The sequence below is a fragment of the Pyrus communis genome, chromosome 3, assembly GCF_963583255.1.
Source record: "Pyrus communis chromosome 3, drPyrComm1.1, whole genome shotgun sequence".
NCBI classification, from domain to species: Eukaryota; Viridiplantae; Streptophyta; class Magnoliopsida; order Rosales; family Rosaceae; genus Pyrus; species Pyrus communis.
In genome coordinates, this window is record NC_084805.1 from 17,309,953 (window position 1) to 17,382,041 (window position 72,089).

At 36.5% G+C, this 72,089-nt stretch overlaps 6 protein-coding genes, 1 long non-coding RNA gene and 2 pseudogenes across 7 annotated transcripts; 3 read left to right on the plus strand and 6 right to left on the minus strand.

The window, feature by feature from the left end:
* Positions 1–356: 356 nt before the first annotated feature.
* LOC137728968 (acyl-coenzyme A thioesterase 2, chloroplastic-like) lies at positions 357–4,367 on the minus strand. The gene is made up of 5 exons (XM_068467784.1): positions 3,787–4,367; positions 2,838–3,015; positions 1,315–1,787; positions 972–1,100; positions 357–776 (listed from the first exon to the last, which is right to left on the minus strand). Exons 1-5 carry the CDS (start codon positions 4,192–4,194, stop codon positions 606–608), a joined length of 1,359 nt encoding a protein of 452 aa, XP_068323885.1. The 5' UTR covers positions 4,195–4,367; the 3' UTR covers positions 357–605.
* Positions 4,368–25,009: 20,642 nt separating this feature from the next.
* Positions 25,010–26,125, minus strand: LOC137728316 (disease resistance protein At4g27190-like). The gene has a single exon (XM_068467135.1). The coding sequence runs from the start codon at positions 26,123–26,125 to the stop codon at positions 25,010–25,012; it is 1,116 nt and encodes a 371-aa protein (XP_068323236.1).
* An 8,252-nt stretch (positions 26,126–34,377) lies between these two features.
* On the minus strand, positions 34,378–34,938 carry LOC137728317 (uncharacterized). Its single transcript, XM_068467138.1, has one exon. The coding sequence runs from the start codon at positions 34,936–34,938 to the stop codon at positions 34,378–34,380; it is 561 nt and encodes a 186-aa protein (XP_068323239.1).
* A 2,944-nt stretch (positions 34,939–37,882) lies between these two features.
* LOC137728318 (UDP-glycosyltransferase 74E2-like) lies at positions 37,883–41,678 on the plus strand. The gene is made up of 4 exons (XM_068467139.1): positions 37,883–37,942; positions 39,563–40,243; positions 40,962–41,294; positions 41,382–41,678. The coding sequence occupies exons 1-4, from the start codon at positions 37,883–37,885 to the stop codon at positions 41,676–41,678; spliced, it is 1,371 nt and encodes a 456-aa protein (XP_068323240.1).
* Positions 41,679–47,106: 5,428 nt separating this feature from the next.
* Positions 47,107–49,100, minus strand: LOC137728319 (probably inactive leucine-rich repeat receptor-like protein kinase At5g48380; annotated as a pseudogene).
* Positions 49,101–49,179: 79 nt separating this feature from the next.
* Positions 49,180–52,693, plus strand: LOC137728320 (uncharacterized). The gene is made up of 3 exons (XM_068467140.1): positions 49,180–49,435; positions 49,760–50,022; positions 52,505–52,693. Exons 1-3 carry the CDS (start codon positions 49,180–49,182, stop codon positions 52,691–52,693), a joined length of 708 nt encoding a protein of 235 aa, XP_068323241.1.
* Positions 52,694–52,935: 242 nt separating this feature from the next.
* On the plus strand, positions 52,936–56,050 carry LOC137730178 (uncharacterized). Its single transcript, XR_011068096.1, has 2 exons — positions 52,936–54,496; positions 55,256–56,050. It is a non-coding gene; the product is annotated as an uncharacterized lncRNA (long non-coding RNA).
* Positions 56,051–57,969: 1,919 nt separating this feature from the next.
* On the minus strand, positions 57,970–58,928 carry LOC137727457 (probably inactive leucine-rich repeat receptor-like protein kinase At5g48380; annotated as a pseudogene).
* A 5,813-nt stretch (positions 58,929–64,741) lies between these two features.
* Positions 64,742–65,673, minus strand: LOC137727426 (probably inactive leucine-rich repeat receptor-like protein kinase At5g48380). The gene has a single exon (XM_068466289.1). It carries the CDS (start codon positions 65,656–65,658, stop codon positions 64,801–64,803), a length of 858 nt encoding a protein of 285 aa, XP_068322390.1. The 5' UTR covers positions 65,659–65,673; the 3' UTR covers positions 64,742–64,800.
* Positions 65,674–72,089: the final 6,416 nt, after the last annotated feature.

A 72,089-nucleotide genomic window follows, 5' to 3' on the forward strand; every position in this document is an offset into this window, starting at 1 on the left:
ATACAAAATTAAATCAAATCTCTAATAATTTTCTAAATAAACAAATAAATTCCAACATTTTGTGGGTAGAAGAGACAAGAATATGTCAACCTAGTAAAAAGAAGTTTTCCTGTGTCCAAAATCCATTTTACCTAAGTCTTTCTTTTAAACGTAGTGATATTTTAATCATACTCTAATATACAAGGATGTGGATTCGAACTCTGGATGCAAGGGATAAGCACATTACCCTAACCAACTGGTCTGTATCCCACAACTGCTCTACACCATAATCTTTCTTTCACATGCACAAATGAGTCTACACCATTTATTTTGCTTCACAAATCGGAGATGAAAAGTAAATATGTGGTCTTGAACAGTTGAATGGCAATTTGATATCACATTTTATTGAACAGGCACTACACGTAAGTAATTACGAGATAAATAGCACCCTTTCTGTTTAAAATACAAATCAACCGTTAGGGTGCAGATGAGGCTTAATTACGGTTACAAGAGATATAAATATGGTCCCTTTTTTCAAGGCTTTCTTTGACATTTGCTTTTTCACATGTCACTTACAGTTATTAGCCTCTTCGCTGCCTATTGTCTCGTATGATTAATAGTCGTGTTTATTTGCTGATGACTCCTTTTGTTGAAAGCAAGGCTTGAGCATCCATGCGTTCTACTATTTGACGTGCTTCCTCTTCTGTTGCCGGAACCACATTCAGTATCCTGAATCCATTTTTTGTGGCCTTTGCCTCAGGGCGTACGGTGAAAGTGAAATAAAATGTGTTCGACACCTGTTTAAAAACGAGACAGTAAAGATATACAATTATCTGAAAAGGATATTCCTCAGTGAATAGAACAAAAAATTGAAAATTCCTCAAAAGTGAAATGGGTAACGGAAACTGTAGCAGTGTCAACTTCTAATGGCATTCATTTAAAGGCAAACCTAAGTTTTCTTGTTCTTTGAAAGCGCAGTTGGAGGAACATACCTCAGTAGACCTGAGTTCAGGCCTGGTAACGTGGGCAACAACTTCGATATTAATTAAAGGTTGATCGGGATTCTGAACTTCTGTGTAGAGAACACACGATTTGAAACGCAGGAAATCTCCGACGTCCACCTGCTCATTAAAACATAATGCTTCACATATTTCTAACACAGAATCGTACAAATGGAGATCTTAGCTCATTCTTCCAAAGCCAAAATAACAGGATAAAGATAATTTGGATTAAGATGAACAACAAAAAGGGAACCAGAAAATGCTTCGAAAGGGAAGATAATGATATTATGGTTAATTCTAACAATCAAAAGAATGATGTCGATGGGGTACTCACAGGTTTCAAGAAGTCCACGTGATCGACTTCTAGAAAGCAAGGCACCAAGCCTGCAAAGGCATAAGCGGTGGAGAAAGCCAATTCAAATGCTCGGTGCATCAAAAACCCTCCAAAGATCCGACCATGGATGTTTCTCTGTTGTGGTTGGCAGATCAATGAGTTTTCCAAGCGGGTATCCTTTAGAAGAATGCTATCTCTGTCTGCCAAGGCAGGCATATCACAGAAGATCCTTCCCTCAGCCAACAATATTTTAACTCTATTTAATTCTCCATTCTCAAACTCCCTTCTGTCTCCACTTCCTCTCTTTCTTTTCCTCAGATTATTTCTGGCTTCCGCTTCCTCGAAAAGCAATATTTCTCTTTGAGTTTCTGGCGATAACCGATTAACTGGGGCAGCTTTACCAGTCTTAGAATCACGGGCCACAAATATGAAGTTTGCTGAAAGAGCTACTGAGTCTGCAATGTCAGATTCATCTGACAAAAAAGTTTACTTATGTAAGTCTGATCAGTCAGAGCATTAAGCACATCCCTTCCCATAAAGAAGAGCATAAAGTTAAAAGATCACTTTTAGAAGAGCAGGCTGATAATATAATAGTCATTTTGTAGTTGGCACCAATGTATTAAAAGCGTGAGGCGTGGGCGAGGCATCCGAGGGATAGCCCAGCCTAGGCGTGAGGCGAAGCCTCACGAAACCTAAATTTTTTAATATATACATTGAGCATAGACATATATTATATTAAAAAAAAAAAAAAAAGATTATTAATCAATAATCACCCTGAGCACACACATATATTATAAATACATATACAGACATATATATACATATATTATATTATATATATAAAATAGAGGATGAAAAGCACAATGAACACACGTATAATAATGCACGCAGATGGCACACACATCCTTCATATAAAAAATAAAATCAGAAAACAAGGTAGAGAGAATAGTGCAACGAAGAGGTATGAGGTAGTTAAAACCCTACCCAAAATTTGGGTTTGGGAGTATATATAAAAATATATATATATATATATATATAAAAAGAAAAAAAAAAAAAATCCCCTGAGGTGTGCCTAGGCAGCTCCGGTGGCGCCTTCCGCTGCCTAGGCGGCACCGGCGACGCCTTTCAGCGCCTTCCACCTACTCTCTCAAAACCGAGGCGGCAATCCTCAAGCCCAACCTCACAGGGCGCCTAGGCGCGCCCTCAGGCTAGCCTTTTAAAACATTGGTTGACAGTGACAGAAAAGACAAAATGGATCGTCGTTCTTATAACTGCCCTTTTGTAGCTTTAGTGAGTTTTGTTTCAAGATATCAAGATTATGTTAAACAGAGGCAAACCGCTTATTATTCATTACACTCAAATTTGAAGGAGACACCAGTATCCATAAGCAAATTCTACCATTTAGAATGCAATTGCAAAATTTTAATAGAAGTTAAGCCTCATGAGGAAAATGCTGGAAAAAGTTCTGAACTTTCAAAGATTATCAGACTTCAAATATAAAGTTACGTCAAATTCATAAGTACCTGTTGCTGACTGAATAACTTCTAGTTGAATCTCAATAGATGACCGTCCAACCCATATGACAGCACCCACTATTTTCAGATCAATATCAACACTAATCGGCTTCTTCAGAACAATCTTGTCAACAGATGCCGTGACCAATAAGAGTGGCCTTGTTGTGCTATCGTCGTCGCAACAGTGCTGATCCATACAAAGTTATAAAATAAAGGTGCTCATTACATGAAAAGTTACAAGCAAGAAATTCACACAGGAACAAATTTAATTCAATATGATCATTCTTGAGTCTATATAAAAGACAAATTCAATTCAACTAGATTAAAACAACAGAGGATACATTTTGACATGCACATAACGTGAATCATTGCATTATATGAACATTTACAGGCAAACAGATTTTCGCTGCACATGACCATCACCCGGCTTCCTAACTCCCCGTTTGCATATACATAAATAGTACCAAAGTTATTCAATGCTCACGACAGTCCAAATTTGATGGCACCGGTCTTTCTGTTCAACTAGCAATAAAAAGAGCAGAAACTGTCTCCTGACCAAACAAGACGCCGCTCCCATGACTTACAATACCATTCTCAATACAAACAAAATCAATCAACACCTCAAACAAAAAGCACTCCAGATTATGGCAGCTCCTTAGCACAATGCAAACCTTGAAAGAAAATAATTCCTACACTTTGGGGTTCAGAAAAAAGTTGAAACACTGCGGAATATACCAAGACCGATCAATCATTTCCAAACTCCAAGGCCACAATCAAATAACCCAAACCAGAAACTTCCTAACATGTAGTCCGAAAGCTCAGGCTTTACGGATTAGAAGTGCAATTCGGCCTAATCAATCACAACTTTTTTACACTAACAATCACAACCCAGTTCAAGTAATCAAATTTCAAGCAGAACCCACAAATCCAATTACACTAAACAGTACAAAAATTCTACCTTTACAGAAATGGTTCCAGCTAAAGCATCAAGGTCTTCAAGCAACTTCCCAATTCGGACCTCGTTCCAAGGATCCCTGTACTGCTCCCGCAATATATAATCCGTCGAGAAATTGTACAGAATCGAAGTCCTGCTCTGCGACGGCGCTTTGTTCAGCAACTCGCTCTGCGGAGGGGCATCTTTCGGCGGGTCCAGAAAAAACCTCTCGAAAATTTTAGACCCCGCCTCCCACAGCGCATTCGTCACAGGCGACTGGTACATTCCCGGCCAGAGGCTAATGGGCTTCCGGGTCGAACCGTTGGGCCCATCTTGGGACGGAGGCGGGTTTTCGAAAGGGGAAGAGAGGGTGGCGAGGACGGGAATGGCGGCGGGTGAATTGGGATATGGAAGAGAGGAATTCAAGGCCATGGAATTTGGGGATTCTGGGAATTTGATTGCTTCAAGTTTTCAACTTGAGTTGATTGAATTTTGAGCTCCGAATCATGTAAAGCTGGGAACTTTCAGATTTTCCGGGATTGTGGGAACGACAAGGAGTTTGCAAGGGCTAATAGCAGGGAGACTATTAAATTATATTTTGTAAACTATAACACTATGTTTGGGTAAGAAATTTAAAATTATTAAGGAATTTAAAAATGACGGAAATTGAAATGACGAGATTTTATTTTCTAGAATTTTTAAATTTTCTTGTTTGGTTAACCTAAAAGAACAATGGAATTGAATACGGAATTTGTTATTTTTAAACTGTCAATCATAGAAATTGAGAAATGACACCTATTTACATGGAATTTGAACTTTGAATTTGGAGGTCCCAAATTTCAAGTTTTTTTTTTTCACGTGGAAATTCTAAATTTCTATGTTTATGAATCCAAACAAGAAAATTGGTGCCTGTCAATTTATAAATTCTAACTTTTACCAAAATTTTATGTTTATTTCCCTCATCCAAACATAGTGTAAAGATTGAATTATTAACATGCGTCTTTATTATTCATGGGTAAGCAAGCGTGATGAAAACGACTAGACGCTTATGGGAGGAGTGTTTGCACTCGGTTGGAAGTCGGAGGGAGGAAAGTAATTTTATTCATACTATCATTCACACTATCCTTCGTGCACGCGTGTGAGCGCACACATAAAACATTTTTTTAATCATGACGTGTTTCGTGTGATTTACATTTTTTAAATGTATTTATATGCGTAAATTAACAAAAAAAAAAGTTAAATATTTGAAGTAAATGAATAATCTTAGATCAAGAAACTCATCACAAACCAATTAAAGCAACTGAATTCACATAATAAAATCGATCTCTATAGAACTTACAATAAGAATAGAGAAAATAATATTTAATGAACAATTGATTGAATCCCATTATTATTAGCCCATTGTGAGACTAAGCCCACCTCCATTCCCCTTAATGTAGATATTATCGTTTGTTAACAAAAACAAAAAAAAAACAAAAATCATTTGACAACTAATTTAATCACATTATTATTAGCGTGCGAAAAACTTTTTTCTTTTATAACCAGCATTACACGCCTTTTAAGATGTTTTGAACGTGTTTAAAAATAGAGAAAATAATATTGAATGAATAACTGATTGAATCATATTATTGCCAGCCCATTGTGAGGCTAAACCCACCTTCTTTTTCTTAGTGTAGATAATATCATTTGCTAAAAAAAAAAAACAATCATTTGACAAGTAATTCAATCACATTATTATCAACATGCGAAAGTCTTTTTTTTAATAACCGACATTACATGCCTCTTAAGATGTTTTGAACGTGTTTAAAAATAAAGAAATTAAATCACATTATTGTTAGCCTATTGTGAGGTACTAATTAAAAAAAAGCAACACAAAAAAAAATAATTGTTAAAAAAACACTGTTAAAATGACGAAAATAGCCCCGCCCTATTTGATGCATTATTTTGGGATGCTTGTGAAGTTTTTTGTCTTGGGAGCATTTTTGTCTAAATATTTTGTTGGTGACACTAAAAACACTATTCACCTTTTGTGTTCTCTTTATATATAGATTATTATTTTAGCACTATTTATTGGGTTGGTGAGAAATGTGATAGGCATGGAGATGGAGTCATGGAAAGAAATTCATTTGTGTGGACACGTTCATGAGGATAGAAGAATGAGTATGGATTTCTTCCATAAGTGATTTTTGTACATTTTTTTTTTCATTTTTTTTTTTTGTATATTTTTGTTTTTACATTCGGAGGAGTCTTTGCACTAGGGATCACCTGATGACTTCGTCATGACAGTTTAACCTTTCGGATGCTAGAAAAATTCACAGAGACATTTCACTGGCCACTGATAAGTCTTTGTTGCTTGATTTCTTTTGTTTTTGAGTCATTTATGATAATTTGGTATTTTGTAGGTTAATTGGTACAAAAGGAGATAAAGGAAGAATTTTTTAAGAAATGGAATGCAAGTTTGGTCAAGTGCTGGAATATGGGTGTGCAGATACATCAACTACAATAATTTGTGGAGAAGAACTTCGAACGAACTAGGTGGTGAGCCATATATGGATGGAAAGCTATGAGTATCAAGTTTTTGTAGAATTTTACAGTTCGTGATTTCGAGGTCTGAAGAAGAATTATAGAATTTTGGTGACTACTGCTCAGTCAGAGACTTTACGCCGGTTTGTGCTAATACTAAGGTATAAGATGTGACTGACTTGTACAACGAGAATGCTTTTGAGTTACGAGTCGATGCTAATTATGTGGGCTCAAAAGATATTTACTTATTTTAACTGGGTTTACTTAAGTGTTTTGGAGTCCAAATAAAGCAAGGAAGAGAAAGGGATATAACCTTAATTTTTCAGGCGGCTGTTTTATAACAAAAAGAGAAAGGCTGATGCAATTCCAGAGGTGGGGAAAGTTGAGTGACTTGCAGGAGAGAGGGGGACAACTGTGATTCCATAATCTTGCAAAAGGCTGCCCTTTATTCCATTCATGTTCAAGACATTAGTTCTTCATCAAGTTTCAAGCATATCCCCATCTTCACAACATCACTTTTTGTCGTGTTCTATACATCATCATCATCTCATGCCTATGCTTGTATTATTTAGCGTTTTGCGTATGTTGTTGAACAATTTTCCTTTGTATTTTATTTTCATGTCTAGCTAAACCTTTCATCCTAAGGTTAGGATTAAACAGTTGATTTAGTTTCTCAATTTCAATGCGAACTTGATGCAACTTTCATTTTTGTGTTCTTGAATCTCTAAACGTATCATTGATTATTTATACTTTGATGCTTAGCTACCATTATTCCATAGATATAATTGTGCTTGTTTGTGTGGAGTGATCATCTTGTCTTACATATAAGTACAACTATTTAGAGATTGCATATGCATATGAGATAGATCTAGACTTGTATGGTGTGTATGTTTACCAGTTTCAAAGAGCTTTAATAAAAAAAACATCAACGGTACGAGGAGAATTTTATTGATGTCGAAAAAAAAGGTACACCTAGTCAAGGGATACATAAACCTAACCTCTCATAGTACAAGAAAAGGGATAAAAAAAATACATGAAAAGAAAAAGGGACATAAACTTTACCCTTCTAGAAACAAAAACAAAAAAGATACAAGGAAAAAAGGGGGAACATGAAACCTAACCCCTCTGAAGGCCGAACCTAAGGGTCTAAACTTGCAAAGCAGAATAAGCAAAATCACAAGGTTAAGAAAAAAAAAACAAGAAAACGAAACAAACCTGTATGCCAAGATGTATATTAATTTGAGAAGCGAAAGCTAGGAAAGCCAACATAGTCTGCAAACAAAGCAGCACGAACCGCCATTGGAGGAGAATCATGCTATATCAAAGTTAGAGAAGACAAGCCCATGTTAGCAAAATTGTACACAACTACATTTCCTTCACGATATATGTGAGAGGCATAGAGAGTCATCTTCCGAATACAGTCCAAACAAATAGACCATTGTGTCCGAAGAGGTCAAGGAGGATCAAAATCAGTCAATTAGAGGGCATAAATAACACTAGAAGAGTCACTTTCGAGCAAAAGACAATGCCAACCCCATTGATATGCAAACTATACACCAATAATGACTACTGATAATTCTGCAAAAAAAAAAAAAAAAAAAGAGTTGCGAGGACCAATCCCTTGGCAGAAACCACCAAGAAATTGACCATGGCAATCCCAAAAAACTCCTCCACAAGCACTAGGACTAGGATTTCCTTTAGATAAACCATATGTATTAAGTTTAGTCCTAGGAAACCAAGGAGAAGACCTAAGCATAGGAAGAATAGTTGGCGCCCTGCAAGGGATAGGTTGGATCCTAGAGAAAAAAATGATACAAGCGTCAAAATCTTGAGAATAACCAGGAATAAACTTCCCACCATGGACGATCCCATAATTGATAGACATGCAAAGACGATGGAAATAGATTGGGTGACCCTAAAAAATAAACTTATTTCAAGCTTTCCCAATAGCCGAAATAGTAGAAAAACCCGCAAAAATCTAGAGATTGTGTAACTGATGGGAAAATGGCTTACGTACGTAGGTATCTCAAAAAACAGGCAAGGAATCTAAAAATGGCAAAAAGATACCAAATTGACATGCTAACGACCTCCAAAGCTGCCTAGATATCTGGCACCTAAAGAAAAGATGAAAAGTGGATTCCTCAAAACTATGACATAAACAACAATTGGATGCCAGATAAATACCACGTTGTTGTAGTGCAACTTTGGTAGGAAGTTTGTCATGAAAAAGCAGCCAAGCCAAAATAGACAGTTGAGGCGGAATAAAATGTCGCCAAATAACCTTGGCCCAAGCACAATTGCTATGTTTTTTTCGAATAAGATGATAACCAGAATAAAAGGAAAATTTCCCAGTTGACTAATGCTCCCGCATCAATTTGTCATTCTCTACATTTAAAGGCAAAGGTAAATGAAGAATTTGTTGGACTACATAAGGGAATGAATCTACAAAATAATCTGGCAAAGATCATCTTCGAGCTTCAATAGCATTTGAAACCTGAGGAAGAATTGTAGGTGAAATGACAGAAGATAATGAATGCTTTATAATTGGACCATCCAACCATTTGTCGAACCAAAAAAAATACTGATCTTCACCAATAATCCAACAACTATTATTATTCAGAATAGGCAAAGCCCACTTCAAACCATGCCACACAAAAGACTGTAAATAGATATCTTGTTTTTTGTAAGGCACAAAGGGAAAACACTGATGAGCGAAAGAACCCCACAAAGAAGAAGATTGTAAAGCATCCCAGCCAAAACTAAGCAAAGTCGTTAAGAACTCGTGCAAAGTAGCCAAATCACGAAGACCAAGACCACCTTCATACTTAGGTTCACACACCATACTCCAATCAACAGTTACTAACTTTCGGGAAGCCAAGTCCCCTGACCAAATAAAATTTCGTGCACAAGCAAAAAGATGCTTTAAAAGGCAAGTTGGCCATTGAGAAATTGCGAAGCTATGAAGAAACAAGTTTTGATAAACAAATTGCACCAATTGGAGTCGTCCAACCATTGAGAGAAGTTTACATTTCCAACTTGAGACGCGAGCTTTAGCCTTATCTACCAAAGCATGAAAATGAATTTGTCTTGGCCTTACCGCGAAAAATAGGAACCCCAAGATAAGTGAAACGAACAACACCCATACGAAAACCAAGATGTCTCGAGATATGCACTTTACGTTGGGAAGAGGTGGAACAAAGATAAAAAGTACTCTTAGTTGCATTACCAAGCTGTCCTGATGCACACGAAGAGATCGAACATTCCCATGACCAAAAAAAAAAAAAAAAAAAAGAAGAAAAAAGATCATCAGCATATAACATATGAATTGGAGGTCAATCCACAAAAATACGAGAAAACTCAAAGCTAGAAAGTCCTAGAAGAAGAAAATTCCAATTCAAAGTATCAAAGGCTTTAGCGATGTCGACTTTTATGCCCCCGTTACCACCAAAAGCCTTTTTATCCATAAAATTGAAACCTTTTGAAACCAGGCCAATGCAATCAGAAATACGTCTACCTTTCAAAAATGTCGCTTCTTAAGGAGAAATAATGCGAGTGGCAATAGGGCCAAGCTGATCATTAAGAATATTGGGAATAATTTTGAACAAAAAGTTAGCAAGAGCAATGGGCCAAAACTGAGCAATAGTGGCCGCCCCTTCTACTTGAGGGATAAGCACCATAAAGTTGCAATTAGCATTCGGATAAAGCCATCTATGCTTAAAAAAAATCTTGTACAAGAGCGATAACATCCAAACCAACAATATCCCAACATGACTGATAAAATGAATTGGGAAAGCCATCATGTCCTAGAGCACTCGAGGGATCCATAAAAAAAAACAACATTTCTAATTTCATCAGCTGAAGGTAAACAAGAAAGAGAAAGATTTTCCTTTTCACTAACCATAGGTGGAATTACACTACAAACATCCTCAATTCCACTTGGTGTGAACGAAGAATTATATAAAGATCAATAAAAGTTTACCACGTGATTAGCAATAATATTAGGAGAAGAGAGTACATTATCACCATCCAAAAGAGTAACAATCCTGGGAGAAGAATGCCTACCTCGAACGTATGCATGGAAAAAAAAGGTATTATGATCACCTTTAGTAAGCCATTTAACCCAAGCACGATCGTGCTAGAAAGCTTCTTGCATATGAAGAGCATCGAGAACAGTTGACTTAGCTACAATGTCCTCATTGAACCTTTCTTGAGAATTCCCATAAAAAAAAAAAAAATTTTGGATATCATGAAGTTTTTGCTTCGCAATAATGACATTTCTATGGACATCGCCAAAAATATTAAAGTTCCAATCTCGAGGAGAACATTTAAGAGCCTTGAGTTTTTCCAACGTAACAAATGTAAAACACCCATAGGCAGTAGTTGATTGCCAACACTTCGCAACCAAAATAAAAAAAGCCTTCATGTAATGTCCAAATGGATTGAAACTGAAAAGGACGCGGTCCTCCAAGACGAATAACAGAAGCCAAGAAAACAAGACAATTGTGATAAGAAACTACCCTGGGTCAAGCTAAACAACTAATATGAGGCTAAGACTATAACCAATGTGTGTCACAAAAAGAGTGGTCAAGACGTGTCACGCCCTGGACCCGGGGCTGGTGGAAAAATAACCCCGCGCTTGGTGCGCGAGTAAAAGTAAAAATAAAAAACAAACTTCTCTTATAAAAATAACTCTAAAATCCTTACAGGGTGTACAAAACTAATAAATTAAAATCCTTAAATTTCTCCTCAATCACAACCTTAGTTCTTCTAACACCTGTCTTGCCAAATAACTCATCTGTAAAATAATAGGTGAGGGGTGAGCAACAATCACCGTCGCTCATCAAGTAGAATATGTAATATGCCAGTCAAGCGATGCCTTTTTACACACTTTAGAAAATACAATAATAATATCAAAGCTTTAGCCACATAATTCCATATCACATAGTCCCTTCACGTGTCCATTATATCCTTCATAAATTGTAACTCACCGCGTGACCCCTAATGGCCATCTGTCCTAATGTCCCCATGTACAGTTTACATTTATCCCTTAGATTAATGCAACACTAAAGTTCTCATGCTCCATGAACAATCTCAACAACACAAAATGTATACGCTCATCAAAATAATTTTTGAAAGCTAACATGCTTGACTTGAAAATAGATAGAGATTTGAAATATAGAAAACCCACAATAGCTCGTGGTTTTCGTTTATCAGAAAATGAGAATATTTTAAACACATTACATAAACCACTCACTTTGATCGATAGCTAGAACCTCGGCAAGACAAGTACACAAAGAATCTCCACACAACAAACCCTAAACCCTATTTCTTTCTCTCTTTACCCTCACTCCCTTTCTCTACGTTGAACCTTCGATGCATGCTCTGCATGTTTCCTTGATATGCGAAAACAATGGAGCATGGCCTCCTATTTATACTAGAAATGAGGAGGTCAAGCTAACTTCTTATTGGTTGGCTTAGCGGCTAGAGATATAACAAATCAATTGACCTTCTCTTACAAGCTGCTACGTGGTAATCTAAATAGGCAGTAGACTTAGATAAGTGGCTAGCCAATAACAGGTGGAAATAGAAGATAAGACACATCCAACTAAGTAGCTTCACATAGTCACAGTGTAGAGTGCTCACTAAGCAAATATACAAGGAGATAGCCATAAACTGTGGTGTGCCACGTTCGAATATAGCTTCTAACAGTAAGGAATCTAGCTAGACTAATGAAAAGAACACCCTTTGCCCTCATTCTAACATTAAGGTTCCACCTCCTACTTGCATGATTTGTAAATGACAGCTCCTACTAACAAAAACATGAATTACAAGATACGTGTCCTATAAATGCAAACTAATGACACCTCCACCTTAATCCTTCCAACTCAAAACCTAGTCATTGTAATGGTGAGGTGTGAATATGCATAGCTACATGCATCACACGTGATGCGCTATGTAAAAACTTATCTAAGTTTCAGTCTAAATATAAAAAAATAATAATAACCACAAATACAACTAAAAATACGGGACCTTACAAGACGCCTCTCCATGTAACCACGAACACTCCAACCATTAGTCCAATTATAAAAAGCACCGGTGATATCCATATGAGTAAAATCACAAAGCTCGGTAGTACTATGAAATTCCTCACATGAAGTTCGAGCAGGCAAGTGACCACACGCTAGTTGCATACAAAATACTTGACTCTTGCCATGACCATTGGGAGAAATCATATTTAAGGGAAACAATTGCAAATTTAGTTGGACTAAGACCTTTTTGTAGGTAAACTTCAAGAATTAAATTTGAAATTGTATGAACAGAACATTGATTTTAGAAACGTATGATTAAGTGTGGATTCCGAAACCTTGGGCTCACCGTCCATATATTACAATTTTAATTTATTACAATCATTCATTCATTGTAGTGTTTTATTTCTTTCTTTTACTATCTTGTTTCGTCGGTTTTTTCTTGTTTGCTTATCAATCAAATTGTGATTTTTAGTTTAATGCTTTACTATTTAGTTGAGTCATAATACGAAAATAAAATAAAAAGAGTCATTGTTTGTACTTTTGAGTTGATAGTTATTATTTTTGGTTAAATTAATCTTGTCTATGTGGGATCAACCATTGCTTAACATTATAATATCTTATTCGATTCGTCTACTTACAAGGTTTAAATTCGTGTTTAGATTTGTTATTTGTTAACGGTCTAATTATTCACACTAGCCACCATCGTGTGATTCACCAGTGGCAAGAATTGAACCCAGGACGTGCTAGATGGAATACGGGTATGAAATTTGTCCCCAACTACTGAACCACCCCATGGTGGTTTTTGCATTGAGTTGGAGGGAAGTAATTTTATTGACATTATTTTGGCATTGTTTATTGGGTTGCTGAGAAATGTGATCAAGCATGTAGATGGAGTCATGGAAAGAAAACTCATGTATGTGGACAAGTTCAATTTTTTATTTTATCAAAAGTTGATAGATTCATTGTCATAAAAATATGAAGTTACAAACCCAATTACAACAATGATTCTTCATAAAGTAAATCAGAAATGAGGTCAGTGGGCTCCTCAAACCAGTTACAAATAGTGCCTGAGAGTAAAGCAAAATGTGCAAGGAGGTGGGCGATGCCATTAGCTTGGCGACGGACATAGGTAGAAGAAACTCCAGTGATTAAGGGCAAAAGCTCTTTCAAATCCTCAATGATCAGCCCAATCTTAGACAAATCATTAGAAGAATTCTGGAGAGCCACCACAATCTGGAGCGAATTGATAAGATTTTTGCCACCTGCAAAAGTAGGGATAAAAAAACTTAAAAATACTTGCAAGAGTACAAGGTTATCGTAGTATAGCAGCTCAAGTAAGGTCGTTTTCCACAAGGATTGAATGAATAATTTGTATTTAAACTAATCCTTAGCTAATTATTTAGAACAAAGTTTCGAAAAGGTTGAGTTTGGAATTTAAAATAATAAAAACGAATTTAAATAAAAAATAATTAAATAATTGGCAAAGTAAAGAAAGCAAAAGAAAAAGGTTTTGGAAAGCAATTTAAACACTAGAGTGTCGTCTTCACCACTAACAATCCTATGCAATTTTACCAATTACTTATGAATTTCCACATACATGCTTTGAAGGTTAGGCTTTCCTAATGCATATTTTCCTCGTGATGTTCAAGTGAAAACGTATATCTAACATGCAACCCGTCTATGATGTTCAAATCAAATATAAACATGCAAGACTCATTAAGCTTTGTGAAAACCCTTTGAAAAACCATGCAACCCTTAAGAGCATGATGTTCACCTTAAGTGAACTTAACATTACTAATCACAAGAAGCCCTCTTCAATTTCAGGGTGATGTTCCAATATAAATTGCATCAAATTACTTGTCTAAAAACCCTAATGGTCACGAATCACAAAGACAATTAGATGTTTAATCGCGGTGATTAATAACTCAAAGCAAGCATGCATTCATTCATAAGCAAATTAATAAAATCACATATTCATGCTAAGGTAAAGGAGGAGGATTCTCTACCCTCCTATTCTCATCCCCTTTCATCCCCTCCTCTCACACATTGATTTTTGTCTTATTATCTTTATAAAAAAATCAATGTAAGATGTTGACGTGGCTTAACCGTGACCGTTCAAATAGGAGGGCCTGGAAGGGTAGAGAGATTAGGAGGGTAGAAAATCCTCCTCCGTAGGTAAAAAGTTTGAAGTTCCCTCAATGCCGCGTCCAAAACCCTAATGGCCAAATATCCTTATTTAGACCATTACAAAATAAAATCCTACCAAGAAAAGGTCTTCTAAAAACTTAGAAATATAATAGAATAAGATAACTAGGAAATAAAAGGTTTCCTATTTGAACTGAAATTCGGACTGTTCAGAAAATCAGATTTTTGACCGACCAAATCAACGAGTATTTATCAAATATAGCAAAAAATTAACCCTTAATTTCAAAGATGTCATTTTTTTATAAAAACTTTCAAATATATCCAAAATTTCACTTAAATAGACACAAATACCCTCAAATTTAAAAATTAAATAAATTAAAGGCTTTTTAGCTTCCATCACCTCAAGCTCTGATCCAACTCACCTTTGCTTCTACACTCCACCACCACAAACTTATCCCCTTCGACCCCCTCGTCACCGACATTGAGCGCTGCCAAGGTTACCGCAAGTGGGAGTAGCAATATTTCAATCATGCCTTCAACGCCTTTTTTTTCTTACTAATATAATTTTTAGTTTTAAATATAAAATTAATTTTTAAAGTTAATCCACATGTCGTTATATGATTGTATTTGTGAGACCCACATGGCGCCATATCATGACACTAACAGAGCAATTGATAGATTTTTCACGAAAAAACTAAAATGATCATGATGGACAATTCAAAGAAAAACTAAAATGATTCACGATACACAAATTCAAGAACACTACTATTGATTATCATTAATTGTTAAGAACCAAATTAAGGAGTTATGTCAATGTCACGAACTATTTCGGCTAAAAAGCCTTTAATTTATTTTATTGTTAAATTTGAGGGTATTTTTGTCTATTTAGGTGGAATTTTGGATATATTTAAAAGATTTTATAAAAAGTGACATTTTTGAAATTAATGGTTAATTTTTGGTTATATTTGATAAATACTCCAAATCAACTCCGATTTGGTCACAAAATGTCTGTTTTCAAAGCTTGATACGTCCTAACAAATCTTCAGAGGGAATCTTCCTCAAAATATGACATCTTGACCTCCAAAATACCCAAAACGTTCAAAAATGTCAATTCGAGAAAGCTGCACACTATGCTTTTATTTCATTGCCACAATCAAACGGCTTAGTAGAAAAAAATCTAAAACTTTGATACAATCATGTTGAAAGACTCATGAACATCTTACAATTGGAATCACTCCAAAATTCATCCATTTGTTCACTTTTTGCTTCAGAGGAAGTCGAATGTCCTACATTGAAAATACATAACAAAGTATCAAAATTCTACCAAAATAACCAATAAACTATAATTAAGAATAAGTTAAAATATAATATGGACTCATCAGAATCGCTTTCAATAATAAAATTTTGAATACCCCTTTGCGACGCCAGAAGCAAAGCCTCGAGAGCAGCCACTGCCTCCACACGGTGTACCTTTCTTGCTGCCGCAACAACAAAACTCCCTTGATCATTGCGACTAATCGGCGCGCCCCCCGCCGCCCGACCCACACCCCCCCCCTCCTCCAAAAAAAAAAACACCAATTTCCTTCACATTTGCCCATGGACGTGCCTAAACCCTAAACCCTAAACCACCACCCCCCCCCCCCCCCCCCCCCCCCCCCCAAAAAAAAAACAAAGCTTAGTAGATTCGTTCCCGTCATTTGATGTTCATGAGTATGTATTTCTTCCAAAAGTGAGTTTCGTACATTTTTTTTTATCTTTTTGTATATTTTTGTTTTTATATTGGAATTAAACAAATGAGATTATGAGAGGAGAACTGAACGATAAAATAAACAGTGTGTAGAAGTAACGAATGGCTGAACGTCGTTTTTCATTTTTTTTCTTTTATGTGAATTTATGAAAACATTGGAGTTATTCAATGTATTGATTTTCACACTTCGCTTTATCCTTTTTGTGTTGTTTAGGCTTATTTCCACATATGGCAGCATCGATGCATGCGCAGTGGTCTTCCTTACTTCTTAGTCAGATTTTGATAAAAAATGGTGGGGGTTTCCTGAATCACCTATAGTAAGGAGCTATGAGGCCCTTCCCTTCTCCTAACTCTCTCCATTCCCGGTGGAGAATCCCCATGTTGAAAATCAGGTTTTAGCTTTTCTGTTGCGGAAAAGGGCTAAGGATCATAGAAAAGAAAAGGATGAAAACACAATGGATTGTAGAATAGAGAAAGAAGACAAAGCAGGTGAAGAGGATCCTTGCGATATTGGTTAGCTGGTTTAGTTTACAGTTATACCAATGAAAGTTGTGTGTCTATCTCTATATCTGATTTTAATTTTCATTTCTCGCAATCATAAAGCTTGATTTTGTTGTGTCGATCTAGAGAAAGGTAGGCTACTTCGGGAATTACGCACCCGCATCAGGGACGGATACATTGAGAGTAAAGTTTCAGTTGAAATTGGTTTGATGGATTTGGCTTCTCTAGAGGGTTGTTCCCAATTTGTAATTTTGAATCGTATCCAGTTTTGTTCATCCAACCTTTTCACTACTATTGTATTAAGGTTGAAGATACTGTTTTGCGTAACTGAGCGAACGTAAACCTAGAACGATTTCTAGAGGTATTTTTCTGTATTATCTAACCCCTATTCTGGAGTTTTTTTTTTTTTTTTTTACATATTAACTTTTTTAATAAAACTGGTTTCTCATAATATTCAGTGCATCATGGACAAAAAAATGTATTGTTATTCATAAAACATCTAAGTTCTAAAATTACTTGTATAACTTCGACCAATTTTGTTTCCTGGCCGAGGTTAGGCGAAAACATGAGGTTGACTAGCTAAGAGTGCTTGCTTTATGTCTACAGTAACCAATTTCAAGTAGTGTGCCAACATTAGCATCCTATAGCCATAATTCTAGTAGTGTAAGTTCAAATTATTGTTAAAATTTAATATGTGCAACAGAATCACACAGTTAACATCTTACACAAATTGTAGAGAAGATACATTTACTATTTCCTGCAAAACTTACCGAAGAGGAGGATACTAATTATAGTTTAAAAGTGGTCAGTAGCCTTTCCTCTTTTTATTTTTTATTTTTTATTTTATTTGGAGCAGAAAAGCCTTTCCTCTTGAATATACAAAGCCTTAATCCTTTCCCGTTTTGTTATGATGTCTCTATTTTTTGTGTTAAGAAAAAAGATGGAAGACATATCTTATGTCAGCTGACAAATATTTTTTTTCGTTGCTGAAGTGATATGTACAGCTTGGCTCATTTACTTTTGGGGGAAGAGCATGTTGGAAACCAATCAAATGTCAAGTATATAATATACAACAATTGCACAGTTTATTTCGAATAGAAATTTCACAAGGATAATAAATCACAATTAATAAAACTGAATAATAAATCACAAAACACTGACTTGGTTAGGAAGATAGAGGCTTGCAGTAGCAATCTCCTAAGACAGAAATACGCCCCTACACCAGTGTTGTAGTTCAATGGACGTCTATCTTGTATGATACAACTATCTAATCCAAGTTCTTGCACACGAACTTGGATTTTTGGCAAATTGATTGTGTGTTTCTCTTCGAAATATGGAGAAAGGAAAACGAAATTGATGATCGAGTTTCTAATTTTATTGCCATATATATAATGGCATAACTTGAACAAATGTAACCGTTCATGCTTATTAGTTTCTAAAATCGAACGTAACTGTTCAATCAGTTTTATCCTTTCGGAAAAAAACTGAATCCAAAAAATAAAAAGCGTAACTTGTGTTTTTCGTCCATCTGAGCCCAAGGCCCATCTTTGACATTTAATATATACACCCAAACCCTCCAAGTCTAAGGCCCAAAGTCTATGGCTTTGGCCCAATTCTTTTCAAACCATAAGTGTGGGAACACACTTATAAAGTGGATCTTTGGAAGAAGAATGGACGATGTGGGACTGGGAGGTCCCTCATAAACACACAAGTTCCAACAATACCCCACATTTTCTATTCAAACTCTAGCAATACCCCACATTTGAATAGAAAATAAGATACTTACTAAATTAGTAACGGCTTTCCAGAGAACTTAGATGTGATACGCATTGGGATAGGTGTCTTTTGGACTTGAACCGTCTCTAGTGAGTACTTATCGGATTTACCTAATGAAGCAGTGAATTTAATATCTTGAACTGATCATTCTTGGTAGTAAATCGAAACAATAAGTATCACACATATCACATCTTGACACACGTCAATTCATACGATTGTGTTCATTTTGGTCCTGAACATATCCTGATTTCATGAGATCTTTAGAGAATTGTAGCCAGACCAATTCTCTAAGATGTGACCCCATATCAATCTCATATAGGTAATGCTAATAAAGAATATCTTGTTCTATTCATCTTAACCATAAGATATTAGCATTATTAAGAATAGTTATTCACCCTCTTCGTCTTACAGGCAATACACTGTTTTCCATCATAAGAATGAGTAAAGATTGTGTGTTTCTTACTTTGAGTTTTCCTCAATTAGTTTGCCTATTGAACCTAGACCATGGGATCTCCAATCAGCTAGGTTAGGTTTCTGTCAAGTTCGAACTCATTGAGTTGGTGTTAAACCCATTCCCCTTGATGTAAATGCCACTTGATCCTTGGATAGGCCTTTTGTCAAAGGATCGGTAATATTCTCCTTAGATTTAATATAATTAATGGAAATAGTTCCATTCTTGAGTAGCTGTCTAATGGTCTTATGTCGTCGCCTTATATGCCTCAACTTCCCATTATATTCAGCGTTTTTGGCTCGACCTTGTGCAGTTATGCTGTCACAATGTATACATATTGCGGTCACAGGCTTGGGCCATAATGGAATATCTTCCAGAAAATGTTTAAGCCATTCAGCTTCATCAGCAGCTGTATCTAAGGCTATAAACTCTGATTCCATTGTTGAACGTGCTATACATGTTTGCTTGGACGATTTCCATGACACAGCTACTCCACCAAGTGTAAATACATATCCACTTGTGGATTTACTGTCTGTGCTCCCTGAAATCCAATTTACATCACTATATCCTTCTAATATCGGGGGATATTGAGTGTAATGCAAACCATAGTTCATTGTATGCTTTAAGTATCTTAATACCCTTATTAAAGCATTCCAATGATCTCTTACAGGATTACTTGAATACCTACTTAGTTGGCTTATTGAATAAGCAATATCAAGTCTTGTACAATTCATAATGTACATCAAGCAACCTATAACTTTGGGTATACTCCGATTGAGATACGCTATCTTCTTCGTTTTTAGTAAGTTTATGAATGGGATCAAAAGGAGTTACTGCATGTTTACAATCATAATGTCCAAACCTTTTTAGAACCTTTTCAACATAATGTGATTGAGTTAGGACATATCCATCTGAATTCTTTAGAATTCGAACTCCAAGAATCACATCAGCTAATCCCACATCTTTCATATCAAAGCTAGAATTTAGCATTTCCCTTGTGGAGTTAATCACATCTTTATTTGTTCCCATTATAAGCATGTCATCAACATATAGACATACAATAACACAAGGATTTTTCGTTTGCTTAACATAAATGCATTTATCACTTTCATTGATTACAAATCCATTCGTAATCATATTATGATCGAATTTTTCATGCCATTGCTTAGAAGCTTGTTTAAGTCCATATAATGACTTAATCAATTTGCAAACTTTCTTTTCTCGACCTTTGACAATGAAACCTTCAGGTTGTTCCATATATATTTCTTCGTCTAATTCACCATTTAGAAATGTGGTCTTGACATCCATTTGATGTATCTCGAGATTGTATACAGACGCTATAGCTATTAATAACCTTATCGATGTTATTCTAGCTACTGGTGAATAAGTGTCAAAGTAGTTAAGTCCTTCTTTTTGGCGATACCCTTTGGCTACTAAACGAGTTTTATACTTGTCTATGGTACCATCTGGTCTCAATTTCCTCTTGAAAATCCATTTGTGTCCTATTGGTTTATTTCCAGGAGGCAAATTAACCAATTCCCATGTATTATTTTGCATGATGGATTCTATTTCACTTTGAATAGCTTCTTTCCAATAAGGTGCTTCAAATGATTCTAATGCAGCCTTATAAGTTTGAGGCTTTTCTTCAGTTACAAAAGTGAAGAAATCAGGATCAAAATCCTTTGCAATTTTTGCTCTTTTACTCTTTCGTGGTTCCAAATCTTGGCTTTGAACTCTAGAAGTTGAAGCATGATTATCGTCATCATTTCTTGTAGTAACCTCATGTACTCTTTTGTTCAAAACATATGACCTATCTTTATAAGGAAAAATTTCCTCAAAAAACTCAGCTTCTGTAGATTCAAGTATAGTATTTATATGAATGTTTGCAATTTCAGATTTATGAACCAAAAATCTATATGTCGAACTATTATTGGCATGACCAATAAATATACAATCCACTTTTTTTGGTCCAAGTTTTTGTCTCTTCGAAAGAGGCACTTGGAATTTTGCAAGACAACCCCACACTTTCAAGGCTTTATATATAGGTAACCTATCTTTCCAGATTTCATAAGGAGATTGATTAGTCTTCTTATGTGGAATTCGGTTCAAAATCATGTTTGCAGCAAGGAGTGCCTCACCCCATAAATTATGTGGTGCACCAGAACTGTTCAACATGGAATTAATCATATCTTTCAATGTACGATTTTTCCGTTTAGCCACTCCATTTTGTTGGGGAGTATATGGTGCTGTTGTTTGATGTATTATTCCATGTGTCGAACAAAATTCTGCAAAGTCATTAGATTCGTATTCACCACCTCTAGCCGATCTTAAGACTTTTATTCTTTTGTCTAGTTGATTTTCAACTTCGGCTTTAAATGTCTTAAACATGTTTAAAGCTTCATCTTTACTCTGAATCAAATAGACATAACAATACTTGCTGCAATCATCAATGAAAGAGATATAATAGTTCTTTCCTCCACGAGTTGGTGTGGATTTGAAATCACAAAGATCACTATGGATTAAACCAAGTATTTCGTTGGATTTTTCCACTGATTTATATGAGTGTCTTGCATATTTAGATTATGTGCATCTCACATTTAGATACTTTGTTCATGGAACATTTGGGCAATAGGCCTAAGTTAACCATTCTTTGAAGAGAACGAAAATTAACATGACCTAAACTTGCATGCCATAATGTAGAGGACTCAATCAAGTAAGCAGAAGAAACACTAGGCTTGTTATTATTATTAATAACATTAGCAGAAAGTACATTTAGTTTGAAGAGCCCCTTAGCTAGGTAGCCCTTTCCCACGTATACCCCACCTTTGGTGATTACAAACTTGTCAGATTCAAACACAATTTTGAAACCTTTGTTACTCAGAAGTGATCCAGAAATTAGGTTCTTGCGAATATCAGGAACATGCAGAACATTGGTGAGTGAAAGCTCTTTTCCGGAAGTGAGTTTGAGCGTCATTTTTCCCTTCCCTGCAACGGCAGATGCAGTTGCATTTCCCATGTACAGATTTTCTCCACCATCAACAGATTGGTAAGTAACAAATAAATTCTGATCAACACACACATGCCTTGTTGCTCCTGTATCAAACCACCAGTCATTTGAATTAGTCAATAAATTGACTTCAGCAACAAATGTGTCTTCTGCAACATTTGCTTGATTGGAACTTCCAAAATTCTGATCCTTCTTGTGGCGGTAGTCCTTTACCCAATGACCTGTCTTTCCACAAACCCAGCAACCTCTTTTGATTTTCTTGAAGGTTTTCCCTTTCACAGCAGTCATTGCTTTCTTTGCAGCATCTTTACCTTTGTTTTTCTGATGGTGCCTTGCCTTGTGTGAGTCACCTCCTTCCACAACATTGGCTTTTGCCTCCAACGATAAGACATCATACTTCTCATTTTTGCGATGATCCTCCTCCACACGCAGTTTGAGAATCAACTGATCCATGCTCATGTCTTCAGTTAGATGCTTCAAATAAATCTTGAAGTCCTTCCAATTCGAAGGCAGTTTTTCTATGATAGAGCCAACCACAAAACCTTCTTTCAGACCAAGGTTTTCTTCATCTAACTCATGAACAATCACTTGGAGTCCTTCAACTTGCTTGACAACATACTTGGTGTTACTCATCTTGTAATTTAGAAATTTTCCAATTACAAACTTCTTAGAACTTGCCACTTCAGACTTGTGCTTCTTATCCAGAGACTCCCACAGTTCTTTCGTTGTCTTATATGATGAATAAACATCATACAGAGTGTCATCCAAAGCATTCAGAATGTAGTTCCTGCATAGAAATTCACTGTGAGTCCAGGCTTCTATAGCAGGAATATCTCCCTCTTCTGGTGCTTTGGGGGCCTCAAAAGTAATCACATGACTCAAGTTCAAAGTTGTTAAGTAGAACAACATCTTCTGTTGCCAACGTTTGAAATCAACTCCCTTGAACTTCTCAGGTTTCTCAACGTGTTGCTTGACGACACCAACATTTGATTGATCCATATTTCTGTCTTAGATTGTTGGAAACCAATCAAATGTCAAGTATATAATATACAACAATTGCACAATTTATTTCGAATAGAAATTTCACAAGGATAATAAATCACAATTAATAAAACTGAATAATAAATCACAAAACACTAACTTGGTTAGGAAGATAGAGGCTTGCAGTAGCAATCTCCTAAGACAGAAATACGCCTCTACACCAGTGCAGTAGTTCAATGGACATCTATCTTGCAGGATACAACTATCTAATCCAAGTTCTTGCACACGAACTTGGATTCTTGGCGAATTGATTGTGCGTTTCTTTTCGAAATATGGAGAAAGGAAAACGAAATTGATGATCGAGTTTCTGATTTTATTGCCATATATATAATGGCATAACTTGAACAAATGTAACCGTTCATGCTTATCAGTTTTTAAAACCGAACGTAACTGATCTATCTAATCCAAGTTCTTGCACACGAACTTGGATTCTTGGCGAATTGATTGTGCGTTTCTTTTCGAAATATGGAGAAAGGAAAACGAAATTGATGATCGAGTTTCTGATTTTATTGCCATATATATAATGGCATAACTTGAACAAATGTAACCGTTCATGCTTATCAGTTTTTAAAACCGAACGTAACTGTTCAATCAGTTTTATCCTTTCAGAAAAAACTGAATCCAAAAAATAAAAAACGTAACTTGTGTTTTCGTCCATCTGAGCCCAAGAGCCCATCTTTAACATTTAATATATACATCCAAACCCTCCAAGTCTAAGGCCCAAAGTCCATGGCTTTAGTCCAATTCTTTTTAAACCATAAGTGTGGGAACACACTTATAAAGTGGATCTTTGGAAGAAGAATGGACGATGTGAGACTGGGAGGTCCCTCATAAACACACAAGTTCCAACAGAGCTGTACTGCATGGTCTGCATGAGGATGCAGAAAAGATGAATGAATTTCGGATAACCCAAAGTGAATTATCAGACCGGAGAGATTTATCTGATGCCGAAGAGGGTATACCTATGATCAACAGTTGCATTGTTACTTGTGGCAATGTTCTTAATAATATTAGGCCAACCATGAAGCGGTCAATTTTGTTCATGCACATGTTACTTGTGGCAATGTTACCGTTCGCTAGTCTGGAAATAGTAAATGACCTAAGAACTGAGTCAGTAAAATGATGCCATGGCCTTAATCGGAAACAGTGGAGAAACTAAATCAATCGGGTGTCGTATTCTTGTGGCAGTGGAAAAGGGTTTACCGGAGATGACAGAGCTGGGGATATAACTGAAATGTTGGGAAGCATTACCTGAGACTATCGTCCGTAGGGCCACCGCGAGTGGTAATCACAAGTCTGCTGCAGAAGAAATAGAGAAGACGGTGGAAATTAAATGTCTCAAGATGTCAGGGCTGCAGAGAGAGAGGCCACTGGTGCTCTATCGGATCAAAGTTTAATTTTCCCGGGAATTTGAAGCCTAAGTCCAGGAAGAAACATGTTGGAGCAGTGGACTGGCTAGCATACCAGGTTCCACTTGAATAGGCGGAGGAGTAAAAGATTTACTGCCAATGGTTTTTAAAGATTTATTAACAGATGGAGCTTTTCTGACAATTTCAAATAAGTTTGAGGTTTTGTTGTTGGCTAGTACTGAATTGAAATCAAAACAAAACTTAGACTTCTCCAAATAAAATGCAGTTTTGGGTACGCACTTTCCACCTTGAATTTTTCTTTGTGGCTTCATTTGAAATCTAATGAGAACATGGGTTGTAAACTGAAAACATTCATAAACAAAACCTCCTTAATTTGTTTCGTGTAATCTGATTGTGAATTGTTGGACCAATTTAATGTGTGAAATTAACTAATAAAACCTACAAGTGAAGAAATAAATTGGTAACGAATTCGACTTCCACAGAATTCGAACATAAATTACGAATACATAAGTAAATACTTCTTAATCACTTGAGCTACAAGTTCCTCGCAAATCAATACAACACACTTAAAATATCTTTAACCAATAGATCACTATGGTGATCACTGGTTTTGAATTTATATGTGTACCCAGAGTCCTTATTTTAAAGGCCCACCCTTCAATACCACCCCTTTGAAGCTACTATTGATAAGCCTACATTGCGCACTATATGATGCATTTTTACACATCCTCCCTTGTCACTGTCTAACAACAGAAAACTACTTTTGAGTATGTCAATCAATGTCTCCACACACTTTCCTGCTTCCCTCTTTGAATCGATGCCTTTAAACAGCTCAAGTCCAACCCCAAATTTCACTAAATCATGGACCAATATATTACTGCTTTTCGGATATATGCAGCAGAATAGAAACAATGATTTCGCTTCCTCACTCCCTAAACATTCGTAACTCAAATTTATTTCCCGATACACTTCTTGTATCGTTTTTGGAATGTCTCGTGGGCAAGGATTTCTTAATTGTCTAAGTGCATCATCCCACATTTGCTTGCTTTGGTTCTGCAGTGCTCCTCCAACAGCTGAAATTACAAGTGGCGAACCAGCACATTCAGTCAGAACCTGTTGTGCTACCACACGTAGCTCAGGAGATTCAATCGAACTGCCTGCCATCTCTCTAAACAAACTCCAAGCTTCTTGCTCTGGCAAAACACCAATGGGGAAACTCTTTTTGGTTCCGGCCAGATGGAAGCTACTTTGAGCTCTCATGCTAACTCTAAATGCATCCAGGAGTCCCAACATAAAGATGATCTTGCACTTTCCGTTGGTTGATCCATAAGGGATTCCGATGGCCTCAAGATCAAGCATTTTCCGGACATCAAGCAATACTACAAGCAACCTCCTAGAGTCTTTGGACATTCTAGCACGCAGCACCTCTGCCCGTTCAAACAAACTCCCATTTCCCAAATTCAGTTCTAGATTATCTGCAATCTCATCTTGTATTCGTCTCAAGTTCGGATCAAGGGACGCAACAGTCATGACAACTTCTTCAAATAGACCTTGCTGCTTGACTCTCATCATGAACTCTTTCGTCGTTACTGTATTTCCCCTGTTAATTTTCCCACAATCAATGCTAATCAAGTTGATATTTTCATCCTGCAGAGCCCTCAAGACCTCCCTTGTACACGGTAATCTGTATTCCAAGCGCTCGGAAAGTTTCATGGCTGCTGGTGGAGCAGTAAAGTTGGATCTTCTCGAGGAGCTAGCCCCGTCACGAGCCATAACAGATTTGATCATAGAATGACAGAAACGAAGAATGAAAATAAGCAGCTGGTAAAGAACAATATGGATTTGATTATACGGTGTACACCTCCCTCCGTTGAATGGTTTGCTAAATAGAGATACGTTCTTGATGCAGAGTATTATCACAAAATCAACTTAATTTGTCAGCAAAAGAAAAAAAGGAAACTGTGGCTAGTCAAGTCTACAGTCTACATTTTCAAAATCAAGCAGTTTATATTTTTTATTGTACGAACAAACATGAATTTGAAAAGTAGTATTAGCAGTCAAAGGTAGCAGCCAAGGCTTTCTAGACAACTAACAAGTAATTATACAAAACCTAATTAATGGCGCGGTGCATTTTGTTGGAGGAATTTTTGTTAATTAATATTGTCCGCAAAGGAAAGAAATAGGGTAAAGTACAAAAAACTACCTCAATTATTAGTGTCACGACATTTTCATACCATATCTTTTAAAATTGACAATGTCATACCTCATCTTTAGAATTTATGTCAATGTTATACCTTCTGTTAGCTTGGCCGTTTATTTCTCAATTAAATGCTGACGTGGCTTGATCCGGAACCTATTTTTTATTAAAAAAATTAATAAAATATTATTAAAAACAAAAAAAATCATTTAATATTATTTAAATATTAAAATAATAAAAAAAAGTACATAAAAAAAAAAAAAAAAAAACCTCCCTTTCGTCCCTCCCTCCTCTCTCTCTTCCCCCATCTTCCTGCAACCCCAGAAAGAAGAAGGAGGAAGAAGAAGAGAAAAAAAAAAAAAAAACCCGAAACCAAACACAGTTCGTCCCCCCAACACAAACCCAACCTCCTGCAACCCAGAAAGAAAGAGGAGGAAGAAGAAGAACGAATTTGAGACTTAGCCTACTTCATCGTCCCTTAGTGTAGATAATGTCGTTTGTTAAAAAAAATAAAAAATAAAAAAATCGTTTGTTAAAATAAAAACTAATTTACGCGCCGATTTTTTTGCATTCCAAAAATGCCCCCCACATGTCCTGCACTTTCCATGCCAGCCGTTAATAGTTAACAAATGTTTAACACAACAAAAGGTATAAATTGAAATAATTTTGAAACTTTTCTATGTTTGGATGAAGAAATTTTAAGATTGCTACGGAATTTTAATATGATGGAAATTGAAATGGCAGGATTTTATTTTCAAGAATTTGTGAATTTTCTTGTTTGGTTAATCTAAAAGAACAATATAATTGAATACGAAATTTGTTATTTTTAAACTTTCAATCATAGAAATTGGGAATGACACCTATTTATATGTTTATGAATCCAAACAAAAGAATTGGTGCATGTCAATTTATAAATTTTAACTTGTATCCAAATTCTAAGTTTATTTTTTTCATCCAAACGTAATGTTAGAATTGAAGAGACGACCGACCAAACCAAAAACCAAGGGTATACAATACATCGTAGAATTTAGTTTTATTATTATTAGAATTAGTTGTCATGCGGGCCAGGATTAATCCCTTGCCTATTAAGTTTCAAATTAGTTGTGTTGAAGACACGACTGACCAAACCAAAATCCAAGGGTACACAATACATTCATGCAATTCTGAAATCTCGAATAAGAAAATTAAAATCCTATGACCTATTTGAAAACCATTCTAAAGTTTTGTTAGCATAAACCATGTCCTCTTAGTGTAATTTTTTTTTTATAGCTAGTGGCATATATTGAAGAATAGGATCTCACATCGGTTATATGACAAAATAATATACAATTGACATATGTGAGTTTTCACTAGTAATATTATCGAGGCCTTTTTGAAGAAAGTGGCTTGAGTTGGAGAATAAGATATCACATTGGTTATATGACAAAATAATATACAATTAATAAATGAGCTTTCACCAGTAATATCATTGATGCATTTTTGAAGTAAGTTGAGGTTCCACCATAAAATCAATTGGCTATGTAAGGAATAACCCAACCTCATATAAGCATGCATGGTTTGGTCCCTTACCAATGTGGGACTTTGTCCTCAAAATCACATGACCCATCACTTGTGGCAAATTTTAAATCTAACACATGGACAACACGAACGAGGTGACTTGGAGCACGTGTGCCCCTCGGGCTTCACACGTGGGCCAACCTGCTTTGATACCATGAAGCAGTTAGGGCTCGACCATAAAACCAATTGGCAATATAATGAGTAGCCCAACTTACTTACAAGCTCTTGCATGGCTTGGTCCCTCATCAATGTGGGACTTTGTCCTCACAGTCTCACACTTTTGTGATAAAACTCAGCACCTAGTAATAGATGGTTAAGTTTGTTGGTATATGGTCCAGCCCATGATGAATGTTCTAGATTATTCTAGTAAGCAAGTGAGGTGGTTGGAGCATGCTAGACGATTCTAGCAAGTTATTAAGTTGGTGGAAGAAGCTAGAAAGTACTAGCTTCCTTGGTTGCAAATGGAAAGATCTAGAAGCTACAATTTTGTGGCTAGTCTAGAATTATCTAAGCTAAAGGTTTGTAGAAGGAACTAGAAACTAGTAGAATGCCAAGCCCTCACCTATAAATATGGGTGTGATGTTGTAGTGATGTAACCAATCAAGAAAGAAGTGAGTGGCAAAGGATCAAGTCCAAAGCTAGAGTTCCACTCCAAAAGTGAGAGTGAGAGTGTTCCACCACACATTGTGAGTGAAGTTTAGAGTGATAGAAAGTGTGTGTTATACTTTCTTGTATCCATCAAGCCTTATCTTTGGCTTGGTAAGACTACTCTTTTTGCACTCATCTTTTTCAATAACTTGAGATATTCAACATCATTAATGTTAATGGTGGATTTTTTCGGCCTATAACTCTAGAAGGTAGAAATCAACATATAACTTGGAAATTGTATACTGGACAACAGAAATGCAATTGTTGACCTTTCATGAGTCCAAAAGTCCAGTTGAGTTTCTTTCTGACTGTCGTTCAGCTCCTTAAGAAACCTACACAGAATCTCTCTGTAGGAGGGCATTCTTCGACAATTTAACTCTTGAAGTGATGACCAATCTAAAGTACATTTTTTCTTGAGGAAATATTATGAGATTTGGTAGAGCGCCAACTTCCAAAGAACTTAGCTGAGGGAGCAAGCTGTTATCCTCTTATTCTTCACCCGCTAGCGGTTTTGCAACTACCACTTCCATCTTCTTGCAGTAAATTATGGATAGACCTTTGAGCTTCACCATATATACCTCTGGCAAACGGAAGGAGAGAGAATAAACTCCAAACTGCCACAACCAGAAATGTGTAATGAAGTTAATTGAAAGACTCGGATTCAATTGGACTCCCTGATTTGAATCATTTGAGGTTGGGAAATTGAAGATGTTTCGCCCAAATGAGAAAGTGTTGCAGCGTGTTCTTCCTTGGTATTTGACCTATGGACTCAAAAATCTCTTCCAGTCAGCGAATCGCAACCGTATACGTGTAGGTCTCTAAGTTCACAGAAGGAGTAAGGCAGAAGCTGCCTACTTCATAACAGTTGTCCATATCACGAATTTCTAGCGTCTTCAGAGCTGGAAAATCAACGTGAAAACTACATTGAATGTTAAAGTAAATTGTAGCTATGGTTCTTTAACTTTAACTCAATTGGACCAATGGTCCCTCAACTAAAAATCAATTACCATTGGTCCCTCAACTTTAATTCAACAGGATAAATGATCTCTTAACTCTAACCCAATTGTAGCAATGGTCCTTCCAACATAACTCGTTTTGACAAAAAATTTGACGTAGTTAACAAAAATGACCATAATTACACACTTTGATGAGTTGAGGGACCCTTATTATATAAATGGTTATTCCAACATAACTTATTTTGACAAAATTTTGACGAAATTGATGAAAATGACTATAACTACACATTTTGATAAGTTGAGGGACCAATGGTAATGGATTTTTAGTTGAGAGACCATTGCTCCAATTTGATTAAAGTTGAGGGACCATTGCTACAATTTACTCTTGAATGTTATTAGTACCAACAATGGTTAACAACTAAAACTTGCAGGCATAGAATTCGAGTCATGTGCATACCTTTTCATTGAAAATGTGATTTGGAAATTAAAAGTTGGTCCCATAGCTACAAATGATAGAACAAACGTCTTCATGGTAAGGTAGCCAATCACCAGAGTTGTAATCGAACATGACGATGCTGTTAGTAATAGAAGGAAGGACTGTGTTGACTTTTGAAGTTTCTAATCTTTGTATTATGTTAATCGTATTGAGAACAAACACAAGTTACAAATATATAGAGGAGTTTAAGTGAGTTGCAAACTACACTCAACACTTAAGAACCTATCCTAGATCTCCTTGAATCACGCTATGTAGCCGGCATAGGAAACATAACTAAGCTCATTGGATTAAGGAGATGACAACAAGATAAGACCCTTATACAAGTTGAGAAGAACAAGAAGAAAATAAACGGCTATTAACTAGGTGAAACACTAATAGGGTTGACACAAACCCTAATACCCAGATAATACCGAGAAACCCTAATCCACAGAAACCCTAAATACCCAGAGGTCTTTCAATACTTCCCCTCAAGCTGGATCCAGAAGGTTGATGGATCTAAGCTTGCCGAGAAGCCGTTGAAATTGAGGAGAGGCTAATGGTTTAGTGAATAGGTCTGCGAGTTGATCGTAGCTCTTGACAAAATGAGTTTTGATGACCTGTGATTATACTTGTGCACGAACATAGTGACAGTCAACTTCAATGTGCTTGGTTTTCTTGTGGAAGACAGGGTTGGAAGCAATGTACATTGCTGCCTGATTGTCACATAAAAGATACATGGACTGAGAAGTGAAGACACCTAGTCGCATAGTAGACCTTTTAGCCATATTAGTTCACATGCAGTAGATGTCATGGCTCGATATTCAGCCTCAGTACTGGATCTTGCAACAACTGCTTGCTTTTTACTTTTCCAGGTAACAAGGTTGCCTCCCACAAATGTGCAATACCCCGTTGTAGACTTACGATCAATAGAGTTACCAGCCCAATCAACATCACAATAACCTGTAATCTGAGTGCTCTCATTCTTCTTCATGATGATGCCACGACCCACTGAACCTTTTAGGTACTGAAGTAGTCTTTTGACAAGATTAAAATGATCCATCGTGGGAGAGTGCATAAATTGGCTAGCAATGCTTGCTGAATAAGCTATGTCAGGCCTTGTAATAGTCAAGTATATCAGCTTACCAACAAGACGCTGATAAATAGCTTATGTTTGGAAGTGGTTGCCCCTCCAAGCTAAGTTTGAGCTTTGTGTCAAGAGGTGTATGGACAGGTTTAGCATCACTCATGTTTGCTTCCTTAAGAAGGTCCAGAACATATTTCCGTTGGCTGAGAAAGAAACCCTTGTGAGAGGTAGCCATTTTGATGCCAGGAAAATATCTGAGTATTCCAAGATCTTTGATTGCAAAACATTGTTGTAGTGAATGCTTGAGCTAGTTATTTCGTCAGGGTTATCTCCTGTAATGATCAAATCATCTACATATACAAGGACGACCAATTTCCCAGCAGTGCCAATGCGCTCGAACAATGAGGAGTCTGCGTTGCTTCTTTTAAAACCAACAGTTGTGAGGATTGAACTGAGCTTGGCATACCAAGCTCTCGGTGACTGTTTAAGACCATAAATTGATTTGTGCAATCTGCACACAATATCAGGTTCATGACTTTGAGGATGACCTGGGGGTAACGTCATGTAGACTTCTTCTTCAAGCTCACCATGTAAAAAGGCGTTCTTTACATCCATTTGATACATAGGCCACCCTTTGTTACCAGCAACTGAAAGGAGTACTCTCACAGAGTTCATCTTTGCAACAAGAGCAAATGTTTCTTTGTAGTCCACATCAAATGTTCGAGTAAAGCCACGAGCCACTAATCTTGCCTTGTGTCTTTCTATGGACTGATCTGAGTTGAATTTAACCTTGTATATCCACCTGCAACCTACTGTCTTATTTCCCTAGGCAATATCATAATGCTCCAGGTTTTATGTTGATCAAGAGCATGCAGTTCATCTTGCATAGCTTGCTACCAAACCTATGATTGATTTGCTTCTTGAAATGACTGAGGCTCAACATGCTCAGATATATTACAAATAAAAACAGTGTGTTTAGGTGACAATTTTTTATAGGACATGTAGTGGGAGTGGCTTGTAAGTGACAAAGTCTTGCAGTCTTGCTGGAGCATATCTTTTACGAATGGGATTGTGTCGAGGCGCAGTAGAATGAGACTCGTATGAAGATTCCTCAGGAGCAATACTGTGGAGAGATTCATTTTCAACAGAAGTGTTGGTCTCATCACTTGAAGCTGGGTTGTCAATTTCAGCAAGGAACTTTGTGTGATGTACAGGCACCATTGCATTAGGTTGAGTGACTTCAGTGGCAAGGGTCTCAGTTCTTGGCAATGGAAACATATCCAAGCAATACTCCCCCTCACTTGTACTATCCAGAGATTTGCTGTAATAAGGGTTAGTTTCATGAAATACAACATCCTTGGAAACAATTAATCTCTTAAGTTGTGGATTGTAACATTTGTATCCTTTTTGTGTGGATAAGTAACCAAGGAAAATGCATTTGGTTGCCCTAGGGTCAAATTTGTCTCGATGCAAGGACTGAACATGGACAAAACAAATGCATCCAAAGACCTTAAGGTGTGACAAGTCTAATTTTCTGTTTTTGACAATTTCCATTGGTGATTTGAACCCCAAAACCCTACTAGGTAACCTGTTGATCAATTAAGTTGCTGCCATAACACTTTGAGACCAAAAACGTTTAGGTACATTCATTTGGAACATCAATGACCTGGTTTTTTCAAGAAGATCTCAATTTTTTTCTCTCGGCAATACCATTTTGTTGAGGTATGCCAACACAACTAGTTTAATGCATGATGCCATTGTTGCTCAAATATTGAGTCATGACTTGGGATATGTATTCAGTGCCATTATCAGACCTTAGAGTTTTGATTTGAGAGGAAAAGTGATTTTTAACAAGACTATGAAAATCTTTAAACACTTCCATCACTTCACTCTTTGATTTTAACAAATATAGCCAAGTTGCTCTTGAATAGTCATCAACAAACGTTATGAAATATTTGTAACCATCAAAAGACTCACTAGTTGGTCCCCATATATCTGAGTGTACAAGTTCAAAAAGATGAAAAACCCTAGACAAAGATGAACCTAGGGGTAGTTTAGTTGCCTTTGACATATGGCAAATTTCACAATGAATTGGTTATTTGCCTAAGTTAGGAAACAAGGTGGACAAAACATGTTGAGAAAGGTGAGCTAGTCGCTGGTGCCACAAAAAATGATTTTGAATGGAGGCATGGATGGATATAGACTTGGCTTGTAATCCACTGGGAGAACTTTTCAATATGTAATAGAGACCATCTAGGTAAAATCCCTCACCAATCTTCCTCTTGGTGACACGATCTTGAAAAATGACATTTTCTGGTGAAAATATGGCTAAACAGTTTAAGGAATTTGTGATTTGTCCCACTAAGAGAAGTTGGAATGGAAATAAAGGAACATATAAGGCCATAGACTCTACTTGGTCTGATATCAAGTGAATTTTTCCCTTTCCTACAATCCTAGCACCTTCACCATTAGCTACAGACACATGTGATGGTTTATGAAGTTTCTCAAATTTATGCAATTTTGACACTTGATTAGTCATATGATCTGTGGCACCTGAATCTACAACCCAAAAGTCATGCAACTCATTAATTTTAAGAGCGGTTTTGAAAGCATTCACGATACCTTTCATGTCTTGTTGAGGTAAGCAATCAGCATCGGCCAGAAACCCTGAAAACTTGCCAAGCAATACAGTGGCACTTCCATCTTCATGGTCAATAGCTCGATCTTCCTTACCTTTCTTCTGATGGAGATAGGCTGCGAACTCATTTATAAGAGTAGCAGGATTTGCAGTGAACTGTTTGTATGGATCAGAACTATTGAAAGATGAAGATGATGTAGTGTTGGCACGAGGATATGCTCGACTTGTCTTCTGCGTAGTTTTATCCTTCATGAAATCCGACTTCAGTTCTGGATGCAGGATCCAGCACTTATCTCTCACATGCCCGATGTTGTCACAGTGTAGGCACTTCAGATGAGGGTTTTTTCCTTTTTTCATTTGTCAGATAAACCCTAGCTTCAGTCACAATGGTTTTTATACCACTGTTCATGACTTTTCTTCTTACTTCCTCACGTTGGATGGTTGCACAAATGCTAGTGAAGGATGGTAGCTCAGGATTCATGAGGCAATTGAAATATCTTATCTTCTTCAGCTCTTTTAAGAAGAACAGTGGGATCAGTGGTGTGAGGTCTATAGACATCCAGCTCATTCCACATGCTTCTCAGAAAACCAAGATGTTGTACAAAGGTTTTACCTTCTTGTTGAATGTTGGAGATATCCTTCTTGAGTTGAAAGATGCGTGCAGAATTGTTTTGATTACCATACATCTCCTTCACAGTTGTCCAGAGAGTGAGAGATGACTCGGAATAGCTGAAGATTTCAGCAATCTTCCTTTCCATGGAATTAAGCAGCCATGACATGACCAGTTGATCTTTACAAAGCCACCCTCCATATTCAGGAGAAGTAACTCCAGGAGCAGGATGACTGCCATCGATGAAACCAAGTTTGGATCTTCCACCAAGTGCAAGACTAACCACTCTTGCCCGTGGCAAATAATTAAACTCATTCAGTAACACTAAACTGAGTCGTTGATTTGGATTGATATCCATTTCAGAGATGTAAGCAGAAGGATAAGCAATGGTACTTTCATCCTTTGAATTCTCATCAGCCATATTCTTGCTGAAGGAAAATCACAACAAGTGAGATATACAAAGACAGGCTCAAAGGGATGCCTGCTCTGATACCATGTTGACTTTTGAAGTTTCTAATATTTGTATTATGTTAATCGTATTGAGAACAAACACAAGTTACAAATACATAGAGGAGTTTGAGTGAGTTGCAAACTACACTCAACACTCAAGAATCTATCCTAGATCTCCTTGAATCACGCTATGTAGCCGGCACAGGAAACATAACTAGGCTCATTGGATTAAGGAGATGACAACAAGATAAGACCCTTATACAAGTTGAGAAGAACAAGAAGAAAACAAACGGCTATTAACTAGGTAAAACACTAATAAGGTTGATGCAAACCCTATTACCCAGATAATCCAGAGAAACCCTAACTAACCAAAGGTCTTTCAATAGACCGTGTATGGGTTTATAAGTAAATTGGGTTACTCTCTATTCTGTCAATTGGTTTTATGGTGGAACCCCTACTTCTTTATGATATAAGACTAGGTTGTACCATGTGTGAAGTCCAACGACCACACGTGCTTCACGACACCAAGTTATGTGTTGTTCATGTACTTGGCTTGAAAATTTGTCACATGTGAAAGGGCGTGTGAGAATGTGAAGGTTTAGGGTAAAAGGAGAAATCTTGCAACGATTTGTAAGTAAGTTAAGCTACTCACTATATTGCCAATTAGTTTTATAGTGGAATCTCAACTTTCTTCGTGGTAATCATAACAGTAAGAGAAGAAAAGAGTTGAAGAGGGAAGTAAAGGCTCTATACTTCTTCGCAATGAAAGAGAAAGTTTACAATTGATCTTATCTTATACAAACGAGAGAATAGAGTATTTATAGTCTTACAATCTTAGCTTTAATACTAAGCTGACTTTACTAGGCATTGGATTTTCATCGGGGATGCTTCATTGTTGTGGTTGTATATCTCCTAAAGTTGTAAAATTAAAATAAATAAATAAACAAAAGGACTCTGGACCTGGAGGAATGGGTCCGTTTTAAACCGATCGAGTTAGGTCTAGTTCCATTTTCAAACGAATCTGGTCTATCCCTCTAAATTTGTGCCTGGCCCAGCTTACCCTGGGTCTACCCCTAATCCACATACTTTATTCTTGAATGAAAAACCGGATTAAGACCAAGTGCAATGGCAAATTGATTTTCACAATTAAGAACAGGAGGATTGGGCAATCACATATGCATATCCTTCAAAACCAAAATTAACCAAGCAATATCAGCCGATGCATACACTAAAGGTTTGTACTCAGTTTCAATGGAACTCCGAGAGACAGAGTTCTGCTTCTTAGACAACTAGAAAATTGGATTTTCCCCTAAATAAATCACATAACCAGTAACAGAACTTCTAGTGTTAAGATCAGCTGCCTAATCGGAGTCACTATAACCTTGAATTTCCATTGGTGTCCCAGCAGTATAGGTCAATCCACAAGACAAAGCAGTATAGGTCAATCCACAAGACAAAGTACCTTGTAAGTATCTCAGGATTCTTTTAACCAAATCCATGTGAACATCTGAAGGAGCTAACATAAACTAACACACCGTATTGACAACAAAGGCTATATCAGGCATTGTGAAGTCAAATATTGCAAGGCTCCCACAAGGCTTCTATACAAAGTTGGATCAGGCAATAATATTTCTTCATAAGACATCACTTGGTTATGAGGTTTACATGGAGTGGAACAAGGTTTACATATATCCATTCCTGCCGTATGTGTCAAATTTTTGAGTACTCAGCTTGATTAACAAAAAGATATCCATGGTTTTGTACTTAATTTCTAATCCAAGAAAGTAAGCGAGTTTTCCCATGTATGTGAGTTCAAGAACCTCTCCTAAAGTATCAATAATTGATTGCACCAGAGTGGAAATAGACCTAGTCATAATAATGTTATCTACATATGATAATAAGCAGAAGATTACAAATCTAATGGTAAAGATGAACTATTTATAATGTAAACCCTAGGTATCTAAATAGGAAAGGAAATAAATGTATAACAAAATATAAAACATTCTAAAATATTAAAATCCGAATAAAACATGGTGAACAACATAATTCGCTTAAATTTTGACTAAGCTCATTACAACATAATGAATCTTGTAGATCTCATCGTTCGCTTCGAATCTATATATTTCGGGCTCAAAACAAAAATGTTAAATCAAAGTTGCGTCAATCTGGACAACCCGAAAAGTTCAAAACATCCACTTTCAAAATATGGCCAGAAAATAACATATCAACACGCGAATTACCAATTCTTGATTGCTCGTTGCTTCCTTCTTTTAATTATTGCATGTGAAGTAACGCAGGAAGGGATCCGCTTCGGATCCCTTCCACCTAATCCTCCTCATCAAACAATCCGGGCCCTTGAAATTTGATTAAACGGCTAAAGTTATTATAACTTTTAAAGTGGGTCTGTGTTTTTAGCCGTTGGATCAAATTTCAAGGGTCCGGATTATTTGATGAGAAGGATTAGATGGAAGGAATCCGGAGACGATCCCTTTCCAAGTAACACAATTCTTGTCCTACATCATGAGTACTTTTGCCACATCATGCCCTACTACACTCTTAAGGCCATCTCCAACTACGTAAGGAAACTAGCGTCAACTAGCTGTTGGATTCAAAAATTTGTTTAAGCATTCATGTCGGATATAAAATATATTCTTGTTGGTTATATCCGACAGGAATGCTCTTATTTTATGGCCAGCCCGAGGCTGGCTGCATTGGGCCAGCCATTGGCCTTTTGGCCCTTTCAGACTTCGTAGGGCCCACGAGCCCTCTAGTCTAGCCTTCGGTTGGAAACGATTTTCAGACTATTTTCGGCCATCTGGCCCTCTGGACCCTTCGGTTGGAGATAGCCTAAGTTCTCTATTTCTTAAACCCAAAAAGTGGTCCAAGTTCTCCATTTTTGCTTCTATATTTATCATATGAGGAGATCGATTACTGATGCAGAGACAGCAGAGGTGGCCAATTTCCTTACGCACATGGTGAAATTGACAAGTGACAAGTACCTTAGAACAACCCACAATAGAATAATGGATAAGCAAGTTCCTAAAGCCACAAAGTCTAACTATAACTATACATACAATGGTACATAAGAGGACGATAAGGAGAAAACTATTCATTCAGTTACTTCGGCTATGAAATGTGTGTTCAGTTTTATATAAAATAACTAACTGTCGACTAGAAAAGAATAAAATTAAATAAAATTAAAAAAACCATCATTATCGTCAAAAAAAAAGTATCGATTGGATTTCAAATTTCTCCACATTAAATTATGTGTGTCTGTTCTATAACAAAGAACAGACAAAATGCACATAACTCATTTTGCTATTTGAAAATGATTTTGCTATTTGGAAATGCAGGCAAATGATTGAGAAGAAACACTCATTACTTCTAGTAGGCAAATTTTCAGATATCTACCAAAACATCACAGATTGAACTTGATGAACATTTGACTACAACATAGCCAGTTTTGCTATGAACTCATCATTCAGTTTTGCTATGAACTCATCATTCAGTTTTACTTCTAGTAGGCAAATTTTCAGATATCTACCAAAACTATCACATAGCCAGTTTTGCTATGAACTCATCATTCACTGCCTTCCTGCCCACTGACCAATATTTTCCATATGAAGGCATTTTTTGGATTTATTCTCTCTCTCTCTCTCTCTCTCACACGCGCGCACACACACACACACTCTCTCTCTCTCTCATATTAATTTCTCTTATACAAGGTTTTGTTGCTTCTGCCCACTGACCAATATTTTCCATATGAAGGCATTTTTTGGATTTATTCTCTCTCTCTCTCTCTCTCACGCGCGCGCGCACACACACACTCTCTCTCTCATATTAATTTCTCTTATACAAGGTTTTGTTGCTTCTGCCCACCAATATTTTCCATATGAAGGCATTTTTTGGATTTATTCTCTCTCTCTCTCTCTCTCTCTCACACACACACACTCTCTCATATTAATTTCTCTTATACAAGGTTTTGTTGCTTCTTACTTTCCCTTATCATAAGCTTGAGATTCATTAATCCGATATGTATGGTCACCGTCATACAAATATTTGACACTTGGAGTTTTGCAACCCAATGCATGGCTCGGTTCTTTAAATATTTTGACAGGAAAATTACACAAATCACCCTCAGCTCATATATGAAATAAGAAAAATTAATGATCATGTGGTGAATTCTGTTACCAATCTCGATCAAAAATCGAGATTGATGCCCAAGTTTTGTTTGAAAATTGGACATGTAGCTCTCATGCATGGTAAAAATACATCATTTCATGTGTATTTTTACGCTTTTATGTGTATATTTCATTAAAAAATACTCATATGATGGATTCTGATACCAATCGCAATAAAAGTACATAGCCCAAATTTTATTAAAAAATTGGACTCGTAGCTCTCATGCATAAAAATACGCCATTTCATGTGTACTTTTGCTCTTGCATGTGACCCTCGCGTTCAACTTTTAGACGGAATTTAAACGCAAACTGGTTTTTTGACTGAGATTGGTAACTGAGGCATACAATTAATACCGAGTATATATAACTTGCTGAGTACAGCAAAGAATTGAAAACCCTAGCATAAAAACATAGGAAAGACAGAGGAAAGAAAGAGAAATGGAGAAGAAAGAGAGAGATTACAAAGCTCACTGCTTGGTGTTGCCCTATCCATCCCAAGGCCACATAAATCCCATGCTCCAATTCTCCAAGGTTCTACAACACAAAGGACTAAAAATCACACTCGTCACTACTCACCATGTCCACAGCACCATGCATAGGTCACCATCCACCTCTATTGCATTCGAAACCATTTCCGAAGGCTACGACGATGGTGGGATTCTCCAAGCTGAAACCATTGAAGCCTACTTGGACAGCTTTCAGAAGGTAGGGACAAATACATTGATCGAGCTTCTCGGAAAGCTTTCATGCTCAGGGAACCCCGTTGATTGTATTGTTTATGATGCGTTCATGCCTTGGCCTCTGGATGTTGATAGGAAGTTTGGTATTGTTGGGGCAGTTTTCTTCACTCAGTCTTGTGCAGTGGACAACATTTACTACCATGTCCAACAAGGACTGCTCAAACTTCCTCTGCCTCCTGACTCCGAAATTTTGCTTCCTGGATTGCCACCACTTCAGCCCTCAGACATGCCTTCTTTCATCCATGTTTTTGGGTCGTACCCGGCTTTCTTCAAGATGGTTGTGGATGACCAGTTCTCTAATGTTGACAAAGCTGATTGGATCCTCTGCAACACATTTTATGAGCTGGAAGAAGAGGTAATTGATAAACATGTTGGGGTTGTGTATATGTGTACAATAAAAACTGGGCTTTAGTTACAAAATTAAGGACACATGAGAAGTTTGTGTCTAGTTAAACAATATTAAACAACAGTGCCTTTTCAATAGAGCACCAGGTATTGTGCCCAACGTAAAAAATAATTGACACAAATACAGTATTGGGCACGGGAACTGTACAAGGGAACATTTAACCTCTAGTCTGGCAACTTTTTGACAAATTGAATGATTTTTAATAGTGATGTGCAACATCATGATTTAATTAAATGATTTTCATGGTTTTTCTTTTCCAAATTCATTCCCGGAGAGGATAGATATACTAGCCAATTTAACCTTTTTTCTTGAGTACAAAACAATCAAGAATACATGAGATAGATTCTTCGCATTGTTGATTCATCGCCAGAGATGGCATAAAACTAATAGTTCATTATCTAATGCATTTTCTTGTCATTCTACTCAAACTGAAAGTCAGTATTTATCAAAGTTGTTCCTATCTAATGGACCGCTATTGGATCAATGACAAAGACATTGTTTAAGGAAAAGAGAGCGTTTTCCGGATGAAATGAAACTGAATTCCTGTAAAAAGAGAGAGATTTCCCATTCCTTTTTTAAGTTTCAAAATTTAATTGCGCTTATGGACATTAAATTTAATTCCAAGATTATATATATTTGGTATTTTGATTTGTTTGTGCATACATAGCTGGTGGATTGGATGGCAAAATTTTGGCTATTGAGGACTATCGGACCAACCATACCATCCAAGTACTTGGATAAGCGGCGCGAAGAAGACACAGAATATGGCTTTAGTCTTTTTAATCCAAATGCCTGCATGAAATGGCTAAATGCAAAGCGAAAAGAGTCTGTAGCTTATGTGTCCTTTGGCAGCTTAGCAGAACTTGGAGCTGAGCAAATGGAGGAACTGAGTTGGGGTTTGAAGAGGAGCAAATGCTACTTCTTGTGGGTGGTTAGAGAAAAAGAAGCGGCTAAGCTACCAAAAGGATTTGTAGAGGAGACATCGGAGAAGGCTTTCGTGGTCTCGTGGTGCCCCCAGTTGGAGGTTTAAGCACGTGAGGCTGTGGGATGCTTTGTGACACATTGTGGTTGGAATTCTACTTTGGAGGCTATGAGTTTGGGTGTTCCAATGGTGGCAGTGCCGCAGTGGACTGACCAAAGCACCAATGCCAGGTTTATTATGGATGTGTGGAAAATGGGGCTTACAGCTTCAGCTGATGAGAATGGAATAGAGAGACAAGAAGAAATAGCACGTTGTGTGAGGGAAATATTGGAAGGGGATAGAGGGACGGAAATTCGAATGAACGCTTTGAAGTGGAAAATGTTGGCTACAACGGCAGTGGATGAAGGTGGAAGTTCTGATAAAAACATCGATGAGTTCATTGCAAAACTAGTATACAACTAGGTTTACTTTTGGTGTTTGAAAAATAAGAGGACGCGTTTCATGTCTTTGGGAATACAAATGGATGTTCTTTAATTTATCCGGTTACCTTTTTTGTGCAATTCAATGAACTTGTAGTCCGGCAATGGATTTTTTTCCAACAAAAATAAAAATAAAAAAATAAAAACACAATCTATGTTTTGTAAAATTTGCAAAGTTTACGAGATCAATAATTAATCATGTGCAGAGTATTAAGAATATATTGTAATTAATGTATAATATTGTATTAGTCTAAACTAGAGAAGGCTATTCCATGAATTGTGGATCACGACTTTATAGGATTGGAATCAGGGTTTGACTTTTCTATTTGTATTTGTATATATATGGGCCACTTACCCTCTGTTCAATATATGAAATATTTCAGCCATATTATTCCTTCATATGTCAATCCCAGGAACTACCTAGCTCTTTCTTAATTTGGTATCAACACAGGCTCTTCGATCCACTTCATCAAACCCTAGCAAAATTACAAACACCATGACAGACAATCCAACACCCAACGCCAACACAAACAACAATCCTAGTATGGATTTATCACATCCATACTATATTCATCCTTCAGATCACCCTGGCCATTTTCTTGTTTCTGAAAAATTGAATGGCACCAATTATTCCTCTTGGAGCAAATCTATGCTTCATGCATTACGAGCCAAAAATAAAATTGGATTCATTGATGGATCCATTAAACCCCTCCCAAAGATGAAAAACCAGGTGATTATGCCCTATGGGCACGCTGCAATAGCATGATCTTATCATGGCTTTCAAATTCCGTAGAGTCTCATCTCTCTAACAGAGTTGTCCATGCCGAATCTGCATACATGATTTGGGAGGATTTCAAGCATCAATTTTCCCAACAAAACACACGAACAATTTACCAAATCCAGAAACAGATTGCTTCTCTATCACAAGGCTCCCTGACCGTCTCAGCATACTTTACAGAACTCAAGCATCTATGGACTCAACTCGATGCATATGAAGACCCCATCATTTGCAACATGATGGATAAGCATCATGAGCAACGAGACAAATACCGAATCATGCAATTTCTTATGGGCCTCAACGATGTTCATGACATCGTTCGCACCAGCATTCTCATGAGGACGCCATTGCCCAATATTCTTCAAGCTTATTCCTTTGTCAGGAATCACAAATGGATCCTTCCCTAAAGCCTTCCCTCCCTAAAGCCTTTGTAAAAATACAAAGTGGCCCATATATATACAAATACAAATAGAAAAGCCAAACTCGTTCTGACCAGCATTGTGATCATTGCAACCGAAGGGGACACACCGTCGATAATTGCCGCACTTTAAAATACCATTGCAATTTTTGTGACAAAAGAGGCCATACAGAGAACAGGTGCAAAATCAAGAATGGCACATGGGTGCCTAATCCCAATGGAGGAAATGGCAATAAAAATGGTCGAAAGCAACGGGGCTCTTCTTCACGTCCTTTGCATGCCGCCCATGCAGCGGAAACCACGCCAAGTCTTCAAGGGCCATCTATGCCGCAACCAACATACCCTTCTGCATCCACCAGTACCAATCCGTTGAGTACCCTCTTTGCAGATCAAATTCAATAACTAACTCATGCTCTTTCTTTGCTTTCTTCTAGTAATGGAAACGCTTATGCAAATGCCGCAGGTCCAAATTCTCTTTCTATTACTGCCATTAATTATGTGTTTACTAAGCCATGAATCTTGGATAGTGGAGCTACCGACCATATCGTTTCTGATTCCACTTTATGTATTACCATCAAACCTCCATCTATACCCGTTGTTAACTTGCCCACTGGTTCTTCAATCCCAATCACTTGCACTGGCACAATACCATTTAATTTTGATATCACTTTAGCCGATGTCTTGTGTGTTTTGTTCTTTAATCTCAATCTCATGTCCGCTAGCAAAGTCACTGACTCTCTTAATTGTTGTGCCATTTTGTTTTCCACCTTTTGTGTTTTGCAGGACTTGGCTTTAGGGAAAATGATTGGTTCGGGTAAGATGCGTGATGGTCTTTACTACATGTCGCCTATACACCGGACACCTGCCTCTCATCAAGTTTCTCATCCTTCCCATTTATGGCACCAACGACTTGGACATTCATCCCCTTCTCGTCTCAAATTAACTTCTTCTTTGTTATTTTCTCATGCTATTTCTTTTGACAATAATTGTAGTGTCTATCCTTTGGCTAAACAGACACGACTTCCGTTTTCTTTAAGTTCAATATCAACTCATGCACCGTTTGTTTTATTACATTATGACATATGGGGTCCTTACAAAATTCCCACTCACTCTGGGGCTCGTTTCTTTCTTACAATTGTGGACGATTTTAGTCGATGCACTTGGGTGTTTTTAATGTCTCACAAATCTGAGACACAACATCTTTTAAGATCCTTTATCACCTTTGCTCACACTCAATTCCATGCGACAGTTAAAACCATCATAGTAGACAATGGGTCTGAATTCCTATCCATGAGGGATTATTTTCAATCTAATGGGATTGAACTTCAACGCACTTGTGTTTACACCCCTCAACAAAATGGGGTCGTGGAACTCAAACATCGCCATATTCTTGCAGTGGCACGTGCTTTACGCATTCAGTCTAACATACCCCTCATATTTTGGGGTGAATGCGTACTCACTGCCGTCTACCTCATCAACCGTTTACCTTCTCCGTTACTTTCCAACAAATCACCCTTTGAACTATTATACAAACATCCACCATCCCTTGAGCATCTACGCATTTTTGGATGTCTTAGTTATGCTACTGTTGTCCACCCTACCCACAAATTTGAACCTAGAGCTCACCGGTGTGTTTTCGTTGGCTATCCCACAAGTCACAAAGGGTATAAACTTTACAACTTGGACACTAAAAAATTTTTGATCAGCCGTGATGTAATATTTCATGAGACTTCATTCCCATTTTCCAATCTTTCATCTCCTAATTCTTATACCACTACCCTTAACCCCATAAATCAGGACCTCACCCTTTTTTCTCCTATTTCCTATTTCCTTCCACCGCTTCATGCACCTACCAATCACATTGATCAACCTCCTACCTTAACCCCACCTGGCGCTGATCCATATACTGCTCTTCCACATGCCGACACTCCCACTCCCAATATCCCACATGCTCCATCCCTCACCAACATTCCTCCACAACCCGTGCCCACCTCTTCTCCCTCACTACACGTACCCACCCATCATGCACCCCCTACATCTTCTCCTACCCCTCTCAATGCCTCTCATCCTGACCCTGATATTCCCATCTCTTCACCACCCATTCTCCATTCTCTCAGGCATTCCATTCGTCCCAAACAACCACCAGTATGGACTAAAGACTACCATATGTCTCACCACGTCAATCATTCTTCTCTGGCACCACGTTCTGCACAAGGTACCCGTTATCCCATATCTCATTTTCTTTCCAACTCTCATTTCTCTTCTGCCCATTGTTCCTTTTTAGCTAACATTACAGGTCTATCTGAGCCCACCACATTTGCTGATGCTATCCTTGATCCAAACTGGCAACAAGCTATGCACACAGAATTAGATGCGTTACAACGTAATCACACTTGGGACTTGGTCCCTCTTCCTGCTGGTCATAGGCCTATTGATTCCAAATGGGTTTTCAAAAAAAAGTACAAGTCTGACAGTTCTCTTGATCGTTACAAGGCTCGTGTTGTTGCAAAAAGATACACACAAATTGAGGGAGTTTATTACCAGGAAACCTTTTCACCCATTGCCAAACTCACCACTCTGCGTTGTCTCCTTACCGTTGCTGCTGCCCGTACTTGGTTCATTCACCAGTTAGACGTTCAGAATGCCTTTCTTCATGGCACTCTTCATGAAGAAGTCTACATAGAACGCCCTCCAGGTCTTCGCCAACAGGGGGAGAATCTTGTATGTCGGCTCAAAAAGTCCCTTTACGGACTCAAACAGGCATCTAGAACTTGGTTCACCACTTTCTCAGATGCTATTCAAAAAGCCAAATATCATCAATCAAAAGCGAATTATTCCTTGTTCACCAAGGTTCGAGGTACTTCAATCACTGTTGTTCTTCTTTATGTTGATGACATACGTATCACAGGAAATAATATCCAAGAAATGGAACAACTCAAAGCCTTCCTTTTCAAACGCTTCCGCATCAAAGACCTTGGTGATTTAAAGTATTTTCTGGGAATTGAGTTCGCACGCTCGGAAAAGGGAATTTTTATGTCACAACAAAAATATGCACTTGATATTCTGCAAGACTCAGGGTTACTCGGTGCACAGCCAGATCTTTTTCCAATGGAACAAAACTTAGCACTTACACCCACAAATGGAGCATTGTTGAATGATCCAACTAAATATAGAAGGTTAGTTGGGAGACTGATATATCTCACTGTTACTAGACCGGACATCGTTTATCCTATTCGTACTTTGAGCCAATTTATACACAAGCCACGGAAACCGCATTGGGATGCAGTTATGCGAATCCTTAGATATATCAAAGGCACTCCAAGTCAAGGTATACTATTTTCAGCCAACAATAATCTAGACTTGAAAGCTTTTTGTGATTCTGATTGGGGAAGATGTCGTGCCACCAGAAGATCAGTTACGGGATATTGTATTTTTCTTGGCAATTCACTTATTTCTTGGAAGTCCAAGAAGCAAGATAATATGTCTAGGTCATCAGCTAAGGCGGAATACCGTGCTATGGCAAATACTTGCCTACAAAAAACTTGGCTACGATACATATTACAAGATTTACGTGTTCCCCAGAAAACTCCCGCTTCATTATTTTGTGATAATCAGGCAACCTTGTACATCGCAGCAAATCTTGTTTTTCATGAACGTACCAAGCATATTGAGATAGATTGCCATATTGTTCGAGAAAAATTACAAGCTGGTATAATTCGTCCTATGTATGTGCCTACACTCCTTCAGTGAGCTGATATTTTTACAAAGGCTTTAGGGAAGGATCAATTTGTGAAGCTGCGAGACAAGTTGGGCGTTCGTAATCTTCACTCTCCAACTTGAGGGGGAGTATTAAGAATATATTGTAATTAATGTATAATATTGTATTAGTCTAAACTAGAGAAGGCTATTCCATGAATTGTGGATCACGGCTTTATAGGATTAGAATCAGGGTTTGACTTTTCTATTTGTATTTGTATATATATGGGCCACTTACCCTCTGTTCAATATATGAAATATTTCAGCCATATTATTCCTTCATATGTCAATCCCAGGAACTACCTAGCTCTTTCTTAATTCATAGTTTTTAAGTCACGCCGAAAAATTTCTCATTTTCAAGTACAAGATTATTTGCATACACGATTGGATACAAATTACTGATCAGATTTATTTCGACTTAAATCCTCGTGAGACACCATGAAATACAGCACCCTGCTAGCAGCTCGCAGGGAAAAAACACAAAAAAGGGGGAAAACCAAAACCAGCTGCTGCCATAACTACATCATTCGACTTCCAAACTTTGACCATAGTACCACGCTTCTACTGGCAAGGCTTCAACGGGCCTCCACAGAGTCCGGAGTTGCCGGCATAGCTTTCCGGTCCGAATGAAACAGGACCGTCAAAATTTGGGACTGGACCGGAAAGACTATTGTTGGCCACACTAAATGTTTAGAGCCTTTTGAGCTGGGCAAGTTGTCCAGGAATTTCACCCGAGAACTCATTGTTTTCAAGCTTAAGCACATTCAGATAGCTACAATTCGAAAGAATCTGGGGGGATTTTCCCCGAGAAGCTATTCGATAAGAGATCAAGAGTCATAATAAACGCAAGGATTCTGCCAATATCTTCAGGAAGAGATCCACTGAGCTTGTTGCCGGAAAGATCTAGGCCAGTTAAGCTTGAGCAGTTTGATAAGCCCCGAGGAAACTGACCTTTTAGTCCCAAATCCGAAAGCCTAATGTTCAAAACTTTGTTCTCGTTTGGGTGCCAGCACTCGATTCCAAGAAATTTTCAGATGAAGCCTTCGGTGGTATAGCTAAAACCCATGAAAGGCATAAGTAGCCTGAAGGATCTTCAAGTGAGGCTTTTATGCTTTTGAGGTAGCTGATATCACTCTTAACACCCAAGCTGAAAATACAAGTAAGCAATAAGACGCAACAAATGAAAATGTTGCCAAGAAGATGTTGTTTGCACAACAAGGTATCACGTATTAAGAAAGCCATCAAAACGGCTTAAATTTTTTTAGTGTTTTAATAAAATTGAAGCCAAATGACCCGAGCTAGAGATAGTGCTCAATCAAACCCACAAGTTCTTTGGCTTTTAATAACACTGGAGAATATGAAAGAACCCAGAAATTTGACTCGGAAAGAAAGTTCAACCAGAAAATTAATGTCCATATGGTCAAGACATAAGTTAAATGCAAGAGTGGTTGTACGTTCATGTTTTTTTTTCTCGACTACCATGTCAAAGAGAATTTTTTTTATAAAAATTGAAAAGAATTGTAATATTATATATAACCCAGTTTTGTGTTACTATTGATCTATAGTGTCCAGACGGAAGGATTTTAAAGGATTTTAAAGGATTTTAAAAGTGATAGATTTGATAGGATTTAAGAGGATTAAAGACTCTTACAAAATTCATATAAATTTTAAAGAATTTGAACGTATTGTGGTGGAAGGATTTGAAATCCCAGGGGGGGTGAGATTGGATTCTTTTTAATCTTGGTTATATCTACTTTTTGCTCTCAAATCCCACAAAATCCACAACTTAATGAAATCCTCCAAAATCTTAATTTTTTTAATACACTTAGATTTGGATGGATTCTAAAATCCTTTAAAATCTTTTAATTGACTACACCAAGATTTGAATGGATTTTAAAATCCTTTAAAATCCTTTAATTGACTATACTAGGATTTTAAAGTCTTTTAAAATCCTCTCAAATCCGAGTTTGACTACGCCCCCCTTAGGCCATCTTTAACCAAGGGTTGGCCAGATGACTCATTTTAGCCCTCTCGTCCTCCAAGATATTAATTTTTTTAATGAACAGTAATGGCCATATTTGCCTCCATCTCCAACTGAGGGCCAAATGGCCATAGGGCCAAACATAATTTATTATTTAAAAACTACAACTTAAATTCAAATCCAATGGCTAAGTGATGTCAGCTAGCCGTTGGATTTGAATTTTTTTTTTTTTGCAATAAATAGGGTGGATATTGGGCTATAATTCACACAACTTTGAATTCAATCTCTTTCAATTCAAGTTTGCAATGAATTCCAACTTTGGATCCTCTTCAGATTCCAACTAGGGGTCCTCATCCAATTCCAAATTAGAAGAAAAATGGGCACAAATGAGACAAGAAGATGAGGAGTCTGATGAAGAAGTTCAAGTAAGGTACAACAAATAAAACAGAGCAACAGTCATGGCTGCAGCCATGGTGTGTCAGCCAACTGAGGAATAACCTCAATGGGGTGGCTCTATTACTGGTCGCTCTTACAAACCATGAAACAAAGCAATGACGCATGCCAATCTGATGAACAACTACTTAAACCCCAACTTAGTGTACATAGAAGAGGATTTCAGACGTCTCTTCCGGATGAGGCGTCATGTCTTCAAGCGTTTACTTCATGATGTCCAGCAGGTCAATCCATACTTTAGACAGAAGCGGGACAGAGTAGGCCGCCTTGATTTCTCACCTCATCAGAAGGTTACCATTGCACTCCGAATGATGGCCTATGGCTCCTTAGCTGATTCGATGGATGAAACCCATGGTATGTCAGAGTCTACATGCCTTGATACTCTTGAACAATTATGTGACATAATTGTTTAGGTTTACAAAGACGAGTACCTCCGCGAGCCAAATCAAGAAGATTTGAATCGGGTCCTTTGCAAAGCTGAAGACCGTGGGTTTTCGGGCATAATAGGGTCATTAGACTGCATGCATTGGGATTGGAAGAATTGTCCCACTAGATGGCAAAGAGGCTTTAGCGGAAGGTCGAGAAAGCCAATTGTTGTGTTAGAGGTGGTTGCTTCATATGACACATAGATCTGGCATGCTTTCTTTGAAATCCCTGGATCCCAAAATGACATTACAGTTCTTGGGCGTTCACCCCTCTTCAATCTCCTGATGGAAGGTAAAGCACCTCAACTTGACTACTACATCAACGGCCGTCAATACAATATGAGGTATTACTTGGCAAATGGCATCTACCCAAAGTGGGCGACACTTGTCCAAGCAATTCCAAACCCTAGGAATGACCCGGAAAAGTTGTTTACCTTACAGCAAAAGGCATACCAAAAAGATGTTGAGAGAGCTTTCGATATTTTACAAGCACGGTGGAAGATCATCAGCGAACCGGTAAGAGGTTGGAGTCGAGAAAATTTGGACTCCATCATGATGTCTTGCATCATATTACAAAATATGATAGTGGAGGATGAGTGAGATGGGTATATTGATGGAGAGTCGATGACGACCAAGAAGATCCAAATAGGTCAAGAAGGGCTCGTGAAAAAATATATGATGGGCCTAATTTTCCTTTCAATCCAAGAACTAATAGTATCTCTATAAATGAGTACATGAGGCGCTATAAAATGATACGTTCTTGTGCCACAAACAAGTACCTGCAAGAAGATCTTGTTGCACATCTTTGGGCCAAAAGAAGCATGGAGTAGGCGTTATGTTGTTAAATGTTTTTAAAAATGTTGTTTAAGTTTCATGTTGTTAAATGTTTTTTTTATGTTGTATAATTTTTCTGTTGGTTAATGTTATATAATGTTGTTTCATATTGTTTAATGTTGTTTCATGTTAATTAATTTAATTTAATGTTGTATAATGGCTTTGGAAGTTATTGGAAAAAAATAGAATTTAAAAAAAATGAAATAAATTTTGTAAAATAGAAGTTATAGGAAAAAAAATAGAATTTATAAAAAATATGAAACAAATTTTTTGAAATAAAAGTTATAGGAAAAAATGGAATTTAAAAAATATATATATGAAACAAATTTTGTAAAATAGAAGTTATAGGAAAAATATAGAATTTAAAAAAAATATATGAAACAAATTTTGTGAAATAGAAGTTATAGGAAAAAAATGGAATTTATAAAAAAATATATGAAACAAATTTTGTAAAATAGAAGTTATAGGAAAAAAAAATAGAATTTTAAAAAAATATGAAACAAATTTTGTAAAATGGAAGTTATAAAAAAAATAGAATTTAAAAATAGAAGTTATAGGAAAAATATTTGTAAATAAAAAATAAAAAATTCAAAATTAACGGCTACCTGACTTCAGCTAGCCGTTGGATTCAAATTTTTTTTAAGCAATCCTATCGGTTATAACCAACAGAAATATATTAAACAACATGATTGTTCTATTTTCTGGCCAGCCAGCCAGCCAGCCTTTTGGCCCTTTTAGATTCCGTGGGGCCCACAAGCCTTCTGGCCTAGCCCTCGGTTAGAGATGATTTTCGGGCTATTTTGGGTCTTCTAGCTTTCTAAATCCTTCTGCTGGAGATGGTCTTAGTAAGAACATGCTGCTTTCTCTTTTTCTATTGTCAAAAGCCGCTTTTACCCATTTGATCCATATGTCGATCATCGTTCATCTCTACGATTCCACTGGGTTTTCATCGCTTTACCATTCGGTTTGTGTTTTGTCTCTCGCCAATCTCTGCTTCTCTCCTGGTTTTGCTCTTGCTTTTAGTTTCTCTTAAATCTTCTGTTCTTAGTTTTGGTAAAATATTCACTGCAGATTCTGGTTTTTCTTTTTTGGGGGATTGTTTGCAGAGATGGATCTATAGAGGGACCTGGGAGGTCCCAAAACCCCTCGGCGATTCTAAAATTCTACTAGAAATTTTTTGGAGGACCCCTCGTACTTGACCATGACGTTTGTGCTGCAGGTTGCAGCTTGCAACGAAGAAGAAGACAGTAGGGCCGCGGGGGAGAAGAAAGAAAACAAACAGGCCTTTTAAAAAATTGGTCCAAAACGCAGTGTTTTGGCCAATTTGTTTAATTTGTTTAATTTTTTATTTTTTATTTGTTTAAAGCCTGAGACAAACGGTGCTATTTGTCCATGATTCCATACTCTCTTTTTTAAGGCCTAGCCCCACACGAGCCATCTTTCCCGAGAGTCCTTTCCCCATTCCTCTGTTTTGTCCCCTAATCCCCCCATCTTTCTTATATTCACCCAATTCCAAAACCCTAAATTTCTAATCCCACCCAATCCCATATTATAATTACATTACTCTAATATCATACATTCACTTGTTTCAATTCTCCAAGCCACCACCATTTGGTTTAAAATTCAAGTAAATATTTTGGTATTCTAATCTAATCTCAATTAAATTATATTAGATATTGGTGGAGTTTTTAGTCTATTATTGATATGATTGTTGATATGTTTTATGTTTGTATACTCATTTTATCATTGAAATTTAGATGGAATTTTTGTTTATTGGTTGATTGGTATATGTTTTGTGTTTTTGGTTAAATGTGTAGTTTAGAAATAAGAAATATGAAAAGATTTTTCAAGCCAAAGCCAGGAGCACCATCTACTTGTTCGGGTAGTTCGAGTTCACGACAAAATGAGTGTGACATTGATTTTAATAATCTTGAGAGAGACCCGGGAAAAAAAATTCGAATGAAGGACTATCCTTCTAATATTCAAGATGAGGTCCGAAGAGCATATTTGCAAATGGGACCTTGTAGGCCTACAAAGTATGAGTTCCCATTTTGTGCGTTCTGATAATGATTTTTCTCAATTGCGGGAGATTAATGAGCTTGCTAAGAAAATGGTGGAGAAAGGGTTGCATCGAACATTTGCATATGTATATTTGCTTGTTCAGTTAGCTTTGGTTTTACCAGTTGCAACTGCTTCAGTGAAGAGGGCATTTTCCGCTATGAATATCATTAAGAGTCCACTTTGCAACAAAATAGGAGATCAATGGTTGAATGACAGCTTAGTTGTTTACATTGAGAAAGATGTTTTTCATGTATCGGTAATGAAGCTATCATGGAACATTTTCAAACTATGAAACCTCGTCGTGGACACTTGAATTAGGATTTTATAGCTTGTAATGTTGTTTTGCATATGATTTTTGAATGAAATGTATTATATTTAACTTTTCGATGTTATTTTTATCTATAAATTTTTTGACCTTTATTATTGGGACCCAAGTTTAAAATCCTGGATCCGTCACTGATGGTTTGGGTTCTCTGTTTCCAAAGGGGTTCTGCATCGCTGTAAACCTTTGATTTATCGTTGTTTTGCGAAAGCTTATAAAATTTGTATCAAACGTTTTTTTTTTTCTTTCTAATTTTGCGATCGCTGACGCGAGAGTTTCAGAGTGTTTTCCTCTTTTTCCGTCGCAATTCTAGGTTTTTGACCGGCCTTTTGACGAATTTTTAGTGTAATCTGGGCACAGCCTACCTTCAGATCATTGTTCAAACAAGTTTTATTCAACTCAGGTTGGTTTTCTAACATCTGTGTGTGAGTTGTTATTTTGAATTTGTGTTGATTTGGATGAAACATTAACTGTTTGGTTTTGCGGTGAGTTATGCCAGTTTATCTAGGCCTTGCCTGCTAAAAGCGGATTTTGTGTTTGGTTTGGGTATGATTTCCCTCCACTGAGATTTGATAGGAGTTGGAAGGCTGCTGTTGGTTTGGGTTTGCTTTCCTTGCTTCCACTCCTTCGTAATTGTGTATGCATTTCTTATTTGAATAAGTGTATTTGTGTTTTTGTTTTTGAAGTTTCATTTTGTATGATTTCATTTTAATGAATGTGTCAAATTTTAAGAAAGCAGGAGTGCTTTGATGAATTGTTTGTTGATTTTGTGTGATTTCATTTAGATGGATATCTTAAAATTTGAGAAGGCAGATGGGCTTTTAACATTTGTTTTTCATTGTTTAAACATCTAATGTTATCAAGTAAGGGACCAAGTTCTCCTGCATTACTATAATTACATATATATTTTTCTTTTTGAGAAATATGATAGTTCATTGATATAAGGAGAAGCAGTACAAAGAACGACTAGGTTTTTTCTTCCCTTTACCTTTCTGTTGGCTTTTCTCTCTCGCCAATCTGTGCTTCGATCCATCTTTATTTTGTGTTCTGTTCCTCTAAAATCTTGCATTCCTCTCAAATCCTTCGAGCTTTATTTGGCAAAATATTCACAAAATTTGCCGCCAAATTTTCGTTCCTTATTTTTGGTTTTTGGGGAGGTTGTGCGTTTGTGTAAAAGTTGGATCTGCAGGTAAGAGTTCTACTTTGTACAAAGGTTATGAACTACAGTTTGTGTTTGGATGGCTGTGATTCATGTTACACGATCTTGGTTTATATGTTTAGTCTAACAAGAAAAGACATCCCCAAATCAAACTCTATGGTACTGAAATCAGTTTCTTTTCTATGATGTTTAAACTTGGGTCGTTTCTTCTTCCTCCTATTCCTTCTCATTGAATCTGGTTCTTCAGGTGTTGGTCTCTGTTATCATCGACGATCCAAGAGTTGGGACCGTTGTTTTTTTCATCACTTTTGCCTATTCTTTTTCACTTTCATTGTATCACTTAATTTTTAATGTGTATTGATCTGAAAGGACAAAAACTTAACATTTTTTGTTGATGTGTATTCTTTCATTTTTATTAAGAGATATATCTTAATAATCAATGTTATCGCTATGGGGTAATTGTTTTGCTGTTATAAATTCTTGAAACTGTAATTCCCTCTTTGTCGTGTTAAAACTATATATTGTGATTGCAGGTTTTTAAAAAATTGCCCTTCGCAAATTGTTCAAAAGAAAGCAATTCTGCTATTGATCAGTATAAAGACGCAATAACAAAGGTAGAAATAAAATGTCTCGCATGATATATTTTGGTTTGGGTTTGTATTGTGTGATTTCCAATGTGGATTAATTACTTAAATGATTTTGGATTATGATAATTGCATGTTTTTTCTTTTTGTTATTCTTTGTTTTGCCAGCATTTTCTACTAATCTGTTTATTGTGATGGTGTGAAACTGCATTATAAGATTGTTTTAATTGCTTTGCTTTGTTTTTCTCAGTTTCTATTAGATGTTCTTTGCAGATATGAATAGTTATTTTACACCTACTTGATAAAAGATAGCGTCAAAACTCCTCCAATATGTGTTCAAGTTGTCCCCCTTCTCTTTCTAATTTATATTGTTTCCATACGCTCAACCATAACACTAAATTCCGAATTTCTTGCCCATAATGATGTCTTATATCTCATGGAGAAGTTCTCAAGTCCACTGCACTGTCCAACTTTTTTGCCCACTTCAGGTACTGCTTTTAGCATCAAAATCCTATGTATATCTAACCTTTCTTAGCATTTTCAGTTGTTTTAGGGCAATGATGTGCATGAATTAATACAACATAAACTTACATAGTTTGTGAGTTCAACCATTGAGGTTTCTAACTGGGTTTTGATTGTTTCACTAGACTTCTATTTGTTTCAAATGTTTAAACATGGACACTTCTAGCTGGATTTTCATTGTTTGGTTAAACTTATATGCTTCATGGTGCCTGTGAAATATAAGTTCACCATTGGTACATAATTAAGATTGGACTTGATATCATTCAGGTTTGATTCGTTCAACGCTCTTGATTGTTGTTTTCAAGCCAACTACTACATTTTCCAACAAATTTACAAGGAACAACCAAGCTTAATTACAGCCAGATTCCGTCAAATTATATCACTATTGGTATTCCAGCTGCCCAGCTTACAGAAATTACAAGGTTTGCTCCACTCTATACTTCTTTGATACATTCCATTCAAATTCGTATATTTCAGTAAGAAACAAACTTTTATCTATTACTTGAGTTAGGCAGAGTTGGAAATAGATTGAATTAAGCAAAGTTGTATACATAACCTTCTACATGTTTTATGCTGTTTAAAAACCCGCAGCATCGCGCGGACACCGTTGTTAGTAATGACTAAAGTAGGGTGTTATAAAATAAGTAGACGACGAAATTAAATATGTCGCAGTCAATCATTTCTTCGTTTTAAGGTCATTCCTTCTTGTAAAAAGATGAGGGATGACTTGGACAATTGACAGCTTAACCCAAAATCCAAATATTGTTCTTTTATTTATTTGTGTTCCTCTTTTATGCAATTCAATGAACGGAAAGGGATCCTCCTTGGATTCCTTCCACCAAAACCTACTAATCAACAAATCTAGACCTTTGAAATTTGATTCAACGGCTAAAAATGGGGAATTCCTATCAAAGTTATAATAATTTTAGCTGTTGGATCAAATTTCAAATGTCCGGATTTGTTGATTGGTAGGATTTGGTGGAAAGAATCCGGATCCCTTTCCCAATGAACTAGTAGTCCGATAATGCGTATTTTTTCCAACAAAAAAAAAAAAAAAAACAATCAATGTTTTGTAAAATTTCTCTTTTTTCAAGTACAAAATTATTTGCGAACACGATTTGAAACAAATTACTGGTTAGATTTGTTTTGACTTCAGTCTTCGTGACACACGATGAAATAAAGCACACCGGTAGGAGCTCGAATGGGAAGGACAGATAAAAAAAAGCAAAACCAAATAAGAAAGAAAATAAACAAATATAAAAATATGAAAACGTCCTAAACTATTAAAATCCGAAGAAAAGATGGTAAACGACATAATTCGCTTGAATTCAGCCTGGGCTCGTTGCAACATAATGAGTCTTGTAGTTCACGTCATTCTCCTTGAACCTATATATTACAGATCCAAAACAGACATACCAAACCAAAATTGCTTCAATCCAGACAATTAAAAATCCCAAAACATTCACTTTTAAGTTATAATTATAAAATAATCTATTAACATATGAATTATCAATTTTCAATTACTTTTCATGATTGTCCCCGCTTCTTTTTAATTTTATTACTTGTGAAATAACTTAATTCTTGTCCTACATCACAAGTACTTTTGCCACATCACGCCCTATCTTCACTCTTAAGTTCTCTATTTCTTAAACCCAAAAAGGGGTCCAAGTTCTCCACTTTTGCTTCTATATCTAAGAGAGAAAGGGATCATTTCCAAATCATTTCCACCAAATCCACCTCATCAATTAATTCAGGCTTTTGAAATTTGATCTCATAGCTAAAGTTATTATAACTTTTAAAGGGGTCTTTTGTTTTTAGCCGTTGATCAAATTTTAAATGTCCGGATTGATTGATGGGGTGGATTTGATGGAAGAGATCCGAAGATAATTCCTTTCCTATCATATACGAGGAGATCGATTAATGATGCAGAGACAGCAGAGGTGGCCAATTTCCTTACACACATGGTGAAATTGACAAATACCTAAGAACACACCACAACATAATAGAGTCGATGAGCAAGTTCCTAAAGCCACAATGTCTAACTATAACTATACATACAATGGTACAAAAGAGGACGAGAAGGAGAAAAATATTCATTCCATTACTTCGGCTATTGAATATGTGTTGCTTTTATATATATATATATATATATATATATATATATATATATATATATATATATATATATATATATATATTTGTGTGTGTGTGTATGTGTGTGTAAAATAACTAATTGTCGACTGGAGAAAAAAAAAAAAAAAGACTAATCATTATTGTCAACAAAAAGAATCCGACATATTATCGACCGATTTTCGACATTCTCTTCGTTATTATATTATGTGTCAACAAATCATGAAATAAGCAGACTTATCAAGCAAGCTGAATACTTATCAAACACAGAAATGCCTTTTCCATTTAGGCTTTATATCTCCTAATTCAATGCTTCCTTGGAGTTCAAGTTCATTCAAGCACCTTTCATCGCACTTGGTTGTATTAGTGAATCCAAATCATGTCAATATTTTTCTCATCTTGGGTTTATTGGGATTTTTAGGGTTTTTGTATTGATTGATAGAATTGGAATGAATATTTTGTAGAAAAAAAATTCTAAGTTAACAATTATAAGTAAAAGTTTGATGAATTTTTGGAAGCTTCTATTTTATGATCCCATTGTTGTAAATTTCTGGTCCTGCCACTGAACATAACCACCGGAATTTGGGACTGGACCAGATAGACGATTGTTGGCCACACTAAATGTATTAAGCCTTTTGAGCTGGACAAGTTGTGCAGGAATTTCACCCAAGAACTCATTGTTTTCAAGCTTAAGCACATTCAGATAGCTACAATTCGAAAGATTCGGGGGATTTTCCCCGAGAAGCTGTTCGATGAGAGATCAACATATGCATAATATAATTTGAGAGGAATATAATATCACTTGAGGACTTTCATGGTACATTGAAAATGCTTCGGAACAAGAACTCTGCATATAATTTAACTGAAGCATAACTTAAAAGGAAAAAGGTTACTGGCTACCAAAGTTTAAATCCTCAATAGAAAACCCACAAGCGACGCACACTAGGAGCTCTTGAAGGAAAAAACAGAAAGAAAAAGGAAAAGCAAATCCAAAACAAGCTGATGCTGCAATAACAACACTGTTTGACTCCAAAGCCTTAACTAGAGTCGATTGACAACGCTTCAGGGGCTTCCCACAAAGTCCAGCATTGTTTGCGTAACTTTCTGCAGTGATTGCAGTATGGCTACCGAAGTTTGGAACTCGGCCAGACAAAAGATTGTTGGCCACGCTAAATGTTTTAAGCCTTTTGAGCTGGCCAAGTTGTGCAGGAATTTCACCCGAGAACTCATTGTTTTCAAGCTTAAGCACATTCAGATGGCTAAAATTCGGAAGACTGCGGGGGATTTTCCCCGAGATCGAAGCTGTTCGATGAGAGATCAAGAGTCGTAATAAACGCTAGGATTCTACCAAAATCTTCAGGAAGAGGTCCACTGAGCTTGTTGCCGGAAAGATCTAGGCCAGTTAAATATGAGCAGTTAGCTAAGCCCCGAGGAAAGTGACCTTTTAGCCCCAAATCCGAAAGCTTGATGTTCAAAACTTCGCTCTCGTTTGCAAGCCAGCACTCGATTCCAAGAAATTTGCAGATGAAGCCTTCGGTGTGGTTGCTAAAATCCCATGAGCTTAAGTAGCCTGAAGGATCTTCAAGTGAGGCTTTTATGCTTTTAAGGCAGCTGATATCACTCTCAAAACCAAAGCTGACACTACAACTTAGCAATAAGACGCAACAAATAAAAATGTTGCCAAGATGTTGTTTGCTCAACAAGGTATCACGTATTAAGAAAGCCATCAAAACGGTCTTAAAAATTTCTACTGTTTTAATAAAGTTGAAGCCAAATGACCAGAGCTAGAGATAGCGCTCAATCAAACCCACAAGTTCTCTGACATTTAATAACACTGGAGAATGTGAAAGAACCCAGAAATTTCACTCGGAAAGAAAGTTCAACCAGAAAATTAATGCCTATATGGTCAAGACATAACTTAAATGCAAGAGTGGTTATACGTTCGTGTTTTTTTTTTTCGACTACCATTGTCAAAGAGAATTTTTTTATAATAATAGAAAAGAATTGTAAAATAATAACCAAAGTAAGGTGTTATAAAGTAAGTAGACGACGAGATTGAATATGTCGCAGGTAATAATTTCTTCATTTTGAGGTCATTCCTTTTTGTAAAAAGATGAGGGACGACTTGGACAATTGACAGCTTGACCCAAAATTCAAATATGGTTCTTTTATTTATTTGTGTTCCTTTTTTTGTGCAATTCAATGAACTAGTAGTCTGGCAATGCGTGTTTTTTCCAACAAAAAAAAAAATCAATGTTTTGTAAAATTTCTCTTTTGCAAGTACAAGATTATTTGCATAACGATTTGATCCGAGTTAGTGGTTAGATTTGCTGCGACTTCAATCTCCATGACACACGATGAAATAAAGCACACCAGTAGGAGCGTGAAAGGAAAGAACAGAGAAAAAAGGGAAAACCAAATCAGAAAGAAAATAAACAAATATAAAAATATGAAAACATCCTAAACTATTAAAATCCGAATAAAAGATGGTAAACGACATAATTCGCTTGAATTCCGCATGGGTTCGTTGCAACATAATGAGTTTTGTAGATCATGTCATTTTATTTGAATCTATATATTACTGTTTGGACCCGAAATAATATTGTTGGGCCGAGTATAGGGTTGTGCTCAGCCCAAAGCTGTGTCAAATGCTATGGGCTGCCTGATGGATTCCAGGCCATTTAGTAAGGTCGATCAAGTCCTATCATAAGAAGGAGTAGTCCAGATAAATAAAGAGGGTCGAGGAAGTCCTGGTGCAACTAGGATTCTCGGCCAGCGATGAATAAAGCCTCGAAGGGGGGTAAGTTCAAAGTCCTAATAGGAGTAGGGTTGTTCGAAGTAAAGTTGGAATGGGGCAAGGACTCCTAATCCAGATAGGGGTTTGATTCGGTCTCAAGGAGTGGGTGCTATAAATACAAGAAATCATGCAACAAAGAAGGACCTTCAATTCAACATACAATTGCCCTGCGCAAAACCTCTCAAATACCTTGAGATTTTTCCTTTTCTTTTTCCGCCAACATACCTTCAGTTTGGATAAACAGCATTGTGGAGGCAACCGGCGAACACCTTCAGTTTGGATAAACAGCACTGTTGCCGTAGAATCAACCGACTGAAGAGCATCTTCAGTTTGGATAAACAGCATTGCGTCGAGGCCAACTAGTTATCTATCCAAGTCTCGGCCGAGAAGGGTTTTCGAATCCTTATTGGCAAGGGTCATCTTATCAGCCGTCTCGGCAAAGTAAGGTGTTACGAGTTACGACATTCAGCGTATCGGACGTCGAGTGATTTTATGATTGGATATTCATAAGTGAGTTTTAAAGTTCGGCATTCTGACGGCCGAACCACGTTCACCATCAAGACATACATTACCTTTGAATATTTGTGTTCGTATAGTCTGGTGTCGATTCGACGTGCTTACACTTTTACGAATATAATCACGGTGACCGAATCAGGCACCGACGACTTGTGAACTTCGCAGAACTAGTAGCCTCGTCTTCAAGCTCTAGATCCCAAAGACCGAGAGTGTTCCTTCCTCAGTCACAGTCACAAGATAAAGAAGTCAGCAACGCGCTCAACGCAACATCAACAAATTTTACTCCTCGGCCGAGCTCGGCCGACGAGTTGGCACGCCCCGCATTCAACCGAATGACTTAGTTAGCTTATTAGTTATTCGGCCTGCGCGGCGCGTAGGCTTTGTAATTTTTAGGGTCACCACTTACAGATCCAAAACAAACATACTAAACTAAAATTACGTCAATCCGAATAGTCTGAAAAGTTCAAAACATTCACTTTTAAGATATGACCATAAAATAACCTTTCAACATATGAATTATCAATTCCCAATTACTTTTCTTGATTGTCCCATCTTCCTTTTAATTTTATTACTCGTGAAATAACTTAATTCTTGTCCTACATCATGAGTACTTTTGCCACGTCAGTGCCCTATCTTCGCTAGGGCTAGGCACGGGCTAGGTTAGACCCAATTTTAAAGTGACCGAACCAGAACCACATTTAAAAGGAATGGGATGGGCCGGACCGGATACATCATATTTTAATACAAAAACCGGATCTAATCCGGCCCGTTAGAAACGGGCCGGGTCCACAGGTCTTTTATTTTACTTTTTTTAACTAAATCGCCATCTTCCTCGATGTCTCCGCCTCCCCAAGGCCACGACGTCCTCTCCATTGACATCGTGGTGCAGATTCAAGTAAAATGATGAGAAAAATCGAACTCGGAAATCACAATCGGAATTCAGAGTCGAAAAGGCCACCCAGATGGGATTATGCATGAATTCAAAACTACAGTTGGAATTGAGCTCATGTTATGCACAAATTAAACAAAACAGAAACTTAAAAACTGGAAGAGAAACAGAGCTTCCTCTGCTACTCTAGATCTTGCTTCGCTCCCAATCTAGTGATCAAAGACAGGACTTAGTGGAATCACCAGAAACTGAGCTTCCTCTGCAACTCTCGATCTTGCTTCGCTCCTGATCGTCGTCCAAACGGAACCTGAAAACGAAGGTGTGGCACAAATTGCACAGCCACCGTCCATCCTTCCATTTCTACCTTCGAAACCCTAAGGTCGCAGCTCCCTCTCTCAAACCCTCTCAACTCTTGGCCCCTATTTCTCCACACATCCGTCGTTTTTCGGATCCCTCTTTTTTCTTTAAATCAGTCACTCACACTATATATATATATATATATATATATATATATATATATATATGTATCTAATATCTATATCTGTATAAATGTGATTGTAATTAAAGATCAAAGGAGCTAGATTCAACTCAAAACGCAAAACCCAGAAGCCAGATTCAAAACCCCAAGGCCTCCCCTCTTGTTTCTGGCCATGGCTAATCATCGGTGGCCTGAAGTTCGTGGAGGAAGACGATAGAAGACATCTAATAATCGATGTCGTCCATGACGGAGGAGGACAATATGTAGTTGCTACAAAATAGAAGGATTGGAGGTGGGTTGCTGGAGAAAAGAGTAATTCAGTGTGAGATCTGCACCGAAGGGAGGAAGAAGATGGTTTGCCGAAGAAGATTGGGTTTGGGGTTGCCGGAGAAGATTGGGTTGTTGTTAAAGGTCCATGGAGAAAGAAAAGGCTTGAGGATGAGGAAGAAGTGGTGTTGAGGTTGAGCGATTTCGGTCTGAGACTAAGAAAGGGTAGGAAATAAACGGTCCGGGCCGGGGGCCCCTTTTTTCCAAATTTTAAAACCGGCCCGCTCCGTTTTTTACAAAGACCCGCCCGATTTTGTAATTATAATTTTTGGACCCAAACATTACCCATCCCGAACCATAAGGATCCGTCCCGATCCGCAGGTCCAGAACCCGTTTGCCCATCCCTAATCTTCACTCTTAAGTTATCTATTTCTTAAACCTGAAAAGTGGTCCAAGTTCTCCACTTTTGCTTCTATATCTATCATATATGAAGAGATCGATTAATGATGCAGAGACAGCAGAGGTGGCCAATTTCCTAACGCATATGGTGAAATTGACAAATACCTAAGAACAAACCACAACATAATATAGAGTCGATGAGCAAGTTCCTAAAGCCACAAAGTCTAACTATAACTATACATACAATGGTACAAAAGAGGACGAGATGGAGAAAAATATCCATTCCATTACTTCGGCTATTGAACATGTGTTCCTTTTTCTTTTTTTTTAATTATTATTATTATTATTATTATAAAATAACTAATTGTCGACTAGAAAAGAAAGAAAAAAAAAAAAAGACTAATCATTATTGTCAACAAAAGAATCTGACATATGATCGACCGATTTTCGACATGCTTCTCGTTATTATATTCATTCCATTACTTCGGCTGTTGAATATGTGTTCTTTTTTTTTTTTTTTTTTTTTTAAAAATAACTAATTGTCGATTAGAAAGAAAGAAAAAAAAAAGACTAATCATTATTGTCAACAAAAAGAATCCGACATATTATTGATCGATTTTCGACATTCTCATCGTTATTATATTATATGTGTCAACAGATCATGAAATAAGAAGACTTATCAAACAAGCTGAAGACTTATCAAACATAGAAACGTATTGGGACGTTTTGAATTAGAAGCCTCGTTTTGAAATATAGATTAAACATCTATTCCTTTTGCAAATTTGATTAAACATTTTTCCTACAATTTTGGTAATTTAATTTTATTTCATTTGAAGTCTATTCATGTTAACATTCCTTTTTTTTTTCCTCCTATTTTTATGCATCTCTTATTATAATGATTTAAGATTTTTTTTTATTTTTTATTAAAATATTTATTTTAGTAAATCAAATATAATGTAACAAAACTCGTTGTTAATTAGGTACGTTTGATTATAATGGTACAAGTACATTTAATTACTTGGTACATTTGAATTTTTGGTCCATTTGGCTTCTTGGTACATTTAAATTTTTAGTACATTTAGTTTTTTGTACATTTGAATTTTTGGTATGTTTGTTTTCAAAACATAAGTTTTATTACTTTTTGTTCTAATAATGAGGAATTACATTAATTAATTTTTTTTTTATAGAAAGAGTAGTTAACAATGTAAAAGTTTGAATTACTTTAATTAATTATTTTTTCTTTCTAGAAAGAGCCATTAATCAACGGATAATAACCTTTTTGTTAATTCAAAATTATATGATTTATTGTTATTATTTAGCATTATCTACAATAATAAGGATTTATCTCCGATCAACTAAAAGTTGTTCCAGAGACTTATCAACCAAAAACCAAGACTATCTAAAGCATTGTGTATGAATTAAACATATTTTTAAACATTTCGAAAAGATGAATATTCATTTTAATATAGTTTATAATTGGGTACGTTTGAATTCGGGGTTGGTACGTTTTCGTTTGACATACATTTTCATTTAATGTTGATACGTTTCCATTTGGCATGGGTGTACATTTAGATTTGAAATGTTTAAATTTTTAAACTTAAATATAGTTGAAATTATTTAAAATATATAGCAGATATTTAAATGTAAATTAATTTCAATTAATCTGAAGTAGTTCAAGTTTGAGTATCTTAATCAAATGTTTCAAAAGCTTAATCAAAAACTCAAAAAGCATAAATGTTTAGTCTACAAAAGTCTAAAATGAGGCATCTAATTCTAATTTTCTCAAACGTATTTTCCATCTAGACTTTATATCTCTTAATTCAAAGCTTCCCCTGAGGTTTATGTTCATTCAAACACCCTTCATCACACTTGGTTGTATGCGTGAATCCAATTCAAGCACCCTTCATGAATATTTTGTAGGAAAAAAAATTATTAGTTAACAATTATAAGAAAAAGTTTGATGAATTTTTGGAAGCTTCTATTTTATGACCCCATTGTTGTAAATTTCCGGCTTCGCCACTGCACATAACCACCGGAATTTGGGACTGGACCAGATAGACGACTGTTGGCCACACTAAATGTGGAATTTGACCCGCGAACTCAGTGTTTTCAAGCTTAAGCACATTCAGATAGCTACAATTCGAAGATTCGGGGGGATTTTCCCCGAGAAGCTGTTCAATGAGAGATCTACATATGTATATTATATGTATATTATAATTTGAGTGGAATAATAATAACATCACATGAGGATTTTCATGGTACACTGAAAATGCTCCGAAACAAGAACTCTGCATATATTTCACTGAAACATAACATAAAAGGACAAAGGTTACTGGCTACCTCAGTTTATATCCTCGATAGAAGACCCACAAGCGACGCACACTAGGAGCTCTTGGAAGGAAAAAACAGAAAGAAAAAGGAAAAGCAAATCCAAAACCAGCTGCTGCTGCTGCTATAACAACACTGTTTGACTTCAAAACCTTAACTAGAGTACTAGTGGACTTCACTTGAGACGATCGACTACAAGGCTTTAGAAGCTTCCCACAAAGTTTAGCATTGTTTGCGTAACTTTCTGCTGTAATTCCAGGATTGGTACCGAAGTCTGGGACTTGGCCAGAGAGCTGATTGTTTGCCACGCTAAATGTTTTAATCCTATTGAGCTGGCCAAGCCCTAGAGGGATGTTACCGGTGAACTGGTTGCTGTCAAGCTTAAGCACATTCAGATAGCTACAATTGGTAATATTTGTTGGGATTTGCCCTGAGAAGCTGTTAGAAGAGAGATCAAGAGTTGCAATGAATGAAATAATTATACCGATATCTTCAGGAAGAGGTCCACTGAGCTTGTTGCTCGAAAGATCTAATCCTGTTAAGCTTGTGCAATTCGCTACACCATGAGGAAACGGGCCCTTGAGCCCCAAATCCGAAAGCTTGATGTTCAAAACTTTGCTCTCGTGAAGGTGCCAACACTCGATTCCCAGAAAGTTACAGATGAAACCTTCTGTTTTATTGTTGAAATCCCATGAAGAGTTTAAGTAACCTAAAGGGTCCTGAAGTGATGCTTTTATGCTTTTGAGGCAGTTGATATCACTCTCAACAGCAGAGCTGAAACTACAACTTAGCAATAAGACGCAACAAATAAAAATGTTGCCAAGATGTTGTTTGCTCAACAAGATATCACGTATTAAGAAATCCATCAAAACGGTCTTAAAAATTTCTACTGTTTTAATAAAATTGAAGCCAAATGACCAGAGCTAGAGATAGTGCTCAATCAAACCCACAAATTCTCTAGCTTTTAATAACACTGGGGAATGTGAAAGAAACCAGGAATTTCACTCGGAAACAAAGTTCAACGAGAAAATTATGTCCATGATCCACGTCTTTTTTTTATTGACCCCTACCCTACGTGAAACGGAAATTTCTTCATTTTGAGGTCACTCCTTTTAGTTAAAAGCTGAGGGACGACTTGGACAATTGACTGCTTGACTGGGGCTTGCGAGACCCTGCTAGAGTCTTTGCGTGAATTATAAACTTTGACTTCTCAGACGTGAATCACACTTCCCTTGCCAAAACTTGCTCTGTTTCATTAGCAATAAGACGCAACAAATAAAAATGTTGCCAAGATGTTGTTTGCTCAACAAGGTATCACGTATTAAGAAAGCCATCAAAACGGTCTTAAAAATTTCTACTGTTTTAATAAAATTGAAGCCAAATGACCAGAGCTAGAGATAGTGCTCAATCAAACCCACAAATTCTCTAGCTTTTAATAACACTGGGGAATGTGAAAGAAACCAGGAATTTTACTCGGAAAGAGAGTTCAACGAGAAAATTAATGTCCATGGTCAAGACATAACTTCAATGCCAGAGTGGTTTATACGTGCATCTTTTTTTTCCTTGACCCCTAAGTGAAAGGAAAATTTTTCAGCGTAATTATCACAACAGTACATGATATTAGTGTCTATATTTTTATGGAAATAGACAAAAACACATCTCGGTCAAACAAAACTATGTACGATTCTCTCATAATATCCTTTAACAAGAAATGCTGAGGGACGACTTGGACAATTGGCTGCTTGACTGCGGCACTCCCAGACCCTGCTAGTGTCTTTGAGGAAGTTGTTGGTTGGCTTCCTGAGATGACTCTTTCTCATTATAAACTTTGACTTCTCCGACGTGAATCACACTTCCCTTTCCAATGCATTTTTTTTTTTTTTTAACAAACGATATTATCTACATTAAGAGAGAGAGAGAGTATGTTAAGTATTACAATGAACAAGCAATAATGTGGTTCAAATTCACATTTAGCAAGAATTGAACCTAAGATCTCTCACTTACAAATGAAGAGAAATAGTACTAAACTGTAAAATTAAGTGGCAAAAATATTATTAGTACTGACAATTAGTGGAGCAAAAGCTACTTCTTGCCTGTGCTTAATATTTTTTTTTAACAAATGATATTATCTACACCAAAGAGGAAGGGATAAGCTAAGCCTCATAATGAACTAGCAATAATATGGTTTAAATTCATCTTTGGCAAGAATCGAACCTAAAATCTCTCAGTTATAAGTGAAGAGGAATACCGTAAAATTAGGTGGCAAAATTATTATTAGTACTGAAAATTGGTGGAGCAAAAGCTAATTCTTGCCCATGCATAATAATTTTTTTTTTTAAACAAACGATATTATCTACACTAAGGGGAGAGGATAGGCTAAGCCTCACAATGAACTAGCAATATAATGAGGTTCAAATTTACCTTTGACGATAATCGAATCTAAGACTTTTTCACTTACAAGTGAAGAGAAAGACCGTTAAATTGTAAAACTAAGTGGCAAAATTATTATTAGTACTGAAAATTGCTAGAGGAAAAGCTGCTACTTGTGGAAAACGGGGCTTAAAGCTCAAGCTTATACGAAAGGGATAGTGACTAGTGAGACAAGAAGAAATAGCACATTAAGAAGAGAAATCCAAAACAAAGGGTAATCAAAACCTTACCGGACGGATCCTAAGCATACAATCACCCATTCGAGTATACCATATATTATATCAAAGGGCTCAAACCCAGAACATTTTCTCATTAAAGATATGAATTTACAACGCTCATCACATAATTTGATCACGTAATATATGGAGAATAATATGAACACGTAAGGATATTGAAGACTAAGCAGAATCTCTAGGCGTGGCGGGGCATGATGCTTGCTAATCATTTCTTCATTGTTCAAAAGATAACAATCATGAGCTAATAAAATGAACATGCAATTGTTAATAATAATAAGGCCATTAAAAGATATAGAACTTGGTAACCTCTTTCAAATTTAGAAAAAAGAGATACATTAATCAACTAATCAACTTAGCTAAACTTAATTCAGTTTTTTTTTCCTACGGTTTGTTCATAGGAAAATAAATAAATAAATAAATAAACTGAATTAGGAGGGTCGTAGCCTCTCTTTATTATCTTGGGCTTTTGGGATTGTTTTTTTGGGCTTTTAGGATTGTACTGGTGGAGCCAGATTCGACCTGGGACCACGATGTTGTAGGCCCAATTGATGAAGTTTCTCTTTGGCTCAATTTCTATGTTATTTTTAGGGATAGTGCTACCCACACATCCACTTTTACACATCACACATTCTTATTATGGTTCGTTTAGAACTACTTTTAAAATAGGTAAAAGCGTTTTTTGTGAAATGCTTTTGAAACTAATCTTTAGTAAAAATGCAAATAAATCCTAAAAAACACTAGAAGTGCTTCTTGTAAGAAGCACTTTCTTTTTTTGTCAAGACGTCATGGTACTTTGCAATTCTTGCAAGTAAATCATTTTGTACCATGACGACAATGCCAACAAATAATGATTAACAGAGCTCATAAGGTACCTCAAAATAAGATCACCATGTTTTTACCCTTTCTTTTTTTGTTCCTAACCTTCTGATTTTGTATAATGGGAAAAGAGGATCCTAATGCCAGCAAAATGGGAATATTGAACTCTTAAATATTTTCTGCTTAGTTTAAGTCATGGTTAAAAAAAGGACATGGCAGGGGAGGTGGCAACGACAACAGTGGCAGGGATAGTGGCAGTCATAGCAACAACAATGGTGGGGATTTTTGCTCACTTAATCTAATTTTTCATTAATAAACATGCAGAAAAACAGTTCTAAGCATTTGTCAAATGTTCATCCACAACAGGTCTAAGCATTTGTCAGATGTTCATCCACACATTCCATGATATCATTTTTATTTTCTCAGTTATTCCCAACTGTGGTGTCGCATAGTTAAGAACGACATTCTCACAGGTAATAATCTAGATATCCGTGAAAAATATGAACCAATATTCAATATGTATTTATCAAAAATTTCTACAAGTTTTAATATGCTCACAACGCTAATTGTCAAATTGCAATATGTATTGGGACACATTATTGCAGCACCAACCTTTGGAAGGAAAACTGGTGGCCAATGAAAAAATTGAGACAAATGTGAAATTTATATTGAAAATATCAGGTACAAATGTTAATAAAGCACCTATAAATTTTCAAATTGTTACACCTCTTATTAAAGTATTTTATTTATTTCATATATGGTGATCCCCGACAGAGGATGTTAGAATCACATTGTGGGGTGACATTGCACGTTTTGTTAAGTGGGTGTTATTTCTCTGTTGTAGGAAGATTTTGGGAAGACGAGTAAGAGGCTCCTTCCTTTTTTATTTTATTTTATTTTATTTTATTTTTTTGGGCGGAAGAGTGAGAAAGCAAAAGCCAGTTTAGGAAATTAGGCATTGCCAATGTTTCTACTTTTTGTTCTGTAAAAACGAATTCAAGTTTTAGATAGGATTTAATGCATGCTCAAGATTGGGATTTGGGAGACTTTTGGAAATTCATGGTTGGATTGTCAAATTGGTGTTGGGAATCTGGGTGTTCTGAGAATTAAGGTTAGGATTAGGTGTGGTGCTGAAGCACAGTTTATATTATTACATAAATACTTGAAGTTATATGTTCTGTTATGATTTTTAATTCATTTATACTTGAAGTTATATTCAGTTTGTATATTTGGATTTCACTGTTTTTTAATTCATTTATACGTTCTGTTATGATTTTTCTATAATCTGCATGCTGAAATACTTGAAGTTAGAATTAATAAGGATTGAATGAAACATGGATTTTTTATTAGATTGGTATGGCTGACAAAGTTAAGAAGTAGTTTAAGATACAATCTAGGGAATTTCTTTAACTGAACGTAGTTGTTTTCATAAGGTAGATAAGTTATGGTGCGGTGCTTCTATACCAAGAAGGAATTTTATATGGATACATTGAGTGATGTGTGAAATGGTAAATGTAATTAATCCTTCAACAAAACAAACAGTAAAAGGAATACCCGTTCCCATCCAGCCTTCTATTTTCTGCTTATCATACCTTTTCAATTTTGCTTATTTTTCATTGGTCATATGAAAGATAGTGCAATACCTTGGGACCAAAATATCTAACAAACTGGACTGGATATCTCTATTATAGAGAGTTTGTAAAAGTAATTTAGACATTATTAGTCTATATTAGTGTTTCACTTCTGGTCATTCACTTTATATTTTGTATTGTATGGTTTTACATGAGAATTCCATAATGATAGCATGTTGCAATGGTGTAAATGCAACTTTTTATTTGGTTTGTGTTTAAAACTTAGTCCCCTTGGTGAATGATTTTTTCTTTCTTTTCAGCTTTAGTGTTTCAGTCGCATTAGATTGTTAAAGAATTCAACAAAAAGGCTTTCAAGGTTCGTGCATGTTTCTCCATAATTTCATCGGTTAACTTTTTTTTTAGTTACATTTCCTTTTCTGTTCTAAATTATTGTGTTTTAGTGCTGCCTTAGTTATATCAACTTTGAAATTTGAACACAATTTTCTGAAATATAATTTTTTTTTTTTTTTTGGAACTTTACATAATTTTGAGTATGCACTGCATTTGTTAAGGTATTTTTCATTCTTTTCGTGTTGGTATCTTGAAACAGACAATGTGGCTATCTGAAATATTCAGTATTGTAGGGCGGGTCAGTATAGCATTTGCAAAGGTTTTTTCTCCTTCCCATCCCCATATACATATGATGAATGCAATTAAGAAGTCTAATGTGTGGTAACATTTTATACTAGATTTTCTGGAAATTTTCAACCGGCAAATTCAGTTGATCTTTATACTGAACGATGGGATGACATTATTAAGAATTGAAAAGTAACATTTCCTTGGTTGTTGTTTTCTATTTCTTTCTCCTTGAAATGGTTGTTTTTCTTTTATTGTTTTCTGTTTCTTTCTTCTTCTTCTTTTCCTGTCTGCCTTCTGTTATCTATGTGGTAATTGCAAATTGCAAACAAACTCTGCTGCTTCTTCAAAATTTGTATTAGTTTATAAAATATCCATAGAACACGTACATAATGACTAAATTATTTCTCATAACCAGGTACCTTGTTGTAAACTGAAATAGAAAGGAACGAAGTTACCCGAAAAATGTAGAAGCCTTGAGTGGTGAATGATTCTTGGAATGAGTCGCGGACTAAGTCACTCTCTTTAAGACGTTTCGCAACTCTGCCCAAAGTGTGCAAGCAGTTCACAAACACCACGTCATCCCCATGATAAAACAGCACATAACCTTTTTCTTCTAATAAGGTTCTTCCTTGCACAACGGAAGAACCTTCAAACTTACACCCTTTCGATATATTGCTATTAAATCAATATGTAAAACTATTTTTTCCTTCTCTCTTAGCCTCTTTGCATCTGCATGACTTGCATCTTTCTATCTTTTTATATATGTTGGTGTGTGTGTGTGTGTGTATAAATATATATTATAATAAAAAAATACGTTGAGATTGCAATCTGTAATCAATCAAAGCAATTGAAATCAAAACCGCAAGGAATAATGGCAAATGAAATCAAAACGGATAAAACCCACAACGGGACAAAACAAAAATCAATTCAAACTGAAAATTAAAACTAAAACGATTCAATTGCATGTTTCATATTTAGGGGAGATAACTCCTTAAGCCAAAATTAATTGACTTTTAATATTAGTAATAAAACAAAACATAAATATATTTAAATATTTAAATAAAAACATAACTGCTCTAACAATCCCCCACTTGTTTTTATTTAAAATACATATCAAGCAACATATCATAAAGCTATGCATAAGCAAAGGTGTTTCTCAACTTGAACCTGTACATAGTGTTAGTGATCCAGATTCTACTAGAGTAACTTATAGTTTTGAACTCTATCTCTGACAACACCATGCACATAACTTTATTAAGGTGAAGTTTAAAAAGCCAGCACTTACTGCCTTGTGCTTATATCGTAGTATAGTGAACGCTCTAGAAACTTGCCCAAGATTTCATAGGAAGTGGCCTCACTTCCACATTCACATAGGTAAGACTATCAAGGATATTCTTGTAGCTAGATATCCCACTCAACATAGAGTATAGACCTTACTAAGAGAAAAAAAATCTCAACCTAAAAACGCTTCAGGATATCATGCTTCTTAGGGATGGACATGGAATAATATTCCAAATTAAAATTAGCAAGACTTCACTCATATCACTTATGACTTGTTATTACCCTTTGAACCTATTTCTTGGGATCTCCAGTCTATAGGTTGGG

Excerpts from the sequence above, each read along its gene's own strand:
- LOC137728320 (XM_068467140.1), top strand. The coding sequence starts at position 49,180 with ATGACGCATGCCAATCTGATGAACAACTACTTAAACCCCAACTTAGTG. Across the intron at positions 49,436-49,759 it reads TTCGATGGATGAAACCCATG|TTCTTGGGCGTTCACCCCTC; the intron begins GTATGTCAGAGT and ends ATGACATTACAG. Across the intron at positions 50,023-52,504 it reads GGAAGATCATCAGCGAACCG|TTAGCTTTGGTTTTACCAGT; the intron begins GTAAGAGGTTGG and ends TTGCTTGTTCAG.
- LOC137728318 (XM_068467139.1), top strand. The coding sequence starts at position 37,883 with ATGAGGAGATCGATTACTGATGCAGAGACAGCAGAGGTGGCCAATTTC. Across the intron at positions 37,943-39,562 it reads CCAATTTCCTTACGCACATG|GAAAGACAGAGGAAAGAAAG; the intron begins GTGAAATTGACA and ends ATAAAAACATAG. Across the intron at positions 40,244-40,961 it reads TTTATGAGCTGGAAGAAGAG|CTGGTGGATTGGATGGCAAA; the intron begins GTAATTGATAAA and ends GTGCATACATAG.
- LOC137727426 (XM_068466289.1), bottom strand. The coding sequence starts at position 65,658 with ATGGATTTCTTAATACGTGATATCTTGTTGAGCAAACAACATCTTGGC.
- LOC137728317 (XM_068467138.1), bottom strand. The coding sequence starts at position 34,938 with ATGGCTGATGAGAATTCAAAGGATGAAAGTACCATTGCTTATCCTTCT.
- LOC137728968 (XM_068467784.1), bottom strand. The coding sequence starts at position 4,194 with ATGGCCTTGAATTCCTCTCTTCCATATCCCAATTCACCCGCCGCCATT. Across the intron at positions 1,788-2,837 it reads AGTTATTCAGTCAGCAACAG|ATGAATCTGACATTGCAGAC; the intron begins GTACTTATGAAT and ends CTTTTTTGTCAG. Across the intron at positions 777-971 it reads CTGAACTCAGGTCTACTGAG|GTGTCGAACACATTTTATTT; the intron begins GTATGTTCCTCC and ends GTTTTTAAACAG.
- LOC137728316 (XM_068467135.1), bottom strand. The coding sequence starts at position 26,125 with ATGGCTCGTGACGGGGCTAGCTCCTCGAGAAGATCCAACTTTACTGCT.